This window comes from Rhinatrema bivittatum, chromosome 15, assembly GCF_901001135.1.
Source record: "Rhinatrema bivittatum chromosome 15, aRhiBiv1.1, whole genome shotgun sequence".
Taxonomy (NCBI): Eukaryota; Metazoa; Chordata; class Amphibia; order Gymnophiona; family Rhinatrematidae; genus Rhinatrema; species Rhinatrema bivittatum.
In genome coordinates this window covers 65,633,464-65,691,135 of record NC_042629.1, presented here as the reverse complement: position 1 = coordinate 65,691,135, position 57,672 = coordinate 65,633,464, and the positions used below count along the sequence as shown (strand labels likewise).

At 42.7% G+C, this 57,672-nt stretch overlaps 2 protein-coding genes across 4 annotated transcripts; one reads left to right on the top strand and one right to left on the bottom strand.

The window, feature by feature from the left end:
- The first annotated feature begins 287 nt into the window (after window positions 1–287).
- Window positions 288–38,448, top strand: SLC45A1 (solute carrier family 45 member 1). Of its 3 annotated transcripts, none has more exons than XM_029578734.1 (9): window positions 288–416; window positions 9,420–9,843; window positions 14,590–14,682; window positions 20,684–20,908; window positions 23,136–23,854; window positions 27,425–27,578; window positions 30,030–30,206; window positions 32,950–33,155; window positions 37,979–38,448. In XM_029578734.1, exons 2-9 carry the CDS (start codon window positions 9,444–9,446, stop codon window positions 38,240–38,242), a joined length of 2,238 nt encoding a protein of 745 aa, XP_029434594.1. In that variant the 5' UTR covers window positions 288–416; window positions 9,420–9,443; the 3' UTR covers window positions 38,243–38,448. The 3 variants fall into 3 exon arrangements, with proteins under 3 accessions (XP_029434594.1, XP_029434596.1, XP_029434597.1); XM_029578736.1 differs by lacking the exon at window positions 288–416 and adding an exon at window positions 566–697; XM_029578737.1 differs by lacking the exon at window positions 288–416 and adding an exon at window positions 7,072–7,171.
- A 6,106-nt stretch (window positions 38,449–44,554) lies between these two features.
- LOC115076917 (prothymosin alpha-A-like) lies at window positions 44,555–49,334 on the bottom strand. Its single transcript, XM_029578939.1, has 5 exons — window positions 49,129–49,334; window positions 46,808–46,894; window positions 46,651–46,717; window positions 46,228–46,334; window positions 44,555–45,307 (listed from the first exon to the last, which is right to left on the bottom strand). The coding sequence occupies exons 1-5, from the start codon at window positions 49,174–49,176 to the stop codon at window positions 45,236–45,238; spliced, it is 381 nt and encodes a 126-aa protein (XP_029434799.1). The 5' UTR covers window positions 49,177–49,334; the 3' UTR covers window positions 44,555–45,235.
- Between the last annotated feature and the right edge of the window lie 8,338 nt (window positions 49,335–57,672).

The window sequence follows — 57,672 nt, the reverse complement described above, 5'->3', positions numbered from 1 at the left end:
ATCTGGGTTGTTGATTTTTTTTTTAAATATATTTTGAAGTTCGTTAGTGAGAGTCATTTTAAGATGTGTATGCATGTATTTATTTTATTTAAAAAGATCCCATTCGTGTATCTCAAGCCCATGTAAGGTTTGCTGAAAAGTTAAAACTCGGCTTTGCCCTCCGGTGCCATTTACCTGCCCCTTTTTTTCGTGGCCGGCGGGGGCCACCTTAAAATGAATGGAGGTGGGGGCGTGGCCGATGGCCGGAGGGCCCGCCCCTTTAAGGAGCTGGGGCCCTGAGAGTGGCTGATGCTTTCTGCAGCCAGGCGGCCTGATGTCATTGCCACCCTCCTTAGTCAGCAGGAAGGAGCCTTGAGCCAAGGGGGGGTGTGAGGGTCCCCTGCCTCAGGATGCGCTTCCGTCTCTCATCAGGGCAGGTAATGGCAGGGATTCCTGGGCGGGGGGGGGGCTGGGTGACCTCCAGAGGCGCTTGCAAGGGAGAGGAAGCCTCCCCTGGGTGCCTGAGCAGCCCCCTTCGTTCGCCTGGGTCGGCTCCTGCTTTGCAGGCTCGGGGTGGGTGGGGGGAGGGGTGCAGGGCTGGCACCGGCAGGGCCCCGTTAGCTTCCTGCCTGCGGAGAATTCCGGTCCGAGGCTTTGTTCCTTCCCTCCTCGTGCACAGAGAGCGGATTTCTGCCTCCCGGAGGAGAAGATGCCAGAGGTGACTGCCTGCTGCCTTAAATGCTTCTTGTGATCTTCCTTGCCTGAATATTTGTACTTTCCTGTAATTTCAGCAGTGGTTGGGCAGGCTGGCAACTTGATATACCTTCATTAGAGCGCTGGCTAAACCACTATATAGGGGGTTCCCCCCCCCCCCCCTCTGTTTTCTTGTTTGAAAAACTGCAAATTGCAATCAGCATTTCGGGTGAGGAATGACTGCAGATAGATTGCATGGGCCTGCATTGTCAAAAGGTTGGGGTTTTGATTTTTTTTTTCCCTTAAGCTGGAAACGGGAGAAATAAATCTGTCGATTACTAATTCCCCTTGGTTCCTAAGATTGCCACCAGTATCATTGCACTATTGGGGAAAGGGCTTGCATCCTGTGAAGAATCGGGGGATTTCTCTCCCTCTCTCTTATTTACCGGTTAAATTCCATGATGGGCGCAGCACATGGTGCAAATGATGGCGAGCTGTCAGGCTTTAATTCCCCTGAATGACAGCTCATCCTCTAGCCCTGGCTGCAAAATCTTGATTATGAAGGCAATTAATCCAGCTCTAATGTGAAAAAAAGAGAGAGAGATCAGGGAGAAGGCTTGAGAGGATTTTGGTTTCTCCCTGTTGAAGTGAGCACCAGTGCCAGCCCTGTTGCTACCACCACCGGCACCTTCTCCGGTCTGGGGAGGAGTCAGTTTAAACGTTGCTATGGCAAAAAGCAGTAACAGAGTTTAAGAAAGCCTGGGATGAGCACTGAAGAGCCTTAGTCTCTATGAGGAAAGGCTGACGAGGTTAGGGCTGTTCAGCTTGGAGAAGAGACGGCTGAGGGGGGATATGATAGAGGTGTTTAAGATCATGAGAGGTCTTGAACGAGGAGATGTGACTCGGTTATTTACACTTTCGAATAATAGAAGGACTAGGGGGCATTCCATGAAGTTAGCAAGTAGCACATTTAAGACTAATCAGAGAAAATTCTTTTTCACTCAATGCATAATAAAGCTCTGGAATTTGTTGCCAGAGGATGTGGTTAGTGCAGTTAGTGTAGCTGGGTTCAAAAAAGGTATGGATAAGTTCTTGGATGAGAAGTCCATTAACGGCTATTAATCAAGTTTACTTAGGGAATAGCCACTGCTATTAATTGCATCAGTAGCATGGGATCTTCTTAGTGTTTGGGTACTTGCCAGGTTCTTGTGGCCTGGTTTGGCCTCTGTTGGAAACAGGATGCTGGGCTTGATGGCAATTTCTTATGTTCTTAAAGGAAGAAAAGCCAGAAATCGATTTACAGGTCTATGGCTCTGAAATGGGAAATATTCTGGGACAGACTGGATGGGCCTTACGTCCCTTAGCTGTCATAGTCTGCGTCTCTAATCTAATCCAGAAGAGCACTTGTTCTGGCTTTTTGCAGCTCTATAAAACCTTTTTTTTTTTTTTTTTTTTTTTTAAACCTAGTTTAATATTCCTTTTTTAGTTGGGGACATTCTAATGTAAAAATACTGTGCATGTTCACAGGAGATCGGTCTAAAGTGTTTTCAGTTGTAATTTTGTTTAAAAAAAAAAAAAAAGGTACCAGATCGGGACCAGGTTTGATATGTGCGGCCATGGCGGCAGATTGAGAGAGAGTGCCGCAGTTCAAAAAGGGTGCAGGGAGGCAACCTTGCAAAAAAAAAAAAAAAATCAGTGCATCTCTTTCAATGCATTTTTCTATTTTCTTTTTCTGTGTGGCCTAATTGAACTGCAGATCAGGAGATCCCCCTCCCTCGCAAAAACCCAGAGGAGTCTCACCTACCCACTGACTCTGCATGGCTGTCAACAAATTGATCTTGAGTAATCAACCAATAAAACATGTTTTCTTCCCTTTTTTTTGCTTTGGAAGCTGCAGCTGTGCATTCCAGGCCGCGCATTAATAAGCGACTGCATGCATGTTTCTAAAGTATTTAAATTCCAAAGCTCATTAGTATCTTGTCTGCAAGAAAAGATATATTTTTTTTCTTTCTCTCTCTGCACACATTATAATTTATGTTCTGATAACAAAAGAAAACAGCCTGTCCCCCTCTTCTTGGAAATTCGAAGGCATGAGAAAAATGATGCCCTGGAGTAAATCTGTGCACGACAGAAACAAATAACTCAAGGTGGCTCAGAATTCTTTACGCAACCTGCTCTAATGCAAAGAATGCCACTAGCCAGATATCTCTAAAGTCAAAAACTCATCCTTCTGACTGTAACATTCACCTTCCGCCAGTCCTGCATCACACTCTGGGTCCAAATGATCTTGGGTGACAAAATTTCTCAAGAAATCAAAGGCCCAAAATTGGAAGGTGACTGTTTAAGTAACTTAGGCCTGAATTTATCAAAATGCACTAAATATCGCATGCGATAGGAAAAGGGGTGTGTTTTTTATGGTAATAGGCAGTGCTCCTGGAGAGCCAGAATGCACCGTAAAGCAGATTATAATTTAAATATCATAAACATAAGAAAAACCAATAAATATTATAAGCATAATACACACACACAAGTAAATCCACCCACACTCCCCCCTCAAAGCAGGTCCTCTTACCGCATCTCTATTAACATCTATAAATATTCTTATACATCCAGGTCTTTACCAATTTCTGGATAAGCCCGTATTATTTGTACAGTGAGATAACCTGAAGAAGTAAATTCAGAGGATAATCTAGCGTAAAGATCTAGGGATGAAATGTAATGTATAGGTTACCTTACAAGATACCCAGTGATAAGTCCTGAGCAGTAAATCCAAAGATAATTTCCTCTTTATTAATTCATGTTCACGTAGTCGGTTAGCTTGAAAGAAGACCCAAGGCCGAGTCCAACCTACTTCTGGTTGGACAATCTTCAGCATAGTTATCACAGTCAAAAAATTTTTTGTATATCAGTTGCTTAAAAACATCTTTTATAAAATGATTACTTATTCAGAATTTAACAATTTACAGTCAAGAATCCTGAAAGAAAATACTATGATCAAAATAATTATAAAAAAAACCAAAACAAGAATAAAGCATAATATATTTACATGTTAATGATCACTGAGAACTGGACCACTTATAAGAAGGAACATTAATTGAGGAAACAGAAACTAAAACAAAGTATTCAACCTAAATCTATGTAATAGCCAGTCTCTTCTGAAGAAGTGTATCCCGCTGGTATGGCTCATAGAAAACGAATTTTAATGCTGCTTAAAAATATTCAGCAGAACCAAAATATCTTACACAATTCAGGGGCCTGTGCACTGAAGTTTAATAATGCTATGCATTAAGGCCCTGGCAGAAATTAACATGCACATGCTAAAATGACTTCTTACAGCGTGTACTTCCAGGAACGTCGCGTGCACGGTGGGTTTAAGTGGGCACATGTGAAACACCATGGTAAGCTCTCCTTCGTAGGCCATGGGGTGTGTGTGGGCTCGCTAAGGCCTACAGTCTAACAGCTGCTTGGGCCAAATGTGAAATGTTGTGGCAATACCAACATTTTAACTTTGGGTGGAGCCCCTTTCCTCCCGACCTTGACACAAGTACAAAAGGCCTCTGGTGCCCCAAACTTCCGATACCAAGGCTCATAGAGGGCCTTCGGTTCAGAGGTTTCCCAAAACCGAGGAAAACGCACATCAGAATTTGGATGAATTCTGCTGAACTAGAGGTCATCTATGGAGTGTTTGTAGAAGCCCTACCTATTAGGCAGTCCAAATATGGGCAACAAATATCTTGTGTTTTCTTTTGGGGGGAGGGGATGATAAATTTTTCTGACAATAGATTTCATGCTGTCTACCCTATTAAAAGCCAAAAAAAAATTATTTGGATGTTACGTTACCCTGGATATTCAGCGGGATAATTAGAAGGTCCCCAAATAAAGTTATCCGGCTAAATGTCTTTGAATATTGGCCTCTCCGTGCTCACAGAGATCCTTTTATCAATGACCTGAAATAGCGAAAGCCTCATTGACAGACTGTTTTACTAAAACACTTGTGGACAGATGCAGTGGGCAGTTTTCCCAGCAGGAAATTTTGCATTTATTTGCATGTAAAGGAAGTAGAAATAATTTGGCATCAAATTTGAGTGTATGTGGCTGTTTATATTTGCATAGGCAATCAGGGGTTTGGGAAAGTGTTTTATATGATAAAAGACTATTCTCATAGTCACGTTTTATAAAGATGATTGGCTAATTCAAATGGCCCTGGTTTATACAGAACAAGATCTAGTTGTTAACTTTCTAATGGCGTTATAACTTTATTTTCTCTTAATTCATCTGAAGAAGTGATCTATTTGATCTTTCAAGCTCATGTGCCCCCCGCCTCTAAATTATTACTGTTATGTTGGTCCAATAATATTCTCATAACTCGATGAAATTTCAGATTTTCTCCCGGACCAATATGGCCGCTAGATCTCGCCATGGCAGGTGAAAGTTGTCCAAATGTCTTAAGGATGCAGAAGAAGGGAGTTACTGAACAGCCAGGATGGGAGAGAAGAAGGGAACATGGTCTGGCATGGAAAGGGGATGGTTTTCTAATTTATTTATTTATTTTTATTTCTGGCTCAGGTGTGGAACAGTCTCTTACGGGAAGCGGTGCCATTTTAGAAAATAAACATTAGTTGGTTGTGTTCTTGGGAAACGTTTTTTGCACCAGATGCTCTGCTTCTTAATGTAGAATTGTTATTGCTTAGAGGAAGTAATTTCCCCTCTAGACTTCCATAGCCCAGAGGGAAGCCTAGATACCTGGCGTTGTTGGAAATCTGTAAAGGGGAAGGATTTTGTTTGGGGGTTTTTTTTTTCACCCACAAGTTAGATCCTGAAATTACTATGGGCCTAATAACAGCTGCTTGGCAGAGTTATTACCCAGTTTAGGTGTTTGACAAATGATATGTCTTCCTTGCCTCATACAGTACTTCTGTGACCTGCAAAACTCGTCATTATTAAAGCTAAAAACATTTCAGGGATCCCCTGTAAACCGTATATCGCTAGCTCGTTAAGATGATTTTCTTGCTTTTGGCGGCCTTGCCTGGGATTCTGTACAGAATTTACAAGTAACCGTAGGCTGTGGTACATAACATATATGCCAGAAGGGGGATTGAACACAAGAAAAATGGGTTATAAGTTTTTTTTAGTTTTGAACAGGCAAATCTGGGCCAGAGCTAGGAAGCAGCACCACCAATATTTAGGTGCCAGAATGGATAACTACTGTTCACCCCTGGATTATTTTTCCTCTTTCCTAAGGAGGAGTCGGGGAACAGCATTCCTGGCAGTTGGGTTTCCAGGGTGCTGCTGCTCAAAGCATCATGGGTTGAGCCATGCATAACCTTGTTCTGCACAATACGCCATGCACTGTGCAAACTGCAAACCGCACCTGTGCATTGGCTGGCTGCGGATGTTAGTTAGTCTTCTAGTTGAAATACCTAATAGATTACACCAGGGCTCAACAGCTCTGGCCTGGACCTCATGCAGACGCTCTTTTCTCTCCATCCCATCGACTGCACAACCATGGTTTAGCGCCGCGAGCATGTTCAAAGCCGATGGGATGGACCATGCCAGCGTCACAAGTGCACGAGCTCGGCACGGCCAGCCTGGGAATTCTGAAAAATGATCATTTGGGGGGAGGGCTTGCATCTGGATTGGGGGGGTCTCGCCCCCTTCCCAAAGCAAGTGGTGCCAAGATTTTATCGCTCAGCCCAAAGTGAGAATAAAAAATATTGGCAGGAACTTGGCACATGAGGACAGAGAAGTAGATCCCTGGCACGGGAGAGAATACTGGAAAATGATGATAATTGTACTTCGCTTTATTTTACTGTGTGTGTGTGTGTGTGTGTGTGTGTGTGTCTTTCATTGTTCATTCTGGCAGCTGCTTCTTGGATTTTTTTTTTTTTTTTGGGCGGGAGGAAGGTGCGTATTTCCCAGCAGATCACAAGGACTGATGTCCTCCCCCCCCTCCTGTACTGCTGGTGCTAGGCATTGAGCTTCCATTGACCTCCGCCTTGCCCAGGGAAAACATGAACGCAGCAGCCCTGCAAGACTGGATGACTCAACACTGCAGATTTAATCCAGGCCTATGATCTATTTTTTTTTTTTTTTTTTTAAAGCGCAAAATCCTGTCGAGAGCGTTTCGGTATCGAGTGCAGCAGCACATCGCGGCATAGCAGACAGCTGGAGATTTACTCACTGCTCTTAATGCAAAGGGAAAACAGATGACTTACACAAGCTTAGAGGGAGGCTGGTTTCTGCTAACCTGACATCACTATTGGGCAATCTGCCACTTGCAAACCATAACATTATTTTACAAGCATGAGTAGATTGGGTTTTTTTTTTCTTTTTCTTTAATTAGTCTCTCCATTAGTATTTTAGAGCAGACGCTGGGGTGAGATTAAATGCAAGGAATGGTGCAAGCGTAAATGGAATTTACTACGATGAAAGTCACTTGAGAAATGTACATCATGCATGTATTGGAAATGTGCGTAAACATTTGTCCGAAAAGCAAAAGGTATGAAAAATGGAGTAAGTGCTGCTTAGAGATGTTTGGAGACGTATATGCCCTCCCCCCCCCCCCCCCCCCCAGCAGGATAACAGAAGGTGATATTGCCTCTGTATAAGTCTCCGGCGAGAGCTCATTAGGAGTGCTGTCTACAGTTCTGGAGACTGCACCTTCAAAAGGATATAAACGCTATTAAAATGGCCAGGGTCTCCCGCATAAGGCATATGGGGACAGATTTAAAGATCTAAACCTATGCCCCCATAATACATAAGGCCTGCCTCCCCCAAAAAAACAAAATGGAAAAATACCCAATAGGATTTTAACCTGATTGCGGGTGAGGTTTCCAGCTAAGATCCAAGATTGTGATGTTTTAATCTATTTCTGTCACAAAATATAGTGTGTACCCGAGGTAAGCAACATTTCTGTGGTCAACTAGGAGTTCATTGATTTTAGGTTTCCCTTTTAATTGGAGTCAAGATCTGGACTAGATATCTAACAAGAAACACCTCGAAATATTCCTTATGTAAAAACCCTAGTGGAGGCAGATAAAATTATTATTATTTTTTTTTATAGGAACAATATACTGATAACAGGGATTATATCTAATGCAGATGGTCCTAGTAGGGATTTGCATGGGAAAATCTTTTGTGTGGTCTGCTATTTTATTTTTTTTGTTTTGCTTTGTTTCTCTGTTTTGGCATGCAGTAAATTGCTGTAGCAAGAACTAAAGCTATTTAGCAAACTGTAAAACACCAAAACAAAACACAGTTGTCTTGCTTTTTATATTGTTGGGGGGGTGAGAGAATGACGCAAAACAAAATAGCGTGTTGCTATGATTTCCTGGCCATTAAAAATGCCAGCAAACCCCCTACCATTAAGGGACCCGCACTGAAAGTGCTCTGCTATTAACTGCTGAGTTGCTGTACCCCAACGAGCTGATGTAACGTGCTGAGGCCCCAGGGTGTAGGTGCAACAGACTGTCTCATGGATAAAGCATTTCCATTGGGGTGGAGGGGAGGACTTGGTATTTTGCTCACCAGAAAAACCTAGGGGACAATTTTTCAAAGAGTTTTGGCTCCTAAATTGGATCTTTTGAGTATTTACTAGGACTGAGGGCCTAAATGTGAGGCTCCTAGTTTCATTAGAAGCCTAAAAAGTGGATAGCCATGAGGGCAGAGGTAGGGAGGGAAAACAAAGTTAGGAGCTGAGCACTGATTTTTCAGAACTAGGAGCCTAATTTAGAGGCCTAAATCTAGACAAATAAATAGTAGGCCTGCATTTAGGATCCTAACATTTTGGGTAAATTTATATGACTTTTCAGCTGAAAACTTTATCTAATGTAGGGAAATGCATTTAAGAGCTCAGCTTTTTTGAATAACGGCCCCTAAGATCCTACTTAGGTACAGCCTGGCTCATATTGCAGTGCAATTCATCTGTTCATCCCGGCGCACCTGCATTAGCTTAGAGGAGTGCAGTGGGTGCACGGGACCTGTGTCACTAGAGGAACATTATTGGTCTACCTTGCCACTGGTGCGGGTAACGCTGTAGTTGGGATGTGCATGGAAATAGAACTCGTTTTGTTGCTTGTTCCGTTTCCGTCATTTTAGGTTGCGCTAAAATCAATTAGCGCACTTTTTGATGCAATAGAAACAAAGCAAAACGACCTTTTGTCGGCATTTGTGTCATTTCACGTGGGAGATGATGCAAACTGGAAAAAAAAATGCCGTCCTTACCCAATCGTTTTGAAAGGACAGCAACATCCCTGCGCTGCAGCAGAACCTTCCTGTTTATTGTACCCTCTGAAACCTGCTCTTACGGTCTCGTATATCAATGGTGCACACCCGGAGCTGCCCCATTCTGCTTACCAGGGTGGTGTTCACTAACTCCTATTAGTGGGGAAAAACCACAGAGCCTCACTTAGCAGTGCTCTTTCCAAAATATGCATAGACTGTTTCAGTTGGCATCATTTTATATTTAATTGATTGTAAGATATCACAAAATAAATAAGGGAAAACTATTGAAACCCATGGCGAAAGCCCTTTTACCGCCTCCCTGCCCCCCAGCTGGTGCTGCATGCTTGGGTGCAAGATATTCTTACAGAAATAAGGTGGTTGCCACCATGTGGTAAGAAGACAACAGGTTCGGGCATTCATCATATTTTGGGATATATTAGATCCACTCCATTATTTAGAAGGACGCTGTCCCAATGAACCCATGTGATGAATCAGAATTCTTTCTTTCTCTGTCTCTCTCACAGGAATAAACACACCTGGGCTCGTTCATGATGATCCCTTCAGCCTCAGCCGCCCCACCTACAGATGCTGCCTTTCCCAGTCTGGCTGGTCAGGAGTTCTGGAGGCTACAGAGCTGTGGCTACTCTGCTGCTGTCACCGGCCACATCAGCCACCGGGCAAACAACTTTAAGAGACACCCAAAGAGGAGAAAACTCATTCGGCCTTCTCCTCCCCCTCCCCCCAACACCCCTTGCCCCATTGAGTTGATCGATTTTGGGGACCTCCACCCTAGGAGATCGTTCTTGGAGCTGCTGTTCAACGGGTGCATTCTGTTTGGAATTGAGTTCAGCTACGCCATGGAGACCGCCTACGTCACGCCAGTCCTCCTACAAATGGGGCTGCCCGATGAGCTGTACAGCATGGTGTGGTTCATCAGTCCGATATTAGGTAATTCATTTTATCATCCTGCCACCTAATCTCTAACTGAATTATTTTATTTTTAGCCAAAAGCTTTCTACTTTCTTGACAGTGCTACAAGCGGAAGCTGACCTTGTACCCATCTAGAGGAGTATACCGTGGACAGCAGGAAGTCAAGGTTCCCCAAATGTTTCCAAACATTGTTCCAAAGACCTACTTCTGGGGGGGGGGGGGGGGGGGGTCCACTGCTGGGGACAGAAAGCAGTTCAGTTTGTGTACCGATACCTCCTTGACCTCTCTGCTGCACAACTATAGGGTGTGAACCGTAGAGGTGGTTTCAGTGACGCTGACCTCTTTCTCCTGCTTTGGACTGGGTCTACAGTGGTTCATTTCCCAAAGGCCAAAGAATGATTTTCAGATAGGGTTTTGTTTTGTTAGCAGGAAATGTAGTCCTCCTCCTTCTTTGGCAATGGCCGTTAGTCCCCCGGTGAGGTTGGCTGGTTGGACGTTAACCCCTGCCTCTCATTCAATCTCAGCCAAAAGGCCGAGAAGGAACCATCCCCACCTCAGAGCTCCCGTATTTGACGCCGCACTTGACCTTAGCCCCAACACGGAGAAGCAGCTTTCAGATGTTGCTAACTTTTTGCTTACTAGCAACTTGGGATGGATTTCTTCTGATGTTTATACGGGTAACCGTTCTGCATGACACCTGGATGAGTTGGGTTGCTCTTCAGATTTTTATTTTTTTTTTTCCAATTGACCACAGAGAAAATACTTGGGAGTTCTGCAGCCAGATTATAGCTAGTATAAAACGTCAATATTATGAGTGAGGTATTTATTTTAAAAGAAGATCAAACTGAATATCTTTCGACTACAGAATGGGTAATCTGAATTGTTTAAAACTGCTGCCACCTGATTGGAACATCTAACAAGATTTGTCGGAAGCCATGTAGATCAAGATGTTGGTGGTTTATTTAGGCTTGCCAGCTGGTTTGGTCTGTCTAGGGTGATGCATTTCTGGTTTTTACACCATTGTTTTCTAAAACTGACAGACTAAATAAAAGCAGGACTGTAACCCCATTGATGCTGTGGGCTACGAGCAGGGCCGGCTCAGCGGAATCCGTTAGCATGCTAACGAAATGGTTCTCAACCTTCGTCCTCGCGAAACCCCCTCACTTCCCTAAACAGATCTGGTTTTCAGATTATCTACAATACAATGAGCGCCTTCTAAGAGAAGTTTGCATGCACAGTACGTAGCAGTGGGCAGAAAAAGACTAACTGGCTTATTCCGTCTGCCCTTGTGAGCCCGTGGAAGCAGCCCACGGCTTGGGGAATGTGCTGGAGGACACACTAGCCTGGACGCAGGCCATTTCTTCTCAAAAAAACTTTTTATTACTTACACAAAAGAAGCAGAAAAGGGCCTGCTTACCTAAGCAGTCTTGCAAATAAGCTGCAGCAATTAAACATAAGCAGTTTTGGTGTATGCTCTGCTTCCTTCCCCCTCCCAGGGGCCTCTGTTACCTTCTGGGCCTGCCTTCTTAGCTCCCCTGTTTAGAGAAAAGCCTTCGGACTAAGACTCCTTTCTGGAGAGTGCATTAAGGAGGATCAGTCCAGATACCTGGAGCCAGTGCCTTAAGGTGTTATGGGACTCACTCCTTCACAACCCTCTTATTCCTAGGTCTTTGCTATGATCACCAGATTAATTTGCATATTTTTGGTTAACCTAAAGCCCACAGAGCTTTGGGGATGGGGGAGGGGCCATGATGTTACCTTCCTTTCCCATTACTAAACCCACCCCTGTCAGTAGCTTTCCTGGTAACACCCGTTACTGTAATGGAGGAGAGCAGGAATGAGTGGGTAGAGGGGGGTAAGGGGTTGTCTCGCCTTCTGCTGTTAGCAGTGTATCTGCATTAAAGCCACGGAAAAAATTTCTGAAAAGCTGGGAGCATGGTTGTAGTTGAGTGAAGTGATTTGACATACGGCGAGCACAAGCAACTTTGACAGCAGTCTGAGCACGTAGGATAGTGCTGCCGCACTCCAATACGTTGGGGGCACGTGGCAGACTTTTTTTTATGTTGATTGAAGAAACAGAGTTCCACCACCTTGCAGAATAACGCTGCTACAACTGCAGCCAGGATTGATAGCTCCTGCAGTTAGAGGTGGGATCTCGACATGAATTTGTTCACCTAGAGATTGATATCTACTCTACCTTCAAAATGAAGGTTAAACATCCCCTCTCATCCCCTCCTCATCCCCTCATCCCCACCTACCCTCCTCATCCTCTCATCCCCTCTCATCCCCACCTACCCTCCTCCCCTGTCTTCTCCCCCACCTTTAGGTACTTCCTCGCCCCTTTTCTGCTCAGCCGTCCTACATGCCCCTTATCTCTTAGCTCGCTTACTCCTTTAACCCCCCCTCCACCCCTCCCTCCCTCTTATCCGCTTCCACCCCCTCCCCATCCCCTCCCCTCCCTCTTCCAACTCTACACAATTGTCCTTTTAGGACATTGCTATTTTTATGAATACATTGTATATATTGATACTCTATATATATTTGTAAATTTTTGTAAATTTTGCTCATAATGTTTTGTTTGATTATCTCCCGCCCTTATCTCCCCCCCTCATTTGTTCTTATGTTAACTCGTTATATCTGTTTGATGTAAATCGCATCCTCATTTATTTATATGTTACTTCGTTATATCTGTTCGATGTAAAACGCCCTCCCAGGCGCCAATTTCAGTTACACTGTAAACCGATGTGATATCCCTGATGAACGTCGGTATATAAAAATTTTAAATAAATAAATAAATAAATAAATAAACATAGAAATGACAGCAGGAAAGGACCAAACGGCCCATCCAGTCTGCCCAGCAAACCTATGGTAGCATCTGCTGTGCCATACGAGTCCCCTCTATAATTATCAGTTTCCCAGACTGTCAAAGTCAGGGGCCCTTGGTGATTGCTGTTGAGTCCAATTCCCTGTTACTACTTGCCATTGGAGCAGAGAGCAATGTTGCAGTTGCATCAAAAGTATCTTATTGCTTAAGGGTAGTAACAGCCACTTCAGCAAGTTACCCTCATGCACTCTTTTCTTCATTTCCATTCTCTACCCTTCAGGGATCCACAGTGTTTATCCCATGCCCCTTTTAAATCTTTTACTGTTTTGGTCTTCACCACCTCCTCCGGAAGGGCATTCCAGGCATCCACCACCCTCTCCATGAAGAAATATTTCCTGACATTAGTTCTGAGTCATCCCCCCTAGAGTTTCATTCTGTGACCCCTAGTTCTACTGATTTCTTTCCAACAGAAAAGGTTTGTTGATTGTGCATCATTAAAACCTTTCAGGTATCTGAAGGTCTGTATCATATCTACCCTGCACCTCCTCTCCTCCAGGTATACATATTTAGGTCCCTCAGCCTCTACTCATAAGTCATTTGATGTAGACCACCCACCATTTTGGTCGCCCTTCCCTGGACCACCTCATCCTGTCTCTTCTGAGATATAAACTGAACCTATTCCATTATTAAAAACTGAACCTATTCCATTATTAAATAGTCGCTCAGACTTTGCCTTAATCATGGTAATTAACATCCCTACCTCATAAGGGCAATTCATTAATGCTTCAAGCACATTGTCTGACATTATATACTCTCTCTATTTAATCCCCTGCTTCTTTTTCTATGCTCCAAGTTGTATTACTCCCTTGTTTTATTGTAACTGCATTCCTTAGCCTTTCTCTTGTTTAATGTGTTAATGTTTTATCATTACTGTTATCATTATTTATTACTATTATTAGGATCAATGTTATTTTTTACCTTTTTGTTCCCTATCCACTTGTTAAATGTAAACCGGCATGATGCGATATTTATCACGAATGCCGGTATAGAAAAACTTTAAATAAATAAATAAATAAATAAATATATGGACTCCAGAACTGAACTCACTATTCCAGATGAGGCCTCACCAAGGACCTGTACAAGGGGATTATAACCTCCTTTTTCTTACTGGTTATTCCTCTTTCTATGCAGCCCAGCGTTCTTCTGCTTTAGCTATCACCTTGTCACATTGCTTCACCGTCTTCAGATTGCTAGACACCATCACCCTAAGGTCCCTCTCTTGCTCTCTGCACAACAGCCATTCACCCCCCATCACAGACAGCTCCTTAGCATTGAATCCCAGCTGCCATCTCTTTGACCACTGTTCAAGCTTCCTTAAATCACGTCTGGTACAAGGCAGCTTGCTGAAGGTCACATTCCAGCTCTCCTGTCCAGAGGCTGAGCATCTCCATCCCATACTTCTGGAAGCAAGCAATACGGAAATGACTTTCCCCACTGGATCTTCCAGGTACTTCCAAGTGACCTGGACTGACTACTGTTGAGGACAAGATGCTGGGCTCGATGGACCCCTGGTGCAGCCCAGCATGGCAAGTCTTACGTTCTTATGCAAGGTTGACTGTAGCTACGTCAGCTGTCATTAAAATATTTCCTCGTTTTGCGTTAGCTCATGAGCTGTTGGTGCTGTATTCATACATCACGTGTATCGGCGTGATGCCTGGATTGGGTTAGGATGAAGGTCAGCACAGCAGCACCAGACACACACACACACACACACACACACACTCCTTTAGATTCATAATAGTGGAAGCAGTTAAGGAGAAGTTGCTTTCTGAAAACCCCTGCTTTGATAGTCTTATGTGAGAGTATTTTTTTTTTCTAGCGTCTGTAGCAAAAAGAAATGACAAAATGATTGGTACTGATGGGATTCATTCTTGTTTTAGGATTTATGTTCCAGCCTTTGCTGGGAGCTTGGAGTGACAGATGCACTTCGGGATATGGGAGGAGAAGACCGTTCATTCTGGTCCTGGCAATAGGTAGGTCTTACAAACGCAAGCTGACCCTGAGCCCATGGATCCGACAAAAGCGTATTCGTGCTGCTGTGTGGGACCCTACTATTTATGTAACCCCCATCAGCACTGTACGAGAGAGCTCTCCATGTCACTGCCCCAGGGAGCTTGCAGTCTTAAGGCTGAGGTCCCCAGGCTCGGGCCTAAGGTTCTGCAATCCAGTTGGGTTTTCGGGATTTCCACAATGAATACGCATGAGATATAGGTGCATGCACTGCCTTCGTTGTATGCAAAGAAATCTCATGCATCCTGTTGTTGTGGCCCTTGTGGATTGTGTTTGGAGAGCCCTGGTCTAAGGGGTTGATATTTGAATTTGAATTTATTAAAACTTATTGACTGCTTTATTACAAAAGAGTTTAAAGCAGATTACAAAGAGATAAACAATATTTAAAAAAAAGAACAGCGACCAGACAGTGGAAACACCTGGGAGCAGGACTAGAATTCTGATATTCAAAAGAATTATTCAGATAAAATTTGGCTTTTAACCATATAAATCTAGCTGGTTAAATATCTCTCTGCCCGGCTGAATTCTGTACCCACAGATTTAGTGAGAGAAAAGAAGGTCGGGGTTGGAGCATGCCCGGGGAGAGGGGACTTCAAATTTAGCCGGTTAGTGCAATATTCAGCACCAACCGGCTACATCTGACCAAACAATTGATGGCATTAAATCTTAACTCCAAAGGTGGTGCCTTAGACCCAGCAGAGACTGCTTCTGAGTGAGCTAAAAGTCCAAAGCAGCAGGAGGAAACCACTGGATGAAAGAGAAAAGAGTATTACACGCGTCACCACCTTAGAATTGTAAGCCCTGTTAATGAATTGGCCAGCAACACTTCATTCCAAATCAGATGAGTTTTTGTCGGTCGGTCGGTAGCTTTCACATTAAATCCATGGTGTCATGAAGGCACCCCGCCCCCCAATCAGGGCTTGAGAAACGGAGGCTGCATCAAACAGGACAGACAGAAGGTTGCAGCAGGCGAAGGGGGAGGGAGTCCGGAGAGTGAGGGAGCTGAGAGGGGGAGGAGTGCCTGCGCCTAGGTGAGATGGGAAGAGGGCGACGGTGGTAGGGGGGGGGGGGGGATATGGTAAATGCTGTGTTTTCCCTTGAGTAAGTCCTGGAGGAATTTTTTCAGTCTCTGCTAATGGATATCTTGGATGACAGTATCTGTTTCCTATTTATTATTTATAACCCTAACATAAATTACTGAAACCCACCCTTCCGATATTAAGAATTGGATGCGCTTTGCTCGAGTATGATTCCTGATATACGGAAGGGATGGCACTCTTACCTTATGCAAACTGGCGGCAGATACCACATGGTGAAGACGACTGGGATTTTTTTTTTTTTTAACTTTTCAAAATATGCATGTGTACCTTTTTTTTTTTTTTTAATTAAATTAAATGTGTACAAGTTAAGAATACTCTTCTCAGACCATGAAGTAATATAACTGATAAATTGTATATAAAATCATAAAAGATCAAAAAAGAAAAACAAATAATGTGAATAATTTCTTCAGTTTTCGGTGCAAATCCATGATTGGAGGGAAGAGACAAAGATTAAAAAGAACACTGAAAAGGAGGAGCTGGCTTTTGATTCCTGGCTCAGATCCTCCCCTCTCCGGGAAGGTCGCCATAGTCCTCATGCAACGGTGACACTTAGTGGCTGAATTAAGAAGTCCATGGTGGCAGGACTGCAGCAGGTTGGGTGGCGCTTAAGGCGCCAGATCCCAGCCCCTGGTTCCAGCGGAGCTGGAAGCCCAAATTTAGCAGGAGGAAACTGCTGGTCCCAAAAGAAGGCCATTGAAAAGAAACTTGAGAGACTAGCCACTTAAAAAACTAAGAGGCCCATATTCAAAAGGTTAGACTAGGGTAAGTTCTGGACTTAGCCAGACAAATGGCAGGATCTGCATTTCCCACCGTGCCGACTGCCGCTGATGCAGCCGGGTAAGTGTTTTTAGATGGATAAAACTTTCCCAGATAAAATTAGAAGCAATCCAGGGCCAGGTCTAATATTCAGCATTATCCAGGTAAGTCTGGTCGCGCCATAGAGCCATCCTAGAGAGTTATCCGGATAACTTATATTTTATCCAGTTGTATCCAGCAGAACACATAACCATTTGTGATTCGCTGAAAACCCAAGTAAAACTATCTGGGCACCTTTACCTGGATAATGTACATGCTCGCAGGCTCTCTGAATCAGCCTCTAAGTAATCAGTAAATAAGAGATCCATCTGAACTTGTTTAGATATCGGATAAAATTCTTTCCAGAACTAGTTTACACCTCAGGATTGTGGAAGAGCCCTGTGGTCTCGCGTCACAAGCTTAGTAGCAGAGAGGAGGCTGGAAACTACAGGCCGGTTAGCCTCACCTCGGTGGTGGGAAAATTAATGGAGACTCTGCTGAAGGAAAGGATAGTGAACTTTCTACACTCAGGAGGATTTCTGGACCCGAGGCAGCATGGATTTGCCAGGAGAAGGACCTGTCAGACAAATCTGATTTTTTTTTTGATTGGGTAACTAAAGATTTGGATTGAGAGAGAGCATTCAATGTGATCTACTTGGATTTCAGCAAAGCTTTCGATATGGTCCCACATAGGAAGCTTGTGAATACAAACTGGTTGACCAATAAGGAGCCAATAAAAATGATTGCCACCCCTTTTGGATATTTCTGAACAACTGTTACCTGGTGATAAGCCCAAAATCTTGTTTGGTGTATGGAGGGGGGTTTCACATGATAAATTATCTGTTGAATATCTCTGAATAAACCCTTAATACTAAAAGTACAATATTTAAGTCTACAACCATTAACTGCATATCCTGACAGCCTGAGCTGCTGTGAATGCTCTTAATCCTATTTCCTGAATTTATTGGCTTGGGAAACCAGCACTGCTGAGGCAAGCGCATTTTCTGTGCGGGACTATTAGAGTGCTTCTACAACATGCAGCAAAAAAGGTTATACAATCGATTAAACTGAAAGAAGACTAGAAATCCTTTTCGACCCTCCAATATCTCTACACAGTATCCCAAAGAAAGGTAAAAAAAAACCATTCTGCATCTGACAGACAACTTAGTAGATCATTTAGTTAACTACGGCTACGTTTGGTTAAGATTCACTTGAAATTCGTTTAATCATGGCTAATTGTTCTTAATGTCGCCGCTTAAATTTTTTTTTCATGTGTTTTGGAACAGGAGGAATTGAAAGTCTTTAAAACTAAATCATTGTAGTGTTTAATTTTGGAGAGTGCGCAGCAGCGGTCAAAAAAAGCAAACAGAATGCTAGGAATTATTCGTTAAGGAATGGAGACTAAAACGCAGAGCATCCTAATGCCTCTGTTTAGACGTGTGGCGAGACTGCACCTTGAGTATCGTATCGCGCGCAGTTCTGGTCGCCCCCCCCATCTCAGAAGGAAAGCACAGGACTAGAAAAGGTACAGAGAAGGGCAACAAAAGTGGTAAAGGGGATTGAATAGCTCCCTTTTTAAGGAAGAGAAGATTGAGACGAAATATGCTAAGAGTTTTTTTATAAAATCATCAGTGGGGTGGAACAGTTATTTCAAATAACGCTAAGACCAGGGCATACTTTTTGCTCAATGCCCAATCAAGCTATGGCATTTGTTGCTGGAGGACGTAGTCAAGCCAACTAGCAAAGCATAGGGGTTTTCACAAGTTACTGGGGGAAAAGTCCATACATAGTTACTGACCAGGTGACTCTGGGAAACCCACTAGTTATTGCTGATAGCAAGCAACAAGAAATTGGATCTACTTTTTGGGACAGACCTCTGTCTGATACAGGATGCTGGACTAGATGGACCTTTGGTCTAACTCAGCATGGCACTTCTTATGCTTTCTAAAAAATGCTCTCTCATGCCACTGCTTGACATCACAAGTTTTCTGTATGTTTTTGATAGCATATATCTGCAAACTACAATCTATTTCACTGAATCTTGGTAAAAAATCAAGATTTATGTAAAAATGCAGAAAAGGTTTTTCCATCAAAATATTTCTTTCAGGGTCCTGATATTTTGATTCTCTGTCAAGTAAGGTATCCTGCAGACACTTTGCTATCAGATCTTTCATTCAAAGTGCACATTACATCATTAATACAAAGATCCCTCTGGAAGCTATATCCATAGATTAAAACCACATTTAGATCCTCCTGATTTTCAAACAATTTACAAACATTAATAATGCCAAGTCTGGATTACTGCAATTCTTTGGGACTCCCTCAGTATAGCATAAACGTGTTGCAAATAATTCAGAATCTAGCGGCTAGAATATTGACAGGCACCTCTAAATATGGTTATATCATTCCTGTTCTCAACTTGTTACAGTGGGTAACCATTAGAACACCATATACAACACAAAGTTCTTACCATAGTTCATAATGCGCTAAGTGAAGACTCTCCCAATGATCAATATGATTAGATCCTTCAACCAATATATATTCACCCAGAGACTTGTTGGTTTCCTGGATTTTGATTTTAGCACAGCCAGAATTGGGAACCCAAAAGCACAACAATAGTGGAAGGCAAACAAGCAATTTTTTTAGGTCAACCCTTTGCAACCAGCATCAGGAGAAGTTCTTCGATTTGGCAAATTAAGTGGTCACCTAGGGTGGCAAAAATCCTGAAAGCCTCCTGGTACTGCCTAGCCACTTTTAAGGCAGAAGAGCAAAGGGAATGGATGCTAAGTAGATGCAGGAGTGGGAGCAGAGAGGAAGCTGTGGGGAGAAGGGGATTGTGGATGCTGGCCAGGTGGAGAAGGAAGATGCCGGGCAGATGAAGGTGAGATGGAGACAGAAAGAAAGCATTCTGGGCGTGTGGAGGGAGAGGATACTGGGCACCGCAAAAAGGGGGCAAGGAGTTTGGCTGAGCAGGAAGTGAAGGGGGGTGGAGATAGATGGTGGGGGGAGAAGAAGAAGAGAAGAGAGGTGCTGGATGGGGGCGAAGAGTGAGAGGGGGATGTTGTGCCAGAGCTGCCACCAGTTGACAGGGGGAGAGCCCAAGACTGGAGTTTCGGCCAGGGCACCTAATAGCCTTCCGTTGGTCCTGCCCAGCATTATTACTGAGTGGTCTTCTTTAACCTTCTCATGACACCTGAACGATCCAACTTCATGGTTCCCACAGTCCTGGGAAGACCAGCACTGTTTGTACGGGTTTTAAAACTGCCGGTTGTGAAGACTTTCCCCAGATAGCATCCTGGTTATTTAAGATAAGTACTGCCATGCTGGGTCAGACCAAGGGTCCATCTAGCCAGCCCCCCGTCTCCGACAGTGGCAAGTAGCAGAGGCATAGGGGAACTGAATCAGAAATGGAGCATGTGTAGCGTTGTCCATCCCTCTCCCGCCCTCAGGCAGCAGAGCCATCAGATTTAATTCTGCTAAGCCTCTTTTAACCATGATAATTAATTGTCCTCTAAGATGGACCTATGTGCAAACTGTGAGCCCCTGTCTAGTTTTTTAAGCCCGGTGAATGATGTCCGTTTTCCACGGGGAAAGTCATTCCATGCAGTTTTAGTGAAGGCGAACAGAGCTCCGGGAAATGATGTTCTTTGTACAATAAGAGAGATTGTGTAGCACTTCTCAAAGCCACTGTAAAGCATAACCAAGTGTGCCAAAGATTTTAAAAAGTTGTACTTTGAATGGTTGATTTTTAAATTGTTTGTTTTTTGTTTTTTTTTTTTCCATTCACTAACTAAACAGGGGAACATTTCAAGAGCTGAGCTGCAATAATACTATTGGGACAATGTTTGTATTTGTGACGTTTCTAAGAGCGTTAAGGAATGTTACCATGATCTGTGATTGTCAGATTTGTATATGAGATAAATCCTTGCTTGCCAGGTATTTTCAGCACTGAACACGGCTAATTAGGCCGTTGTATGTTGTTTCGCACAGAGTGACAAGTTAAACTGGTAACCTGAAAAGCCTTACTTACTGGTGATTTTCTCTTTGATTTGACCTCTCTTGTTTTCAGGAGCATTACTTGGGCTATCACTTTTACTCAATGGCAGGGACATTGGACTATCCCTGGCTGACACAGTGAGTAACCATAAGTGGGGGATTATTCTCACAATCTGTGGGGTTGTCCTAATGGACTTCAGTGCGGATTCAGCTGATAACCCCAGTCATGCCTACATGATGGATGTGTGTAGCCCAGAAGACCAAGACAGGGGACTTAATATCCATGCTCTGCTAGCAGGTACAGCCTCTCTTCTCTGCATTTCTACTAGGGATGTGCAGGCAAAACAACATTGTTTGGTGGGGGGGTTTTCTTGTCCTTCTTCCTTTTTCTTTTGGTTCATTCATTTTCGGCAAGAGGTGCATGCAGTTGGTTAGTTGGGTGCACACCTACCAAACTGTGCTCAACTATGAACTGTGTGCACAAATTGTCAAAAATGTTTCATTCAGTTTAGAGGTGCAGTCTATTCTGTTTGTTAGATTTGGAATGAATCAAAAATGGCCTCATTCATCATGTTTTTTGCATTTTGTTTAAAATGACTATATTTCCCTAATTTTTTTTTAGTACACAGCTGTAGGAGCCAGTGCATGCTGTATATTTTGTACAACAGCTACCATGTGATCTCATGATGGAGTCGTTCTCAACCTAGTCCCAGTCTGGCTTCCACAATGAATATGCATGAGAGAGATTTCTGTTTCCTGTCTCCACGGAGTGCACAACTTTTCATGTATATCAATTATGGATCTCCTGAAAACCCCACTGCCTGTAGGGTCTTGGAGGACAGGTTTGGGAACTGCCGGTCTTGGCCAGTTGCTTCCATGTTAGTCTTTATATGTTTTTGGTTTTGGATGTGTTCTTTCAGGAGATTTCAGCAGGGACAACTCTTTTTTAATTAAAGTGTCTGTCTTTTCATTTAGGACCGCAAGTGTAGACACTGCGTAGCAAATACTTGACAATTACGTTAAGATGCCTAAATGCTTCCAATTCATAGCCTGGGACCCTTTTAACCCAATTCTTCAGTTTTCCACTCCCATTCCAATGTATTCTGGTAGGTTTAGTCCTGATTTTCTTACTGAAATGTAGGACTATGAGTATCTGATTGCATTGAGAAGGGAGCTTAAAAATCAGAAATAAGTTAGCAAAAATTGTTCCATGTAGAACTGCTGTCAGCTATGACTGAATACAGCTGTGGGATGTAATAGGCAATAGTCAGTTATGTGTTTGTTTAATGATTTTATATAACAATTCAATATGTAGTCTTGCTAATATGGAGATGGACATTTTGTTAATTTGTGATGTCACCAATGACATGCATTGGGGCCTAACAAGTGCCGTTTCAGCCGTTATTTTATCTGCACCTACATTATTTGACTGCAGGAGCACCGAGAGTCCAATGTGGGTCCTTATGCTCCTGCATCAGAATTAGAGTCCTGTGCCCCAACGGAGCTCCCAATGAGAAGTAAAAAAATCACTGGGAGTCTTTACTAGACCCCAGTTCTACTCTGGGCCGCCTTAAAATGGCAGCCCAGCAAAATTAAAAAGTTAATAAATAGATGAAATATGCCAGGTGATGTTGCCCCCCCCCCCCCCCCCCCCCCCAGGCAACACTCTCTCCTTACTGACTCATAGCCTCCCTTTCCATGTATATAAGCCAGTAGTGGCACCCCTCATACCTACTCCCCACCCCCCAATTCTTCAAAAATAAACATTAGTGGCCCCCAAACCCTATTAACTTAAAATCTTCATTAGTGTTCAGGATTATGGCCTGGAGCACCCTCAAGCCTTGGGCCCGGTCAGCACCATTTTCCAAAATGGCACCGACCAGGCCTCACCCCTACGACTTGACTTGGATCCACAGCAATATATTCTGTTCTATAATTCATCATGAGCAATAACCTACTACATATTCAGGAAGTTCTCCTCTTTTTTTTTATGCTATAGGGAAGTTTTTCCTTCTTAAATTGTCTATCACTGAGAAGCTCCTAGCTGTAATGGTATCTTAAACACTGCCGTACAGATTCAAGCAGAATTGAACCTTTTTAATATTCTGAAGAGGTTGTACATGCTGATTGTGCTGTTTCCTATAGGAATGTGCCAGAGATGGGCAGGGTTTATGGATTTATCTTTTGCATTAACTTTATTCAACTTGAATGGAAGTGCTACCTATACATGTATACTTATAACTTCTATGACTTTTTTTGGGCCTCATTGCACCCATCTGCCTTCTGGTCCCTTAAAAAAATAGCAGAGATTTGTTGCAGAAGGTTTGGCAGAAAATTAAGTACCAAAACAAAACTTTGCAGTGTATTAATCAAGTTATTTTTAGAATGCATCTTATTTTTTGTTGAGACCAAGAGAATATCCAAATTTCCTGTTGAATTCCAACTTAGGGGTTCTGCTGCAATTTAATCCTAACTGTTGTGTTTTTCTTAATCTTGTAAAGTAAAATGAGCTTTGTTGTCCGCAGGTCTTGGAGGTGGCTTTGGCTATGTTGTTGGAGGAATAAACTGGAATGGAACTAGTTTTGGGAGAACTCTAGGAGGGCAGCTGCGCGTCATCTACATCTTCACGTCTATCACATTAACCGTAACCACGATCTTGACTCTGATTAGCATTCCAGAAAGACCTCTGCCATCTTTCAGCAAGAAGAAAGCAATGAAGAGCCCAAGTCTTCCTCTTCCCCCTTCCCCACCAGTCTTCTTTGAAGAAAGTGAACATCAGAACCTCAGCATTCAAAATTCAACTCAATTATACACAAGCTTCACAAGTCCGATTTCCCCCCTCAGCCCACTTACACCAAAGTACGGCAGTTTTATAAGCCGGGATAACTCTTTAACGGGGATTAATGAGTTTGCATCTTCATTTGGGACTTCAAACATTGACAGTGTGCTCATAGACTGTTTTACAGGAGGGCATGAGAGTTTTATGGCTCTCTCCAGTAGCTTGCCAAGGCAAGCCGTCAGCCTGCCTAGAGTACCTGACACCTTCTACTCCCATGAGAACGGAGTCCTGGGGGCTGGGGAGCACTCTGGGACCGATGATGGTTTAAGGGTAGGCTCCTTAGATGCTTCAAGATCTCGATCTTCCGGCATCCTGAAGAGACCGCAGACTTTAGCTATTCCAGATGTGGTGGCAGGAAACTGTGCAGACAATAGCAGAAGAAGAAATGTGACTTTCAGTCAACAGGTAAAACAGAGAAAAAAAAACAGGGAAATTAGTCTTTCTGAAATAGAGAAGTCAGACTCAGATGATATCTGATCAAATAAGAGACATGACCTAGCAATTAAAATATAAGGATGGGCATGGAAAAAATTGTTTTGTTTGTTTTATGATGCTAATATTATTTTGGTTTTGTCATATGATGTATCATTTATTTTATTTTAATGCACACTATATTTTTACCATGTGCATATTTTACTAAATTATTTGAATAGCACATGCTGAAATTCTTTAGCATGTACTAAAATTAAACAAACGATTTCATTAGATTTTGTCATTTCAGTTGGGAAAGGACACAAAGCAATATAACAGATATCATTGATAGTTTTCATGGCATTTTAAAATGAAAGAGGTAGAGATAATTTGTTTATCAATTATTATAATTACTTTGTGAATAAGAATATACATCATAAGAGATGACATAATCACCTTTTAAATATTGCATCACTAAAAATTGATAGTATAATCATCGGTCATTTTTTATGTGGCAAAGATAAGATGTGCGATGCACATTCAATGATGTGTATTCATGAACACATACTGCCCAAATATGATGGTCACTAAAATTCATTGTTAATTGTTTTGGTATGTTAGTTTCCATTTTGGGTATCAATTATTATATACATTATTAACCTACATCAGGGATCTATTGTCTTCTAAGGGGTACTTTTATAACAGCCTGCATACTTTTAGGGGCTGTTATACACCTTAAGTTATACCAGTTTTCAAAGCAAGCCTTATGTATATAAGATTGCATTGAAAGTTATCCCACGAAAACTGCCTCCCACAAAGTTATACCTGCTACTTTGTACGGGGGGGAAGTTTACATGCCTTCTTTTCGAAACCAATAAGTATGCACATAAATTAAGACCCCAGCATAGATTCTGCCCCCACGGAACACTTCTCCCCAAATATGAGCAGTGGCCAAGTGGGGGGGGGGGGGGGGCGGTATATTTTATATTGTGTCATAGAACACTCTACACACAATCTGGTAAAGCAAAACAGTTTGCTGATTTTATTATCCATATATAATTTAGTAAAGTAATATCAACATTGAATACAGTATCACAGTAAACTGTACATAAATTAATACAGGTAAATAGGAGACAGAAATAAAGATAGAACACCTCCCTTATACGCCCTCCTCTATATAAGCCAGTGTTCATAGGAAATCTGGAAGGCTCAGACCCAGGGAATCTGAAAGAATGACTTGCTCTGTGTTCCGCTCAGCTCATCCAATCCAACTAAAATAAACAAATGCTATGCTTTTATATATCCCTCTGTAAGTTAGATGTTGTAAAGGCATTTCAGTACCAGTCTTTTGATCTCCCATTTTGTAAAAGACACCAACTGTTTAACTTATTATCAGATTATTGATATGGGTACTAGTCTTTAGCATTTGATCTTCCCAGGTGATGATAAATACCAAATGTCTTAGTCTTTGATGTTCCTTGGGGCCATCCCAGCTCTTTATCAGCACATTGGTGCCAGGAAGTCTCAGGAATGAGGGAACAAATGGCGATAATGTCATGCCTTTGTACAATCCCTGCACTCAAATCACATGCAATATATTGATTCATACTCAATCATTCGAGCCTGTTCTGATCCATAGCTGTCTATTCACAGTACATAGTCTTCCGGAACTTCCAGATATCTAGCAAACTGTCTAAAATTATCTTCCTACGCCAAAGCTTACGCACATGGAGGGTGTATGCATGTAATATTACGTGCGTGTCAGCCAGACAGATCTCAAAAGGGGCCATCTCTCCATGTAGTGTACTGTTTTACCAGCTGAAGTCCCTTTTGAGGAAATGTGTCATAAAATCGCCCACCCTGATATATGGATAAACCTACTGACCTGTGTACATGGAAGTTTACCCAGGGGGTGGGGTTTGGACTTTCATGCATACTTTAGAATTTTTGAAAGTATTCATGTACATGTTCTCTAAATTTTCCTGCATGCAAGCTAGCAGGTGTAACTGTGTGTGGGGTAGTTGTGGTGGGGAAAATGTTCAATGTGCATGAGTTTGCATTGAAAATTGGAATAACTCATGCAAGTACTTGTCAACATTCTTATGCGGGCTGTTTAAAAAAAACAAAAAAAACTGCCCCCTTAATGTTCCAACCCTTTTTATTAATGGAATTAACCTCATTCTGATGGGCTAAGTTTCCACTGGGAGGATAAAATTCAGATTCCAGTCTAGCCTGAACTCTAGTCTAAACTTTTTTTTTTCTTGTTGTTGAACTTCTGTTAGCAAGGAGCTGTCTTGAATGTAGGTAACATAAGGTGCTAAACGCCTGGAAATGTTATGGTGCTGGGTTTCAGTGGCAATGGCGCTTCATTTTTCCTATGCAGCAGAACATGAGAATGTCTTTGGACAGTCCTTTCATAGTTTTGCCATCACTGGCCTAGTAATATCCAGGGGAACCAGGAAAGAAACATCTTCTGCTTTGCCAAATATAAAGGGACTGATTCATGCAAGCTTTTTTTTTTTTTTTTCTCATTGAATGGAAGGAAAGCTGGAGTGAATCAGACCTATAGCGTTTTGCCTCTGGGTTCATATGTGTACGAAAAATATATTCTGCCACAATACGGAATTATTATGGATGTTGTAGACTCTAGTCAACAAGGATTTTCCCTGGGTACAGAATGAAAGCAAAGCCTACTTAATAGGACTATATCAAGCAGCTTGGTTGAATAGGACTCAGTGGGGTCCTGGTTAATTCTGTTCACTAGATATTTGTAAGATATATTATTGAATTTAGGGGGCTGGGAGAGAGAGACCCATGCTGGACCTCTTGTGCATTGCCTTTGTCTAGTGGTCCATGCAATACTGAAAAAAAATATTTCTCTTGAGCTTCGCAGCTGGTATCAGACTGAAATCTAGCACTGAAATCTAGCACTGGACAGATATGGAGCTTGCACTCTAGTCAAGGCAAATCAGAGGTTGTAGGAAATATGTTTGTTTATTACAGTGAAAATTGATAAGGCTAACATCTGGAAGAGCCTGGGGTTTTAGGCTAGACTTGCCTGAGGCAAGAGAGGAACCATGGCAGTGCAACTTGGAAAAAGCCCTTCCAAGCACAGAGTGCAATAGGGCGGACAGCATGGCTTCTGGAGCTGGCAGGGAAGGAGAAGGGCGCCGATAAGATCAGTGAATGTCGGTCACGAGGAGGGGGATGTAGGAGAGAGAAGAGGTAACAAGGAACTGAAGGTGTAGCTTGAATTGTATGTGGAAGCAAATAGTCACTGGCTGTTGCGGCACTAGAGGAAGGCACCCTGTGCAGCTGTGTTTTGAATAGACTGCAGTGGACAGAAAAATAAAATAAAAACTGAAAAACGAAGGTAATGAGAAATCACATCCGGACTAGATGCAAGTAGGAATGTTCAGGTGCATTCTGCTTTTAGTCTCGCAGCCCTGTAGTTTTAGATCTCGGTGACGTGGCAGCAGTGATCTCCTGTAGAGCTTGACCTGAAATAGTTTGATTTCCAGGTGTTTCTGTTCTCTGTGCTGATTTGGGGTTCTTGTGGTGCAGGTTGCTAATATTTTGCTGAATGGTGTGAAGTATGAGAGTGAGCTGCATGCAGCGGGTGAGATGTCTGAGCAGCCGCTTTCCGTGAAACTGCTCTGTTCCACCATCTGCCACATGCCCACGGCTCTACGTAATCTCTGCATCAATCATTTCCTAGGTAAACCTGCGCAATCGACTCTTCTTTAACTGGGCAACATTTGTTTTGTTTTGTTTTTTTCCTCCCCTCTAATTACACTTGAGCATGAATTTGTAACTTGCCAGCAAACCCCAGCCCATTCTAGAAGGGAATAAGTTGGTGGCAACGTGGTATGGATTACTGCATGCAAACCAACGAGGCCTGGAGGTTCCATCTGTCATGACCACTTCTGGGGAATTGGAGGAGGTCCCTGCACAGCTGGACGTCTTTGACCCCACACCCCCATTCAGCACAATATGGTAACCCTGCTCAACGCCAGCTACAGGCAGTTAGTGTAGCTGGGTTTAAAAAAAAAAAATGTTGTGGACAAGTTCCTGGAGGAAAGATCCATAAACAGTTATAAACCAGGTAGACTTGGGGAAAGTCACTGCTTATCCCCGGGCATAAGAAGCATGGAATCTCTCTATCATCTGGGATCCTGCCAGGTACTTGTGTGACCCAGATTGGCGACTGTTGGAAACAGGATAGTGGGCTTGATGGGCCCTCCATCTGACTCTGTACGGCAAACCTGGCCCGGCAGGTGGTGCAAAGTTTGGGAATGCTCACTCCCGACACTGGCACGGTTTAAAATTTATTTTCTGGAGATTAGCTCCAGACAGCTCCAGCCGAATTTTAAGCCTTGTAAATCAGGGCAGGAAAAACAAGCCATAAAGTGATCTGCTGCGAGACTTTAATTATTATAGTGGTAGTACAATAAGTCATCTTTAGTCCATCCTCTCTAATTTTAATGTTAGTAGCGTGGTTGCCATGTTAGTCCACTTGAAATACATGGAAGTAAAAGTTAACATTTTTGGGGGATTTTTGTTATACCCCTGAAAGTTGCTATATTGAAGACATTGACAGCTGAAGTGCAGCATAAACAGTGAGGAATACCCCACGTTGCCCTGTTGGAGTTTCAGTATTGATCTGGCGGGACCAGCTCAAAGGGGCAATTTTATTGCATGTTGATTTGTTCATTGGCCTGGTGCTGCCTACAAGGGTGCCAAGACTAAATGGGCTGGTGGACTGAGACTATTAATTCATTGGCTACTGAATGACTGCTAGTAATGAATCTTTTATTTTAATCATCATTGGCCTGAGCTAAATTTTGACAGGTGAGGTAAGCTATAAAATGTGCTAATTTACTGAGCCATCCAGTACCAACTCCAGGGAAAAGATACTCATATTTTTTTCCTTCTAATTTGATTTTGACATTGTCCTTTTAAGAGCAAGTTGGTCACTTAGTCCATTGTGACTCATGAAATTAAGGTGTTGACGTGCAGAGCCTGATCCTGTTGTCAGAATGACTTGAGTCATTCATGAGGTTGACAGATTCTGTCAAACCATTTTCGTTCGGTTAAAGAAGTGCCCATAAAATGATTTTTAATAATGTAATGTGAGCTTAAGTGTAAAGACCAAACAAGAGATCTATAGCTAATTACCCCCAAAGCGTGATCTACAGCAGCAGAACTATCAGACAGAAAGAGATGCCGCTGAGAATATCTGTATATTGGGATTGGCCCTAGGGCAATACTGAGGACTGCCATGCAGAAGGACCTGGATTTCATTTCCGGGCTTCTACATCCCAGGTGGTTTGGGGATGTCATGAAGGCAACATTCACAGCCCTTGGGGGGACAGTAGCCATAGCAACACCCAATGGCCAGATGTGGGGCCTGTGATTGCAGGGCTCCCAGAAGGAACCCCGGTGCATGGTGACAAGTTGAGGACAGTCACTGCAATGAGTTGACAAGGTGAGCTGGAAGGGGTTACAAAATAGGGAAAATATTGCCAGGTGGTTGCAAATGCAGGCTCACGGCATCAGGTCCCATGTAGTAAGGATACGCGTATATGTGCACGTCTGCCACCAAGAGGGAAGCCCCAAGCTTAGAAAATCTTAACAGGGTCATCAGAGACCATGAAGGACACAAGTAGCTGAGGTTTCCCTTTTTTTTTTTTTAAGGCTAATGGCCACTTTGGCCAGATGTGCTAGGTACTTTTCTACAGACATAAAATGGGAGACATCATTGTGATACATCTGGCTATATAGGCCAATCATATAGCACAGGTTTTCTAACTCTGACTGGGTCATATAATCTTAATTGGAAAGATATTCTTTGCATTTCTTATTCATTTTCAGTAAAGAAATGTTGCATGGTGACTGCAGTTAGCCACCATTGTAATACTGAAAAATTGGATTGGGGAGTCAAATTAGGAGTGTGGAATCCATGAGCCGTGTGCATCATGGAGTTTTTGTAATCTACAACCCAAGCCCATCCTCCTCCTTTTGTGCTTTGCTACTTGTATTTTGCTTCATTTTGTTACGCGCTTTCTTCTTGTGCCAAAAAAAAAGAAATGCCCAGTAGTTTCTTAGCCCGAGAAGACATGGTCAGTATATGCTGCTAATGCCCCGGAACTGTCTTGTTTTTCCCAAGGTTGGCTGTCCTTTGAGGGAATGCTGCTGTTCTATACCGACTTCATGGGAGAGGTGGTGTTCCAAGGAAATCCTAAAGCCCCCCACGCTTCAGAAGAATACCAAAAGTACAATGCTGGGGTCACCATGGGTTGCTGGGGGATGTGTATATACGCATTCAGTGCTGCTCTCTACTCAGGTACCGAGCTGTCGTCAAGTGTTGCTTTGCTTGCATTGTTGCATGTCTGGTAGGAGAAGGCAGACACCACAAGTAACACACTGCATCAAGAACTGGGGAGTGGCTTCGCAAGTTTCGTTTGCCATTCATTTTTGTTTCATGTCTCGCTGCTCTCGGTTCTTCGTTAAAGGGCCCTCTTACTGCAGGAGCATCATGACTAGATCCCCCGGACTGCGTTTTGAAAGTGCAGGGCCAGCCCAGCAGTTCAGTGGCAGTGCTGTGAGCCGTCGTGCAGAAGGTCCTCCAGTCTGATCCCCAGGTCAGGTCTTCCACTCCTTAGGTCAGCCATGGTCGACCCTTCACGAACAGGATTCAGGGTCCAAGGAACCCTGGTACATGATCCTCAGCCAGTGGCCTGCAATGACCAGACCGTGTATGTTGGGGGTGGAAGGGAGGATGGGGGAGATATGAAATAGGGGGAGAATCTCCAGGTGGTTACAAATGGAGATTCAAAGGAACAAAGAGGAAGCTAAAATGTGTTTATATTTCTCCTAAAATGATCTACTGGGTCTCTTTCACAATAGATAACTTGGCTTAAAAACCAAAATATTAATTTGTGAGTCTCCCCCAGTGTTAGACAGATCTCAGTTTTTTATTTTGCACTTGTACTGTCTTTCGTGGGACGTTTTTTATTGTATTATCAGAAATGCGTGTGTGTGTGGGGCGGGGGGGGGGTTATGATTTGGTTCTGACAAACTCATTTCAGTACACAGCAAGGAAAAGGATTTTATTGTGTTGCTTTAATTTAACAGACAGTATCACAACCAAGGGGAATTCATTGCTTATGGTTGCCTTACTGGCCATTGCAGTGATGGTCCTGTAGTAGGGGCCATGCACCATGGCTCCCTCCTGCAATCATAGGCCCTGAATCCAGCCACTAGGTGTCACTCTCAAGGAACGACCACCACTTCACCTCACCTCTGGGGAGAGAACTATGAATATTAGCTTAACCTCTTCCTCCTCCTTGCCTGCTGTACAAAAATCATTGAATAGAAATCTCCTGTTTCCTTCACCATTGTGAAAGACTCAGCTAAAAATAATTGGAAAGGATGGTCTCCCGTTTCATTAAAATCTCATTATTCATGTCTATAAAGGAAACCTTACTCTAACCAACCCAACAGATGTTGCTTCAGCTCCCCATGCCGTGTCTTACATGCTAACTCTACAATTTTGTAATTCGTGGTCAAGACTGGTTATGCTCTCCTGCCTGCAGTAGGTGTCTGCTGGAGTTTTTGCATTTGTAATTCCATTTCAGGGTTTGAGTTGCATCAATGCACAGGAGAATGAAACGAGCAATTTACATACAAATGAACACTCATCTTTGATGTACATCTTAAGAATAATCCCTCCCGTTCCTTCCAGGCTCAATTGCTCAGAAGGTGTACTGCAGGCAGCTATCTCACCGTAGACAGCCCCTGTAACTACCTTACTAATAACTGATAAACAGCGCAAACTGTGTACTTTTTATTTTGAAAAGAATTGCTGTACTTATTTTTCAATTATGCATATTAACAACACTAGCTTTTGGCTAAATAATTGCTGTTGACCTCTGTTATGTAGTCTTCTAGGCAAGGTAATTTTCTGGCTGATAGAGCAGCTGCAGGGATCACTTAAATATATAGTCTTGATTTCCAGCAATCATCCTGGCTTTCAGATTCATACTTGTGTCCTAATTTATGGCCATGTTCCCAGCCAATAGCGCCTGGAAAACACCAACTCTTGTTAAAAGGATTACATAAGCAAGAAAACCCAGTACAATATGGCAGGCATTTCTGTGCAGTAGTTGGAGCACAATTCTAATTGAATTACTTACTTGCAGCCTTCTCTACCAGGGCATTTTATTTTATGGAAACACATTCCTACATTTTTGGAAAGTAGGAGGAGGGGATTGGTTTGAGCTGTGTATATATATCTGCAAAGTCTTGCCCTTAGGCTTGCACAGTTCATTGTGCATATTTTATGTTCAATATGGAACTTGAATTACCCTTTCATGCCTTAGAGGTTGACCCTTGAGCACAAAAGGTCAAATCGCTTTACTTTTTATTTATTTCTTACACTTTAAATCATGTTATCATTCACACCTCAAAGCAGTTTACCTATATCAATAGTAAACATGCAATTCACACAGTTTGCAACAATTAAAATGAACAATATGCATAATAAACACAATTAACTAGGACACCAAATGTTTAAAAAACATGGAGTCCTTTCAAGTAAAACCAATGTTATATCTTGTTACAAACCTGAGCAGTGTGCGTCAGGTCATGCTGTGTACGAAACTATGCAATTCCAAAAGAGTTTGCAGAGATAGATAGGTTCTTGCAGGGTAGGATCCAGGGTCCACCCAAGTCTTTTTCTTTTTCTAGTGTAAGTGTTCATGAAGGATGCTGAGTTGTTAGTGCCAGGATCCAAGAGCAGAACAGCGAGAGCCCTAGAGCAAAACAGTGCCTGTTCTGAAGGGCCACAGGGTGCAGGTTTTAGCGGTGGTCGGTTGTGGTTCCACATTGAATCCAAGCCTTCCGGAGCTCACCCTCCCGTACCTGCAACTTTTTACTTTTCACTCTGCAGTTGATGGTTGGTGGGGGGGGGGGGAGTCCTGATTTTAAACTAGGTTTCCCCACCCTAAGTGGGAAAAGTTTTAAGACAATTGCATTCTTTGTTCTCTGGTAATCCGCTGCAAAATTCCTTGTCTTCTCTTTTACAGCCTTGCTAGAGAAACTTGAAGAATACTGCAGCATTCGCACGCTGTACTTCATAGCCTATCTTGCCTTCGGACTGGGCACTGGTCTGGCTACGCTCTCCAGGAACGTCTATATAATTCTGTCGCTGTGTGTAACGTATGGCGTGCTGTTCTCTACACTCTGCACGCTCCCTTACTCTCTGCTGTGTGATTATTACCAGAGTAAAAAGGTAAGTCGTGTGGTTAGTATAGATTTTTTTTTAAAAAAGCAAAACGCACTATAAATTCACAGTGGTGAGGTAATAACATGCAGCAGGGTGTGCCTTAAAGGAGATCTTCCTTCTGCTAGGCCTGCAATTATCTGCATTAGGTGTGCGTTCGTTGTGGTTATAAAGGGCGCTGAAAATCACGTTTCAGTCTGGTATAAGCTCGCGAGACTGGCCGAAGTCTGCTATTTGGTACGTCCGACGTGCGGCTCTGACCTCCAGAGAGTCCTGGCAACCTGCGGCACCTTGCGATCTTGCTTTTGATGACCTACGGCCAAACCCATTAAAGTTAATGGCGAAACGATAAAGCATTTTCATTTACATTTTATTAAAATTTATGCATCGCCCCACACAACTGAGGCCTGGGCCACAAAAGCATCACAGATTGCTGGATCTCCGGAGCAGCTGCAGTTGTAAGGAAGAAGGAGAAGCAAAAATGAATAGTAAAAAAGTACTGCTATTTCATTGGGTTGGTTCCCAACTCCTTGAGGCTCAAAACAGATCTGGGTTTTGGGGTAACCAAAAAATGTTGAAAGGAGCCAGATCAAATGAGTGCACCTCTTTCTCGTGCGTACTGATTCTGGGCAGCCCCGTAAGGCAGATTTGTTTGAGGGTCATGGCGTTTAGAATCTAGAGACTGTGTGATGTCATTCATGACCTCACCTGATGGCGCTCAGCAGACCGGGTGGACCAGATGTTAACATCTTATACATTTCTAGGAAATAATTTGATTGCACGGTTAAGAATGTGCCTCGTTTTTGTTCTTGAATACCTTTTTATCAAAGCTGCCTCGAGATTAAATCTGACGCTGGGTTATTTCAGAACCTGATCATCTGTGCTGTAAGAAAATACATTTATCCTTCATCGTATTCAGTTTGTGCCCCGCTGATCTTTTTGCCAATGGCATAGGCAGAACTAAATTACTTGGGGGAGCCCCCAAGGTTAAAATGTGTGGGCACTGTGGTCAGCCCCCGCCTTAACTCTGTCTCTGACACCATCCTCCCACTATCGCCTTCTGAGCCCATCCACTGTGGGTCTTCATAGGGCAGGGGCGATCCCCAGGCCCCAGTCCCTTGGGTACTGCTACTTAAAATTGTGCTGGCAGACCCAAAGCCAATGCTGTTTTTGCCATTCAAGAAAATAGTGTACAGCAAATATTTTAGAAATGCCGCCGGCCTCGAGTCAGCTGGCGCTATTTTGAAAAACGGCACCGGTGGGGCAGGAAAGATAGGATCACCCCTGCCTTCTGAAGACCCATACCCGATGGGGTAAGAAATGTGGCCATCCGCCTGCCTGCCCAAGCCCAGGGGATTAGGCGTCTGAGTAAACAGTGATGGAGCAGAGGTCCCTAAGGACCACTCATGGCTAAGCCATTGGTTTACACCCATGCGTTCCAAAAAATAAGGTCTGTCTACTAAGCTGCAATAATGCATTAAGGCACGTAGGGAGCCCAACACTTATAACTGTCCACAGGACACCATTTGCACGTGTAAGTGGGTCTGCCACCGTGTGGCAGGAGCTGCAGTTTATAACACACCATGTAGTTCTACCATGAAAGTACATATGTACAGTATGTTTCGATTTCCAATAGATGTAGCTCTCATCATGAAGCTAGAGTGCCGTGTGCATCAAAGGAGGTCTGTACAATCCTACTGCCTGACAGATGGCAATGCTCGTGTTCTTTTCATTTGAGGGGTATGCACAAACTAAACGTGGATTTGGTTAAAATGCAAAGCACACAGTTTTAAATGTTCCCACTTTGCATTTTAGTAAACTTGGTAATATCGCTAAGGAGCCAAATTTCAAGAGTGGCAAACATCTGACTTTTTTAGTCCTTCAAGTTAAGACGACTTTTAGCGGAAACTTAGCCAGCTAGCTTTTTGACTGGAAATTGACTTTAATCTAATTTAAGCTGTCACTGAGCCACCGGCCTGGTCCATAATGCCTTTTTTTCTTTCCTAGTAAAACTTGAACGATACTTTTTTTTTTTTCTCTTTCTCCATCTCCCTCAGTTTACCGAGTGTGGGCAGAGGTTTGCTTTCTCTGTCCAGTGCCTTATCTGCACTGTGCCGCTCCAGACGCTGACCGTTTTCTTGTTTTCAGAGTAACTGAAATATATGCAAATTCAAGTAATGCTAAAATGAAAAATCAAAAGGGCTGTAGACATGAAATAAAAAGCACTTTAAAACAATTCAGAAGCAAACTAAGCAGGTTCAAAGTACGGCAGGTAGGTGTCCTGCAGAGGGCAGGCTTTCCTTACTATCTTACTTAAAGCTGTGTGGTTGCCGTGTTACTCCGCAGGGAGCCCTGGAAATGAGGGTCAAACAGCAATATTATAGGCAATACCTTTTCACTGGACTAATTAGTACACTAGCGTTATAAAATCCCTGCTCCCTTCCCCCCTGCCCTGTGCGGGGCAGTCTCAGCTCGGCCGGCGCCGTTTTGGACAACAGGGCTGGCAGAGCAGGGGGGACTCCTGCCTCATTAAGGAACAGGGGTGGGGGCCTTTGCTTTATAACTTCTTAGTATCTTCTGGCATTTGATAAGTTACTGGGAAAGGTTTGGTCCTGCCTTTGGGAAGCTATTATTCTGTTTGCATTTAGGGCCTGGGTTAGTGGTTATCACTAAGAGTGATTGTCAGGCTCTGGCACCCTGCACGGCAGAGATTTAGCACTGGACTGCAGCAAAAATGGAGGCCTGTCCAAGGCCCAACGTGAATTTAACTACTTTTCGTTTTGGCCTGCTCGCGATAAACCTTCCATCCTTGGAAGAACATTTCTGCGAACATTTTTCTAAGCTGTTGAAACCTGAGCCCGTGCAAAGTGGCCCCACTGGTTTGCTCACTCCTCCGGTGTAGAAACTTGGCCATGATGCACTGATTGCTGTCCCACCCAAATAGATAAAATGTTTTGCTGTTATTTATATCAGGGCTTTGTAACTGAGACATCAGCACCGCACAGTTAGAGCAGAACCAACGTCGAATCTACAAAAATTTGCCATTTCAGAAACTTCAGCTATACGAGTTTAAAATTACTCTCTCCACATGTGCTTGGATAAAGTGGCATGGTTGCCATGTTGGTCGACAAAATGTTGTAGGAGATAACTTTTTATTGGATTAACATCCACAACCGTTTTTGGCTGACCTTTCATCTCCCTAGATTGACTTGAAACTCTTTCACCTGCTCCTCAAACGGGTTTCTAAAGCACATTATGAACTAGTTTAACTGTTGTAACACATGGAGACTAGGGTTACGGTTATGTTGGCTTGGATTCAGTCTAAACTCTCCTTGGGTCAAAGAAGTCCACCACAGCCCGGTGAAGCATGAATCTTAATGACTCTGATCTGGAGCAGTTTATAAGTGGGTTTTTTTTTGTTTTTTTATTGAAAACAAAAAACCCCCAAACATCTTGATCCTGTTCACTAATGGCTGAGCCATAAAGCTAATTGAATCTGATTATTAGTTTTAACCAAGTTTTTCTGAAATAGGATCTCTCTTCCTCTTCTTTTTTTAATTCGGTATTTTTTGTATTAATTTTAAAGCATATCACATCTGCAAATATAAAAAATCCTCAAACCATTAACCAAGAAGAAAACCATGCAGGTTTTTTTTTTGTTTTGTTTTTTTTAAGCAATTGCTAAGTGGTGGAGGGCTGTAGACAACTTCACCCAAAATTCGGTAGATGCTCATGGAAAGTCACAAGCCAATGGAATTGAAAATGTTTGTTTTTCCTTTCAGTTTTGAATCTCAGGCAGGTGATAGCTCACTCAGCAGTGTAGATCACAATCCAAACTGACCCCTGAATTCATCATTCCGCTATAAAAAAAAAAAAGGGGGGGTGCGTTGCACACTGTCATCCCCATAGCGCCAATGAAAGAACTGTAGCTATTTCCGGTGCTACTGCAGGCGATAATGTGAGATACATTATCGCACACAGCGCTAAAGCCCCCTGCTTCCCTAAACCCCGCCCAAACTCCTCCCCTTTCCCTAATTTGAATGTTGACCTCGCAATATGGTAGTTATCGCGTGAGCTAACGGCCCATCGCGATTTGATGAATGACCATGTGAGTCGGTCAAAATTCCACAAGAGCCAACTCTACCATCCTTAGATGATCCCCATGGAACTCTGAAAAGTTCCAATGTGATCAGCAACTAGTGTGTGCTCTCTAGGCAATACTGGTTTCAGTGGGACTTGAGAGATCCAACTTGTGTTGAAAACTTGGGAGGTAATTTTCAAAAGCATTTATGCGCTTAAAATTGGATTTTACATGTGCAAATACACTTTACTGAAGTAAGTGGGCTTTTGAAAATTGCTAGGATAGTAATTAGATTTGGACGTGTAAATCCTTTTGAAAATTCACCCAATAGTGCATAAATTGGCTCTTGAAAATTGCTAGGAAAGTATGTTACATTTACATTTTGAAAATTACCTCCTAAATGTAGTAAGTAATTGATTTTCAAAATATTTTCTTTTTAGAACGGAGGTCAACTTAGTTTGGCTTCCACAAAAAGCCAAGAATACTTCTAAATTTCATTGCAAGGAATTTTTTCCCTTCAAAAACCTAAAATGTACTTTAACGGCCCAGTGGAGAACTTTATGCCACATTCACTAGAAATGTAACACCTTGGGTTCTGGAGCAAAACAATTTGCAGCGTTATAGTAGAAAATCTTAATTAGAATTGTGTATCACTGTGATTATACTAACTTATCCATGTTTTTTAAATCTGGTTAATGAAAAAACTGCCATAAATTAATTTGTGATTTTTATTTCCTCTCTTTTCATTTAGTTTGCAGGGTCAAATCTGGACGGTACCAAACGGGGAATGGGTGTGGATATCTCGCTCTTGAGCTGCCAGTATTTCCTGGCTCAGATTCTTGTTTCCATAGTGATGGGACCCTTGACCTCTATGGTGGGCAGTGCCAGCGGGGTGATGTACTTTGCAAGTCTCATGTCTTTTATTGGCTGTTTTTACTCCTCTCTCTTTGTCGTTTATGAAGTACCACCTGATGAAGATTTAGAAGAGGAGCAACCCCTGCTGCTGAACATCTGAGGCAGGGGGATTCAGATTCTTGAATCCCCTTCCTAACATGGACATTTTTTCTTATTTGGTGCTTTTTTTTTTTTTTTTAAGACGGGAAGAGTTAAATTCTCCTTTGCCTTGTGCATTCTTCTCTGTTGAATGTCAAAGTGCAGGGATCAACTTTTGAAATGTTAATAAATGACAAAAAATGAGAAAATTAAAATAAAAAAAAGCCGACATAGCAAGAATCCAATGCAACTTGTCATTTGCTGTTTCAAACATTCAAAAATTTTAAATTTTGATATCAGATATGCGATTTACTAAATATCTTTGCTGTAAGCGTAATATGTGTGGAAAAAGAACACCTGATCTTAAACTTCCAGGCATGGCGTGCGACACAGGTCCCAACGCCGCAGCTTGTGAACCACTAGAATAGGGGTGGCTAAACAGAGTCTTTGGGTTAAAAAGATTTGATTTTTGCCCTGAGATCCACAGTAAGCTACTGGGTCACTTTCAAACAAGAACTTTCACTTTAATTTTCATCTATTTATCCAGAAGCACAGGAACATTTTTTGCATTCCTTGAGGACTTCAGTGGGTCAGTCCCTCTCTCATCAGGCACCACTTGTAAATGGAGAATGAGATGGAGCACCACGAAGGACGTTCACCCAGGAAATCCGAAAGTCAAAGAGCGGGACCATAAGAGAATTTGTGTCCTTTTTTCTGCAGGGAATTGCCCTTCTCATTCAGAAAAAGGAATCTCTCTGTTCTAGGAGTTGTGGGAGATGCTTTGTCGCAGCCGGATTGGAGGAGATCTTCATTTTCGACTTTGCTTCAAGGGCTTGTTTTGTCCTTCGCCGTTCCCCTTTTACTTTTCTAGCTGCTGCTAACTAAATGATGGCGCTGGACCAGGGCAGTACTGGGCCAATGTGCTAAGCAATTATCCTCTAGAATCAAAATGGGAGAAATCTGTAGGCCATTTGACCCGGTGAGCGTGCAAAGCTGATTGGTTTAAGCGCTTGCCAGAAATGATTCTCCTAGGTCTGGAAAGAAAATGAATTGGATGGCTATAATTCTGCTGCCACGTGGAGTGGAGGGTGGGGGAAGAAGGGAGGGCATTCCGAGGAGAAATATTCCAGTGGCCATATATGTTATTTATACAGATGCCCCATGTAGATGTTTAGACCAACTTTGCCACCTTCTGCTGGCCAACTAGATCACTATTTGGAGAGCACAAGTGAATTCTATTGTTCTGAACAGCAGTGAGTGTTAATCATATTAAATGTCTCTTCCAAGAAAGAGGCGAGAGCATAGACCCAATACCAATGGCAGGTTAGTGCGTTCTGGGTAGGAGTTATATGCCTTCTCTAGCTTTAAGGGGTTAGAACACCTCAGAGGTTATCATGCTCTTGTTCTAGCTAATTCCCCCCGGATAGGTGCTGTGGGACTTACGCACTGTGGAAGCATAGAACCTAAAGGGTAACATAGGTCTATAGGGTATTAGAGACCCTCTTATAAGCAAAAAGGCATAGTCCTGCCTGACTAGACACATGTGAAGCTTTTCCCTGGGTCCAGATCTGTGCTATACCTTCCTTGTTCCCTTCAGCCCCAATAGTCTCACTGACTCACAACTTAAAAGTTTTAAACACCTTTTTATTACATCATTCTAGGCAGCTTTCCAGGAATTCCAAGTCACCAGTCCTTCACAAAAACATAAATCATACTGGTCACCTTTTATAAGATTCCACCACCTAACTTTTCCTTTAACCCCTAGTAGTTTATACCATAGCACATAGGACTAGCTTCCGTTTGACCAGCAGTGTCATATGTACATTTAAATTCTCCGCGTCTTATTTGTTATAATGCACAGCTCTAATTAATCACTGCATCAGCCATTAGATTTGCAATCAAAGACCTTGTTTAGCCACTAAGCTCTTGGTCTCACAGTACAAATCAAACAATAAGAACATTTGTAAACCTAGTACTTAGTGCTTTTGGAATAGAATTGCTACAGCTACCCAGCCCAGTTTAGGATTACTTAACAAATACCCTGGGTTTAATTCTTTAGCTTTTGCAAGAGCACTGCTGCATTTTACACAGCCAAACTTACAGGCCGATGCAAGAAAGTGCGCATAAAAAAAACATGCATCCAAACTGGGCGCTCGTTTTTTTAAATGTGCACCTGATGCAATATGTAAATGAGCCACCACGCTAAAATGGACGTGCTAGGGATGAATTGTGCGTCCCTAGCGTATTCTTGGCATCGAGCACCCAGGAGATGTGGCTGTGTGCAGGTTACCAAAATGGACAATTTACGAGTGTCTGTTTTATCTCGCAGCAGTGAATTGACCAGCACAATCTATACACACAACAAATACACACATCCCGGGCTCTATTGTGCACTTTCATATTGTGCACACAGAATTTTTTTTTCAGGAATTTTAAATTTAGCATGGTGCTGCGTTCTGCGGTTCCTCCTACTTTGCATCTTGATGATACTAATTAGGAGGAACTGCAGAAAGCAAGATTTTTTTTGTATTTTCATTCAGCCCCTACACGCTGTAAGACTTAATGCCAGCTCACGGGCTGACATTAAATTTGCGACGTTAACAATGGCAAGTTGGGTGAGCAGAGATTTTTTTGCATTGCTGATAGTACCTAATAAATAGCCTCCTCTACATGGCATTTACATGTGATGAATGCTATTAGCGATGAATAAGTTTGGACACACTTTTCGGATGCACTAATCCCCTTTTTGCATTGGATGTAAGCCTAGTGGCTCCAAAACGCACATCCTACTGCGGGTTAACCGGTGTGCGAGCCCTGAGTGCATGATATTGCATCGGCCCCTAAGCTTCAATTAACAAACACACTGGGTTTAATTTGTTAGCTCTCACAATAACAGTGTTGCTTTAATATGCCTTGCCTACTAGAATCCCCCTCAGTTGGAGCCTTTTCTTATTAATTGTCCCCAGTTCTCAGGGACACACAAAGTACATTCACATCCCTTCTACTATTTGTGCCTAATACTGGCCTTATCTTAAAGGAGTTCAGCAGCACTTTACATTTCCATTATTTCTTAAAGACTAGCCTCTCACTGAACTTGTGCAAGTATTTCAACTCAGCAGCATGCTTCAGTATAGATACAGCTTAGTCATTTAATAAATTCAAACGTAATTTAGCTCAACAGTTGAAAAGTTCATCTGGCTCTGGCTTCTCATCTGCTCAAGACTTGCTGCACGGCAGACAGGCTATGCTGTCTCTGCTTTTTTTAGAAGCCTATAGCTGCAAGGGGCTGGCTCCTCCCTGATCAGCTGTCCACTGGTGATATCATCCTCCAGGCTGACACTGGGAATCCTGGGGAATGTAGTTACCTATAAGAACATGCCATACTGGGTCAGACCAAGGGTTCATCAAGCCCAGCATCCTGTCTCCAACAGTGGCCAATCCAGGCCATAAGAACCTGGCCAGAAGTGGCAATCATAACTACAGCTTAACCTGCTCCTGAACAAATCCTGCCTCATTAATTTTAAATTCTCTTTTGCACAGACTCAATATATAAATCATCACAGTGGTAAAACAGGAGGCAAAAGTAAAAATATAGAGATATAGCATGATGGCAAATAAGAACTGTGAGGCCTTTCTACTCTGCCACCATTGCTTCTTGGTGTAATGCCATGGACCTCAGTTGATCTTCATTTTTTCCCTTTGCTTCTTTAGAATGATGAATTTTGCATTGGAAACAGAATACTGGGCTTGATGGACCCTCGCTCTGACAACGTATAGCAATTTGGGTACGGATGACTGGGCTATGTTCCTTACAATCCAGTCAAAATCCTGTCCCTGGAGTTGACCGAGGCGCCAGCTGGGTCTTGGAGGCTCTTTGTTGCTTGGAGCGGCCATGGGAGCTCTGATGAGCCAGAGGTGCTGGAGGATAGTACTTCCTCGGGTGGAAGGATTTCCTCGGCACAGATCTCGATGAGCTCCTTGCTGAGGACAGGTCAGAGTGCTGAAGAGTCACTTAGTGGTCCCTTATTTAGGCCACTGTGTCCTTGAACTTATCTCTTAAAAGATTCTCCCCAGTGCACAGCCTGTCAGTGAGTCGCTCCTTCACCTCTGGACTGAGATCAGAAGCCCACAGCCATGCAAGTCTGCAGGTGCTGATTCCAGCTGCAGAGACCCTCAATGCCGTTTCAAAAACATCTAAGTAGAACGGACCTCATTTTTTCTGCACTCTAGGCCCTTTTGCAACAGTGACAGGAGTGGGTCTTGCTGTTGCTGAGGCAGTTGCTTGGCAACATTGTGCGCCTGCCTCCAGCTGTCCTGTGTATATTGGCTCATTTAGAGCTGGAAGGCAGCTATGCAGGCACTGAGATAGCTCCTTTAAACACTTTTCTCCCAAAATCGTTCACTGCTTTGCAATTCTTCACTGGGGTGCTGAGAAATGGGTCCTAGAACGCTCTTGAGAGCAGATTAGACTACCACAGATGGGAGGGGCAGCTGACGCTTGTTGAATCTGAGAACATTATGGATGAGATAGATTGCATCTGTCTTCCTGTTCATAGGAGGCACTGTGGAGGGGGGTGTTCCTACATCCTCAGCATATCTCCACAAGGATCTAGTGCACTGGGACTGCCCCTTGGGAGGCTCTACGAACTGGAGGATATTGAGCATTTTGGGGCAGGTATCCTCTTCCATCATTAATTGAAAGGGGATGGCTTCCCTATCAATAGGATAAACCCTCAAAGGAGAAGTCTTCTGGCGGAAACCTCTTTCATTCCGCTGGAGATGGATCTGAGGGAAGATAATAAGAAACCATGGCTGAGATATCCCCCAGGCGTCATACGTGCCCTCATTCCATCATCGACTGGGAACAGGGTGCTGGGCGCTCGGCCTTCACCCAGCTGTGCAGGCACTAATGAAACTGGACATGGGTTTGCAGGCCCCAATGCCTTTGCCAGTTTAGGAAGAACTTCCTTCTCTGAGGTGGTGCATCGCCTTCCCAATGGCCAGATGCATATGCCTCTCCAGTTCCTCCTCAAACATTGCTGATGCTAACACAGGCTGAAACAGAGATGTAACCAGATCCTCTTTGGAACAGAGGACTGGTGACTGGCATCAGGACCGATGGGAGTTTGTGGTGCATGCATGACTTTGATGGAAGGATTGGCTCTCCTCGCTATGGGAGTGTCACAGCAGAAACTGGTGCATCCCCATGTCCGGTACCGTGTGAGAGAGACGAATGCCAATACTTCTTCAGTTCCCCTCGATTTTCGACGCAATCTTTTCCTGGTGCCGAGGACACAGACATCCTCAACCTGGAGGAGCCAGATGATGGCTGGTCACTGGCATCCTTTCATCCGATGACCTCTATGGTCCTCCTGATGTCGACGGCTCGGTGTCCATTGGTGCAGCTGAGGTCCCCCAATACCAATTATCAGTTTTCTCCAGCCAGAAAAGGCGTTCTATGTTGTTGAGCTGGATCTTATGTCCCTTCAAGGTCATCCTGGCACACTTGCTGCAATCCCAGAAGCCATGCGATGCCCCAAAGCAGAACACACATCTATCATGCGGATCCATGGTAGACATAGTCCTAGTGCACTGGGGACATCGCTTAAAACCCGAAATGGACATGTCATCACGAAATAAAAGGGACATGAGATTGAAATTGATGGCAGCGGCCGTTGATGGCTGATGGACATTGACACACTGCTGCCCCGAGGGTATTGACCATGAAAAGAAACTTACCGATAAACGTTGAAAACCCTATCTAGGATGCTAATGGGAGAAATGGGGAAACCCCACGTTGACTGTGCAAGGCAGCGAAGTAAAAATTTGCAAAGAAGCATTTCAAAAGTAGTCCAAAATGTTGGACAAAAAGCTAGCAAAAAGTGAGGCTCTCACCCGACTGCAACACGACAGGTTGTGGAAGACTGAAAGGGACCCTGTGTGGACGCATGGTATAATGCATGCCAGAGCATGCTCAATGAGGCTCAAAGTTCTAGAAACTCTGACACAAATTTTCCATGGTGGGCTCCATCCAATGATGTCACTCATCTGTGAGGACTGCCATCCTGCTTGTCTTCAGAAAAAGATTTATGGTAAACAGCACACTACCCTAATTTATTTTTGATTCATTTGTCAATTAACAAAGTAAGGGTTTTAGAAGTGCAATGTTTTCAATAATACATTGGTATTTTTTCTGGTGTTTTGTGATACTACTGCTCTAAGACTCTCTCAGAGCAATTGCAATTTTCAGGAGAAATCATGAACACAAAGATTCTCTAGATAGAATTTCAAGAATTAGAAAGAATCCGTTTTTTTTTTTTTTATAAAAGATTTATTTATAGTACTTAACCAGAATATACAAAGTAGTGGTCAAGCATCAACTAATGAGGTATACAGTTTTTTTTTTAATCTAATTCGAAATGGTAGAATGAAGACTAGTTGTCAATTCCTCAAAATCTTTGCAAAACACACACTTTGACAGCACATTGGATACAAGATAAATTTACATAGTGAACCTTGCAATTTTAAACCTTGTTTGCACCACAAACTATATATACCAAACAGCAACAAAAATTGAGTCCAAAGATCTATACAGAATGAACCAGATTGACCCTGGCTTAATAAGACCCAAATCTTTGGCCTTCGTTGCATATCAGCTTGCTATCCTAAACACCATTATATTACAGGAAGGCAGCTTTACTCAAGAATACACATGGCTGTACTAAAATGCAAGACATGTGCTTCAACGATGTACAAAAAGCAAAGCTAAACCACCACTTAAAAACAAAGTAAATGTTCTTTTATTGTAGCAGTCAACCAGTACAAACAAGCACCAATAAATAACATTTTACAAAAAACCCTTAGCTATCTTGCTGTGTGATGTTACAGGTCTATAGTGCATGTGAGTTTACAGTATATAAAAAGTTGTTCTGTAAAATGTACAGATATAAAGCACATTCTCTACAATTTAAAGTCAACCATGTCACTTAAGCTATAAAAAGTCAGCAGAAGAGATTTAAGCTGATGTTTTTTTAACTTCTGTGGAGTCTCCATTTTCTGTCTTCTTTTTTTTAGGTTCAACTTCCTCCTGCAAGTAAACAGAAAAAAAAAATCTATTAATGTATGCAAACAACATAGTACTCCCCCCCTTGCATTCTTAGTCATAAACAAGAGCTATGCATACTAAATGTTAAATGAATATAGATTAGGTGTAATCTCTTGTAAAGTAGTGGATCAAGGGAATGAAATCAGGCTATCAATATGCATGAAAGAACTGCACATGTCAAATACATGTTCACCCATCCCACTTAAAGAATGCAACAAATTACCCTGGCCACTATTTTCATTCCACAACACAACAGGCATTTGAGACTTTAATATAGGAAATAGAATAACTCTTAAAATACTTTTATAGAAATACAAGAAAATAACTAATTTGACTAATGCTTTGAAGTTTTCAGGATAATAATAATTAAATCCTAAATGTTTGTCATGTATTTGAACTTTTTGCTACAGTTAATTACCTTGCATCACACCAGGACCTACTGTAGGATTTTGCTGTATTACAACTTTATCTGCCAAGATACTTCTTGGAGGTATTTGCTATTAAGCAAAACAAACCTCACTGGTATTCATATTTTAATTAAAGATCTTCATTAGGGACTGGATTTACTAATGCCGCAAGGCATAGTGAATTTGGCGGTACAGGGGGGCCGAAACGGGGGGGGGGGGGGGGGGGGGGCCCGTCCTGCGATAGCTGGCAGCGATTGCTGCCTGCATCCCACCAAATAACTACACCATAAAAGTTTAGTTTTTCAGCACAAAACTGGCAGCGAAAAAACAGCATACCTTTCGCTGTCGGCAAAGTCTTCGTGGCGTCAGCCCCAGTGCCGCCCTGACTCCTCCTCTTCTGGGGCTGACGCCACCCCGATCTTGGCATCGCACGCGACAAGGGACATTTCGCGTGCGATGCCAAGGAATCCTTTATTCCTCCTCAACCCTAATTACCTCTTCTTCTGCAGCACGTTTCACTGAATGACCATCTGCTTCCTCCTCACCCTCTTCTTCTTCTCCTTCACCTTCTTCTTCCTCTTCTCCTTCACCCTCTCCTTCAGCTTCAAGAAAATCAGATAAGTTACATAAAAATCATAGCATATGCCATTTTATTAACAGTACTAATCTAATTCAAATACCACATTGCATTAAAAATATAACAAGATGCTGCAACCAAAGTACTTCACAAATACATTCAGCTGTAACTCAATAACCCTGCATGAAAGCTACCAAAGGGAAGACAGTATAGTATTACTCAATTACATTATAACTAAGGCACAAGGCCATCAGTGACAAAACTATGCTGGGAACCCAAGGTGCAAGTGTTCTGACTCCCACCCCTACACTCTAACCATTAGACCAATAGTATGCCTGTACCTTCATCATCATCTTCTTCCTCTGGCTCTTCAGCATTTTCTTCACTGTGATCAGCACCATTTTCTTCCTAGGAAAAGGAAAAGAAAGAACAAATTAAATGTTTCCCTATCCTACTGGAAAATACTACAGCAGTTTCCTTGAAGAAATATTAACTCACTGTTCCATTTGCAGGTGCATCACCACTTCCATTTTCTGCCTTATCTGTTTCTTCTGCAACTTCCTTCTTTTCCTTCTCCTTCAAATCCTAAGGCATAGGAGAGAATTTGTTGCATGAATAGAATGTAGAACGCGCTCAGCAGGGGCACCATCTACAAGATGGCAAAAAAAAAAAAAGTGTTAAAGCACAGTTCCTTGTTTCATTCAATAAACAAAATACAAAAAATGAGTTAAAATATACTTCTTGTACTATAAACATTAAAATTGCTTGAGCATCTTGTATTCCCATCATGATACACTGTTTTCTATTCAATCAAGGAGAAATTAAATGCCAAGGACCAAACTGAATACTGCCAAGAAACCATACTACAAACTGGAAGAAGTGTTTGTGAAAATAGATATCACTCAGTTTTTCTATACAAAATGCCAATGGTGGAGGGAAGGGCATGACCATATTAAGATATAAAGATTGTTATGTAGCCGCCGAAATAAAGGTCAATTTAAAGTTATATAGAGTGATACCTTTTTATTGTACTAAGTTAATGCATAGCAGAGAATGGGGAAAAAAATCAATTTATCAGGATCCTACGAGGCTGATTCATCAAGGTCTTTTCCTTAGAGAGAAAACGGCAAAAAAATCCTTAGTGAATCAGATCCTTGTGTCTCCTATTAAGCAACCCCGGGAGAGATGTCGCTATGCATCACTAAAACCAGGAAACCAGGGCAAAGTCCAGCTTTTTACATCACCAAAAAGGGGGGGGGGGGTAGGAAACCACACACAAAGACTCCGTTCAATCGCGACCAGGATTTGCATAGTTACCACCTTCGCAAAACACGAGGGCGGCGAAGAGAGAGGAGGTAGGTTGGGAAGAAGAGGTAGGACAAGCAGAAAAACCGCTCCTCCTCCTTTTTCTGAGACCAGGCTGCGCCTGCGCGGTACGCGGAGGCAGCCCAGGCCGGCGGGCGCCACGCGCTCCCGCCTTTAGCGCGGCGAGGGATGGGCGCGCGCCCGCGCCAAACAAAGAGCCTCGCGCTGCCCGGCCGCAGGCGCGCGCGTTCCTGGGCGGGAGGGCGCGCGCCGCTTCCCGCCGTTTCTTGCCATTCTCCGCGACGGGCAGCTGCGCGTCCAGCTTTTTGAAGTTCTGGAGCTCGGGTCACCGAGTGTTGGGGGGGGGGGGGTGAGGGGAACCCCTCCACTGGAGGCAAGCAGAGGCGGCGGCGGGGAGTGGCCACGCACAATCAAAAGATGGAAACAACAGCAATAATGTTTGCGCGACGCTCCCCCCCCCCCCGCCTTTCATCCCCTTGGGCTTGACGAGAATTGTAGCCACACTTGCTTAAAAAAGAAAAAAAAGTACAACAAAAGCGCCGCTCTCAGATTCGAAAAAAGGGCTTTTGATTTTTTTTTTGTTTTCTCACAAAATTTAAAGCTCCGACTTCAAAGACGACGTGGGAAGAATTTGGGGGGGGGGGATGTCTCGGCACAAAGTTCACTTCGGGTTTCTCTCTTCTCCTCCCCCCCCCCCACCTCCTCGGCGAGCGGGAAATCGGGTCCGCGTGCGAACCTCTCCTTATCGCGCCTCCGCGGAATAAATCAATCCGTAGACTTCGGATGCTATCGGCGAAAACGAACGCGATCTCCTCCTCCCCATCATCCCCTCCTCCCAAAAAAAATAAAAAAAAAAATCGCATCAGCACCAACGAGATAAAGCGAAAAGTAAAAAAAAAAAAAAAACCCAAAAACCCCGAAACCCCCCCCCGGGGGGGGGGGGGGGAGGTGGGGAGCGCGGGAGTCGAAAGTCAAGTTATCGTCATAACAACTAAACAAGGTGGGGGGGGGGGGTAGGAATGTTGCTATAAATAAATATTACAATACCCAAAATGTGTGACCGAACAAATAAAATTCGAAACAGATCTCAAGAGAGGAACATGAGGGGGGGCGGGGGGAGGAAAAATATAATCGCCGCACAATCCCCCCCCCCCCCCTCTTTCCATGCACCTGAGAAAGCACTCGGCGGTGACAGACGGACGGAAAATGCGCCCCCCTCCCCCTTTCCCCGATAGTGACCCCGATACGACTTCAGATAAGGGAAGATATTCAGACGCGCGCAGCGACAGATGTACTCCCCCCCCCCCCCGCTCCCAACGCATCCCCCCCCCCCCCCCACTCCCAAACGTCAAAGGCTGCCAGAGCCGAAGTCTGTCAGACGGATGGAGAGACCTCGTGGAGTCCGCGGAGCACAACAAAGAAACGGCCCCGACAATGGAGCCCAAGAAACAGATAAGACCAGAATAAACCTCGTTTTGTTTTTTTGTTTTTACCTTGGTGGTGGGGGCTTCTGTGGTGGTATCGACCGCAGTATCAGCCATTTTATTCGCGATTTATTTAAAGAGAGGGAAAACTTGCTGGAAGAGAGGAGAAAAATAATAAAACGAAATTTTTAGGTTGGTTTTTTTTTTTTTTTGGAGCTGAAGAGTAAGATCCCCCTCGTTTTAAGTTATGGCTCCGACGACAGTACGGAGAAGAATGAAGGGCTTCTATGAGAAACCGGGAATTAAATACAAATGATAAACGGGCGGGCTCCGGTCTGAAATCGCGTCCCGATTGGAGGAGAGGGGGCGGAGGGGTGAGCCTTATTCGCCCGCGGAGCTGCTCGTCTCCGTGGATGCGCCCGCCCGGTTTTGCGGCCGATGCTGCGCTGAGGTTGATTGGCTGCCTCCCGGAGCAAGACCCCCGCCTGTTATGTTAATGTAAGGCTTTTCGGTTGAGCAAACTGTACCAGTCTACCATTAGCTACTCCGGCTGTCAGTAAAAAGGCGAAAGTCCCGCCTTTTCTAATGTGATTGGCTGACACATCGGTCGACTTTTTTCATCAACCTGTTCTTGCTATTGGTTGGGGTTATCAGGAGGATGTCTGTACAGAGAGCAGATGGAAAGCAGTATACATTATAGTTAATCTAAAGTTGCTTTTTCCGGTGTGGATCTTGCTTCTGCAGTAGACAGCATGCAATTATGCATTCTATGGCATAGTCTCTTAAAACACCAGTATTAGCTGTAATAGATTCTTCAACAATAGGGTGTACGAAGGGCTGGCTGCGCAGTATTGTTTTATTATAATTCTAGTCATAGGTCTTTATCACTTGTCAGATAGGCCATCAATACACTCATTGGCACCTCTATTTCTTTCTTTATTCCCTATATCCACTCTACAATTATCTACTTAGCCTACTGTGAGGTGCAATGTAACAAAGCCTTGATTTAGTTTGCATTACAATATTGTCAGTGGTTTAGTAAAAGCTTTAAGAAACTTCAAAAAAACAATATCCCATGAATGAAGTAAAAATCGGCCTGAAAAGAGTAGGATGTTAACTTGGCTAAAAGTTACCAAATCATTATCTGAAAGTGCTAGTATTGTTTTATAGAAGGACTGAAACTCTATTGGCTAAATTGTCTATGTTTTTTGTTGGTTTTTTTTTATCAGTGGTAGTTATTAGTGAAGTGATTAGAGTCTGAGAACCAGATAAGCCAGAGTTGAAATCCCACTGATGCTCCTTGCATAAGTCTCTTCAACCTTCATTGCCTCAGGTACAAATTTAGGACCTGATTCACTAAAGCTTTCTTCCCATTCTGATTCTATGGGAAAAAAAAATCATGCCCTTAGATTGTGTGATTCTCTATCCAGACAGTAATGCTTTATAAAAGTGTGTTACTATTGGCAATGTGGCAACTTTACAGATATCCTGGATTGCTGCTGAGTTGATATGTGCCATCCTGGCCATTGCTTGCACTTGATGTGCTTTCATTGGTTGTGGTATGTCCAAACTAATGGTTGCATAGCAATGAAAAATGCATTGAGTCAACCAGCTTGATAATGTTTGTTTTCTGACAGCTATGCCTTTTTTAGCTGTGTCATAGGATGTGAAAAGTTGAGTTGATTTCCTAAGTATTTGTGTTCTCTCCAAGTAAAACAAGAGGGCACTTCTACAGTACACGGTATGTAATGCCTGTTCAGCTTGTTGACGCATATGGTTTAGAAAAGAAGGTTGATAGTATTTCTTGATTTAAGTGGAATTGACTACTTTTGGAAGAAACTTTGGGTGAGTTTTCAGGGGTACCTTGTTTTTGAATATCTGAGTATAAAGGTATCCGGTTACCAATGCTTGTCTGTAGCCCATTTACTATTCTGGCTGGTGAAGCTTCTGGTTATTAGAAATAAGATTATCCATGCCGGGAACTTCATATTTGTAGTAGCCATTGGTTCAGATGGCTGTTTCATAAGCTGTGTCTCTTGATTTATGCACCAGTTTATGAATCTTTTCCATTTGAAATTGTAAAACATTCTTTTCTGGATATCGTTAGAATTTCATTTATTCTTTCTGGCGTTATAGGTGTGGGCTCTGCTGATGATGAGATATCTCTCGAGGTCACTGGACCGGAAATGACGTAGGACAGACGAATCCGGAATCAGGCAGAAGTTCAGTGGCAGGTGGCAGTCAAGAGGATCCAGAAGTCAGACAAAGGCCAATACCAGGTATCTATCCAAAGGCAGGGCAGGAGGATGAGGAGAAGAACAGGCAAGTAATCAGGAGATGAAGAACTGAAGACACTCAACCTGAAGAATGAAGAGACTGGAACTGAAAAACAAAGACACTGGACCAAAAGAATTGGAGACGAAGACAAGGAACTGGAGATGAAGAATGCTGGAGCGTCTCGCACTACTGGCAAGTAGGGTGGAGCAGTGTCAAGAGAGGCCTTTTATAGGCCAAAGTGGTGATGTCATCAGGGAGCGCCCTGAGCCTTTTCCTGTGCGCATGCCCTAAAGGGAGCGGGACCAACTGAGGACGGTGGCGTCTTGCCACATGGTTCACTGGAAGTGTTCTGCCTCGAAGAAGCATGGTGGCCCACCACATGGGTGCTAGGAAAGAGCACACTGCACCAGGTGTTGGAAGGGCAGGCCCCATTGGAGAAATGAGTGCGGCAGTCTGCGGGGTTAGCCCGTAGATCGCCAAACGTAACAGCAGGGTGCTATTAATTTATTTATAAATTTATATCTTGCCTGTCTAAAATACTAGGCAGATTACAATAAAACATACATATTAAGATAAATAATATCACATATGTAGAATAAATATGTAAAAACAGAACAATAAAACAGTTTATTAAGATCATTGTTCCTCTGTCCTTCCGTAATTTCAGAATTGTCTTTGTTATTAATGGAATAGGTGGAAAAGCATATACCATCTCCTTGTTCCATGAAATTAGAAAGGCATCCTTTGCTACTGCATCTTATGATGGCCTTTTGGAACAATACTTTTGTTGTTCGTGATTGAATGGAGATGCAAATATCTCTATGCCTGGTGTGCCCCACGTTTTGAAAAGATCTTGTAATATGAGATTGAGTGACCATTCATGTAGTTGTAACTGATGGTTCAATCCGTAGGCTATTATATCGCTCTTTGCTAGTTGGTAGATTTCCGAGACCTACATTTTCCTTTTGGATGCCCGGTTCCACATGGCCATGAACTCGGGTAGGATCCTGTTCCTCCCTGCTTGTTTACTTAGAACATGGTATCTTGATTGTCCATTTATATGGTTTGTTCTTTGGCTAAGGCTCGAATGTTTTTGGAGCACTGAAAATTGCTGTCAGCTCGATATGAAGAATAGATTCTTCTTTCGACCATTCTCCTTGTGTACAGATGTTGTTGAGATGTGCACCACATCCATGATGAAATGACTCCTCCTTCACTAAAGATTGTAGGATTGGCAGGTGGAAATTTTGACCACGTAGCAGGTTTCTTTTGCTTATCCACCATGAGTGAATTTTTTTACTTCGTTTAGGTGGCTTTTGTAGCTTAGCAGTTGAATAAGCCGATTCCACTTGCTTTTTAGATGCACTTATCTGATTTTTTAGTCATCAGTGTTACATGCCATTTGTCACAATAGTTTCATGTATTTTTGGGCTGTTATCCATTTCTTTCTGAGGCAATCTGATTCATTTGTTCACCCTATTCAATGGAAGATATGCTTTTGCTTTGATCATATTCAAGTTCATGCCTATTAATTCCAGATGCTGTTTTGGTTTGAATGTGGATTTTTCATAAGTTATCCAGAATTCTAAATAGGCTATCTATAGAATTATTCTTGAACATTATTCATGCGGTATATAAGAATTTTAAATAAATAAATAAATAGATAAGTTTTTGACTCTCCAAAATCTAATATTAGGTGAGGATCTGATTCAGAAAAAAATAAAACAGGAAGTACCTAGAATAAAAATCTGTTCCCTTTTGATATGGAGGAACTGGTTGTATTGCCTTTTTCTGAAGAAGTGATTTCAACTCCCTCTGTAGTACAGTTAGCTAATCTTCTGGATGCTAATGATAAATCAGGGGAGTGGTAGGTGGTGAGTTTTCAAAGTTTAGAAAATATCCTTTATTTCCAAAACCCAGCACTTTTTAAAAAACTGAACTTACCCCTGTTTCCACTTCTGGTTTTGTTGGTATGCTAATTTGGAGTCAAAAGAATGGAGTGGATCTCAGTGGAAGCTGATTGGTTTGCCTCTGAGACCTATTATGATTTTGTTGTCTGGATTGCGGTTGCTGATTCTGTTGTGGCTGGTGTTGCCTGTAGATATAATTTGGATTATACCTTTTCCTCTGCGTATAAGTATGATCTTGTATATGTTTCTTGTTTGTACTGCCATTGTATTGATGCTGTCGATGAGAAGAAATGAGAGACTGAAGAGCAGTATTCTGTTCTTTATTGCTTTAACTGTCTTTTTTACTTTAGCGCCAAATTGTCAACTGCGCGTTTTTTCATGGCCATCATCTCTGCGGCCTGATGCCCTTAGCATGCCAGTCTTCTCTCTGGCAATGGTATCAAATGACTCATAGAAGACCGTGAGATGTGTTTGCCATGATTTCATTGTACGTTTGCTGCTCTTCATTTGGCAGGTTCTTGGATCTTTCCAGTAGTTTCTCAAGAGTATCTGGTGGCACTTTTTCTGGCTTGTAAGGTAGCACTGTTTTTCCAGTCGTATCAAGAATCCTTGGATCTTTCTCTGGGGAATTTGAATATTTATTTATTTATTTTTTTTATATACCGACATTCGATCTCAATTGAGATATCACACCAGTTTACATTCAGGTACTATATTTCTCTATCCCCAGAGGGCTTACAATCTAAGTTTTTTGTACCTGAGGCAATGGCGGGTAAAGTGACTTGCCCAAGGTCACAAGGAGCGACAGCAGGACTCGAACTGTGGTCTCCTGGTTCACAGTCCACTGCTCTAACCACTAGGCTATTTCTCCTCATAGGGAGACACATAGGGTGTCTGGCTTTTCATTGTGGACTCCTCAATGGTAGTAATATGGGATTTGCATCTTTTCATGCCCTGCACATTTTTGACTTCCATATTGAACATCAATATTTTTTTCCTACAGGTGTTCTGGTGAATGATACTTTCCAGAGTTTAGTTTGGATTTTCATTAGAGTGTCATGCATTAATAGTACCTTGTACTGTTTTGGAGGTTGAATGAATGTTAGTAATCCTTGTAAATTGCTTATTTCCTCTGAGCTGTCTTCTAAGATGAATGGTATTGCTTCTGACATTTTCTGTAAAAAATTTGGATATGAGGAGTCTTCAGGTGGCATTGAACTCCTTGGTTGTTCTGGAATTGAGTTCGATTGCATGAGTACATAATCATTGAAACGACATGAATCATCTAATATGGTTTGTAAGTATGAAGCTGCTTCTGATTTCTGTTTTTCCTATGCTGTATCCTCTTTCTTCCTCTCAAAAGATGAAGGTAGGAATTTTGCTCATAAGTATTCCAGCAACTTTTCCAGTATGGGTTGAGTGGCTGACTTCTGTTCTTGAGGCACTTGCTTTATATGTATTTACGAAGTCAGCCCTCAGTTTCCATACAAAGGTGTGACACTCCTTCAGTGGTGGAAGTGGTAGGATGTCTGGATATATGTTTTTGACTCTGTCTGAGGCTCAAATGTAGGAGGTGAAGACGTACCCACTGTCTTGAATGCTTTCTTCCTTTTTTAATAAAATTAGAGGAAGAGATTAGTAAAGAAGATGTACCTTGCATCTTGCACGTACTTTTGCGCCAAGGATTTGATTCTGATTGCTCCAAGAAGCTTTTTTCCTACACTGGTGATTCTGAGAGCTGATGTTTTGGTGCCGGAAATTCTTGATGTCTATGCTTCTGCGCTGATTACTCTGTACCATGTTTCTTTGGCACCAGTGCCTCCTGGCTTTGAGGTTTGACCCCAATGGATCTGCACTGTGCCTCTTCTCGGCTCTGACTTGTTGACTCCAGTGGTTCGGCGCTGTGCTTCTTAGGGCAGGTGTTCCTCAGCCCTGATGTTTTGGCGTCAGTGTCTAGCACCATCGACTCCCAGTTTCTTCAATTCTGTGTTTTTAGAAGGGTTTCTGATTTACCTTGTTTTGATTGGCCTGGTTCTCCTGTAAGTTGGAGCTCTCGGTAAATCAGTGCCTTCTGGGCCATATGTCCACAAGGGCCCCAGTTAGTTGAAACATGATCTGGTCCGAGGCATTTGAGGCAGAATATGTAAATACGGTATGGACATTGTGTCCACGTGGTTTACATTTTCTAAATAGGCTTTTCCTCTTCTTTTCCAAAGACCTCTCCTGTTTTTGCAGTGACTTTGAGAGAGAAGTGATTTCCCAACTGTTTGCTGAGCAGATAAAATTCGAATGAGGAGACTCGTGCGCGGGAGCGCTATTGTGGGGAGGCTCTCACAGAGCAAAGTAGAACTTTCTAGGCTTCGAGAGAAAAACGACTCGACTCAGTGCCGTTAGATGACGTCGCTCATCTTGTGTGGCTGTTTGTTGCACTTGTCCACAGAAACAGAGAAAACAAGTTAAAGAAAATCAAATTTATACAACTAGAACGAGGTGGATCACAAAGCCTACATTTGGTTTTACACAAACAAAGTTGGTAGCATCTTTGGAAAACTTCAAAAATAAAATCAAAACGTGCATAGACCTGTCTCAGTGGTGAGTAATTGAAAAATGGATGCCAGATAATAGAAAATATTCCTTTCTTTTTTAATTCAGTTCCTTGCCAAAGTAACATTTGTCTGCCTAGAAAAAGACTTTTTGATGCTGCTGAAATTCATGCTGTATGAATCTGATTTTCTTTCATGTTTTATCTTCTTAGTGAATTTAATCTGCCTTGATCATATATCATTTGCTATCTCAGATCCTTTCAGCATATAAAAGCCTCCGGGCCCATTTAGTCGGCCCTGATTTCCTCTCACTTTCCCCACTGCCAGGAATATTTAGCTCTTATCTTGTTCCACCTTGAGTTCTGAAACACGTTGCCCTTACCAACTCCACTACGAAGCTGTCCTAGACCTCCAGCACCCGTCCCCTATGGAATTTACTTTCACACGCAAGTCTATCCCCCTTGAATCTCATAGCATGGCCCTCTGCCTACGTAAAGGTTTTTGAACATCTGTCGTATGCTTTCTCCCCAAACATTTATAGCCTTTGCTCTCATCTTCTACGGTTTGTGGTGCAGATGCTACACTGTTAGCCCTACTCTGGACTCCATGTGCTCCCTTTATTTGTCTGGAGTTGTAGCCTCCAGAGCAGAACACAGTTCCCCACGTGAAGTTATGCCAGTAATTTGTGGAAAGGGCTTCTTTATTTCTTCAGACGTTTGTTTTTTGCTAGCAGCTGCAGCAGAGCGCCTGGAGATGTTATAAAGCCCTGGGAGGACGACTTTCTGACATGACTACTCTTGCTGCTGGAAGCATAGAAGGGATGCTTTTGTATCAGTGTAAAGTAACTTACAATTTGCTTGACTATAAAACCAGTTCGGTCAGGTGGTTACTTTGCATCAAATTTTGAGTTTGAATTCCCAGCAAAGTTGAAATGTCCCTTGAAGGCAAATAGTATTAAAATATTGCACTAATTACCCTGAAAAGACAAAAAAACTTTACATTTAAATCTATTTTTTTTTTATCAGTAGTGTTAGGATCCACTATGGTTCCCAGTAACCGAAAGCAAGTTTTGAAATCACAGAGATCATAGTAATTATAAATGTTTCTCAGACTGAATGCATACAGCATTTCTTTTAGCTTTGCAGGCTTCTTGAGTTGGCTAAAGCAAAATTTTGGATGGTTTTTTTTTTAAGTAAACAAGTAGAGGTCCGGAGTGAAATTTTTGTAGAATAGAGATGATGCCTGAAACCAAAATCCCTCCATTATCACTCATTGTTACCTTGAATACACCTCTGCACTCAAACTTATGTTAATATTTTGGACTAAGCTAGAATATCTATCTGGTCTACATCATGAATTAATTTGTGTAGTACTTTGTAAAATAAAAAGGCAAACAAAACAAAATCCATTTCATAACATATACAGGAGAGGGATGACCTTCAAATATGACTTAAATGGTCACAGTTATTATAGGATATTGCTTTATATCTGTTTTCACTTAACCTTTCTGTCAAGCATTTCCTTCCCAGGCCTATCTGTGTTTCCTGAGGTTGGTTTCTTTGACTTGTTGCATGCTCCTTTGGTGCTTTCTGTATTGCATACTAGTATTGTAATTGTGCTTTTAGGTGTGCTCATAAGTTTACATACCCCTGGCAGATTTTGTAAGAGTGATCAGACAAAACATGTCCGTTATTTTTAATATGTTTCAAAGTAAACACTATCATGCATTACAGAATCATTAAACACTACTATGCTTCACAGAATCATTAAACAAACCATAGCAATAAAGGAAATAATAAAATGGTCCTGTTCAAAAGTTTGCATACCCTTGAATGTTTGGGCTGATAATATACACTCAAGTTGACACACATAGGTTGAGATGG

Coding starts and splice junctions, on each gene's coding strand:
- SLC45A1 (XM_029578734.1), top strand. CDS start 9,444: ATGATGATCCCTTCAGCCTCAGCCGCCCCACCTACAGATGCTGCCTTT. Junction 14,683..20,683: donor CATTCTGGTCCTGGCAATAG/GTAGGTCTTACA, acceptor TCTTGTTTTCAG/GAGCATTACTTGGGCTATCA. Junction 33,156..37,978: donor ATTATTACCAGAGTAAAAAG/GTAAGTCGTGTG, acceptor CTTTTCATTTAG/TTTGCAGGGTCAAATCTGGA.
- LOC115076917 (XM_029578939.1), bottom strand. CDS start 49,176: ATGGCTGATACTGCGGTCGATACCACCACAGAAGCCCCCACCACCAAG. Junction 46,718..46,807: donor ATGCACCTGCAAATGGAACA/GTGAGTTAATAT, acceptor TCCTTTTCCTAG/GAAGAAAATGGTGCTGATCA. Junction 46,335..46,650: donor GGAAGAAGATGATGATGAAG/GTACAGGCATAC, acceptor ATTTTCTTGAAG/CTGAAGGAGAGGGTGAAGGA.